The sequence below is a fragment of the Oryza glaberrima genome, chromosome 2, assembly GCF_000147395.1.
Source record: "Oryza glaberrima chromosome 2, OglaRS2, whole genome shotgun sequence".
In the NCBI taxonomy this organism is placed as follows: domain Eukaryota; kingdom Viridiplantae; phylum Streptophyta; class Magnoliopsida; order Poales; family Poaceae; genus Oryza; species Oryza glaberrima.
In genome coordinates this window covers 15,150,507-15,222,595 of record NC_068327.1, presented here as the reverse complement: position 1 = coordinate 15,222,595, position 72,089 = coordinate 15,150,507, and the positions used below count along the sequence as shown (strand labels likewise).

At 41.5% G+C, this 72,089-nt stretch overlaps 2 protein-coding genes across 2 annotated transcripts; one reads left to right on the top strand and one right to left on the bottom strand.

Annotated features, from left to right (window-relative positions):
* The first annotated feature begins 26,161 nt into the window (after positions 1 to 26,161).
* Positions 26,162 to 28,046, top strand: LOC127761874 (AT-hook motif nuclear-localized protein 24-like). Its single transcript, XM_052286210.1, has one exon. It carries the CDS (start codon positions 26,773 to 26,775, stop codon positions 27,721 to 27,723), a length of 951 nt encoding a protein of 316 aa, XP_052142170.1. The 5' UTR covers positions 26,162 to 26,772; the 3' UTR covers positions 27,724 to 28,046.
* A 21,912-nt stretch (positions 28,047 to 49,958) lies between these two features.
* Positions 49,959 to 57,897, bottom strand: LOC127762927 (synaptotagmin-2-like). Its single transcript, XM_052287471.1, has 12 exons — positions 57,485 to 57,897; positions 56,316 to 56,414; positions 56,151 to 56,201; positions 55,948 to 56,071; positions 53,484 to 53,602; positions 53,239 to 53,340; positions 53,092 to 53,166; positions 52,675 to 52,751; positions 52,337 to 52,583; positions 51,903 to 52,256; positions 51,639 to 51,767; positions 49,959 to 50,330 (listed from the first exon to the last, which is right to left on the bottom strand). The coding sequence occupies exons 1-12, from the start codon at positions 57,593 to 57,595 to the stop codon at positions 50,202 to 50,204; spliced, it is 1,617 nt and encodes a 538-aa protein (XP_052143431.1). The 5' UTR covers positions 57,596 to 57,897; the 3' UTR covers positions 49,959 to 50,201.
* Between the last annotated feature and the right edge of the window lie 14,192 nt (positions 57,898 to 72,089).

Below are 72,089 nucleotides of genomic sequence, written 5' to 3'. Positions count from 1 at the left end.
CTGTAGGTATAAAACATGATACCGCAAGTACCAGGCTGGTACTTGTGGGTACCAACCGATTGAGCCAAGGGTGGTACAGCGCATGACATACCTAAGCTCAACACTGACGAGTAGCATGGTGTCTGCATCACCATGTCGATTGTCAATGGAAGCCCTAGATCTGGCACCTGTTGGCGGCTGTTAAATGCCGATTCTATACCGCCAACATCTGCATAAAGTTCGAATAATAAAACATCCAACATAGTGGTAGGTGCTTAATCTCACATATTCACGAGTGTTGGTATATATTTGTATGCAAACGATAAACCCCGATATTGGGAGGAAAATCAGACTAAAGTGAGGAGAAATATGTATCCATACAAGGATGGGATATAAACTTCATCGAAACATCAGTGAATCAACCCAAAATTCCGAGAAATGGACAGAGGAAGGTCCAGGGAGTCCACCGACCGAAGGCCAGGCCAGCAGGGCCCAGCCCAAGTTCGGCCGAACACCCAGGTTCGGCCGAACCCCCCTGATCACCGTTGATCCTGGGGTTTGGCGTGGACGCTCCAGATGCTCTCCCAATGACGGTTGCGGGGCAGTTCGGACATTTCCCCTTCTCACAGCCGTCATACCTACCTCTATATAAAGGCTTCACTCCCTCGCTTCACACACACACTTTCAAGCTTGAGCTGAATTATAAGAGGCTATATTGTACTATATTGTATACTAGAATAGGAAGAGAGTAGAGTAGAAGGAGTCGGAAGAATTCCGGAGTTGTCGGTAATCTTCTCCTATTTCTTTTATTCTGTTTATTACTCTGAATTCAATATAATATTTTTTTGAGTAATTTAGATTTATCTTGTGATAATTATCTCTTGGTTAGTTCCTAAATAGCATACGGGATTATTGTTCACTATAATCAACTAAAATATAGTGATTGCTTTGGTGAGTTATAAACACTAAAATAGAAAGTAATTGCTTAGACGTGGTGTTTAGGTAATTGTTATCCAGTAATTGCTGTGTATCCCACAGTACGTTTGAGGTGGGTGTAGAGGTGGTGACAGCCCTCGAGATCACTTTAGTCTTCCCTGTCCGGGTACGTAGTAGAGCGATATCTAGGAACAGCGGGTTGCCAGTGCCTGAAGTATTGCATTAGGATTAAAGTTAAGCTTTCCTTAGACACTATTTCTCACTAGTAAATCCTCTCTATCCTGGACTATCATTTGCTTGGTGTCCTCGGATGAACCGGAGGAAGATCTGACCACACTCGTTCCCTTGGATTCGATACCCTTGGAATACTCCATAGGGGAAGTGCTACATCGGTATATCCATACGCTTGCGGATTTTGTCTGTAATCGTAAGAAATACCAACAAGCGTTTCTGGCGCCGTTGCTGGGGAACGGTTGCTGATCATTTCCGAACCTTGTTCATCCTCGTATCCTTTTTGTTTCTTTTATTCTACCTTCACACATGCTATCCTAGAGAAGTATTCCTGTCAAACTCTTCTCGACCATGGAGCAACCTCTTTTTGAACTGTCTGCTCCTCGGGGCGAATTCTATGAGCCACCTCCTTCATCGGAGCCCATTTATACAACTGGCTATGAAATTCGTCCCGAACTAATCAGTATGGTTAGGGAAAATCCTTTTTCTGGATTTGATCTAGAAAATCCCTACCATCATCTGTGAGACTTTGAACAAGTCTGCTCGTGCCTTAAGATTCGTGGCATGAGACAAGAAACTGTGCGGTGGAAATTGTTCCCGTTCTCTCTTCAAGAGAGAGCAAAGCAATAGTACACCTCTACCGTTGGATGTGTAAATGGTAGTTGGGAAAAGTTGCGAGACAGATTCTGTCTTGCCTTCTTCCCAGTTACTCGTATTACTGCCCTACGAGTAGAAATTCTTAGTTTTAAGCAGATAAAAAACGAATCAATAGGTGCAGCTTGGTCCAGATTCACTAATTTAGTGCAGTCCGGACCAACCCTGTCCTTACCCGAGTATGTGCTACTCCAAGATTTCCATACGGGTTTGGATAAGGAGTCTGCATTCTATCTGGACATAACCACTGGAGGATCATTCATGCACAAAACGCCATCAGAAGGAAGGACAATTTTGGACCGCATTCTAGAAAATGCTTCCTTCATGACGTAGTCCAATGAACTCTAGCCGGAGGTATCCGTGTCCAAGATAGGGGAACCTCTAACGATCGAGCTACTTGCTGAACCATCCACTTCTGTTAGCTCGATTGATGAGAAGGTTCCTGAGCAGCTGTCCGTCGAGAATGAAGAAATTCAGACTTCGGATTGTACTGCAATCCTGTTCAGGGACGGCATTGACAAAGACTATGGCAATACCCTGAACTATTTTAGCAAGAGGAAACCACTCGTTCCTTTGCCACCTTCCGATCCTATGGAACTCGGGTTCCTACGAGAAACTGTCCGGAAGTTAACATCCATAATGAGCAATGAATGGCTAAGGGAGGCAAAGCTTTCATCCGAAGTAATTAGGATAAATACCACTCCCCGAATCATTCCTTGCCATCTGAAAGGGAACAACGTCGGTATTCTCTACAGTCCAACTATCAGGGCCAATCTCGTTTCCGAGTCTTTGGCATTCGCTTATTTAAGCGATAAGGCAGTGACCTCGACAAACAAATTCTTCAAGCATCCAAACAGAAATATCATCGAAGGATTTGGGATTGTGCAAGATGTGCCTGTCTGCTTTGAAGACAAGGAGGCGATCTTGGATTTCCATGTCTTTGAAATCCAAGATTTTGACATCCTAATCAGGCTGCCTATTGAGCAACTTCTCATCAACACACCCCGATTAGGTAGCCTCAAAATAACACTGGGAGAAAATGAATTTTCAATTCCATTCTCACGAGCAAGGATCACCTTGACTGACCCTCTCCCAGAAATTGAGTCAGCGGAAGAGGTTACTGCAATTCCCCCTCATGAGTCTCCCGAGGCCCTTCTTGAAGATGAGGTCCCCGATTTCATCAAACAGCAAGCGGATCCCGGTGAGACTCTTGACCTGCCAATCATGGAACCACCACCTCGACCTCCGCTTGAACTTAAACCTCTACCTCCATGCCTACATTATGCTTTCCTACACAATGACAGATAGGCTCCTGTCATAATCAGTGACAAGCTCTCTGAAGACGAGACTCAACGTCTTCTCACCGTGTTGGAAAAGCATCGTTCTGTTCTTGGCTACTCGCTAGCAGATCTTAGGGGGATTAATCCCACGCTTTGCACTCATCCTATTCCTATTGACCCCGAGAGTACTCCCTCCAGGGAACCTTAACGACGGCTCAATAATGCAAATGCGAGAAGTTGTAAAGAAAGAGGTCTTGAAACTCCTGCATGCCGGGATTATTTACCTCGTACCACACAATGAGTGGGTTAGTCCAGTCCAGCTGGTGCCTAAGAAGGGAGGGATGACGGTTGTTGCAAACGCTCAAAATGAACTAATTCCGCAACGAACCGTAACCAGATGGAGGATGTGCATCGATTACAGGAAACTTAACAAGGCTACAAAAAAGGATCATTTCCCGCTACCCTTCATTGATGAAATGTTAGAACGGCTAGCAAATCATTCCTTTTTCTGTTTCCTTGATGGGTATTCCGGGTATCATCAAATTCCTATCCATCCGGAGGACCAAAGTAAGACTACGTTCACATGTCCATATGGCACCTATGCATACCGTAGGATGTCCATCGGACTGTGCAACGCTCCTGCATCTTTCCAAAGATGTATGATGTCCATTTTCTCGGACATGATCGAAGATATCATGGAAATCTTCATGGATGACTTCTTGGTCTATGGAATGTCTTTCGGTCATTGTTTGCAGAATATAGACAAAGTCTTACAACGATGCCAAGAAAAGGACCTGGTGCTTAATTGGGAAAAATGCCATTTCATGGTCCATGAAGGGATAGTTCTTGAGCGTCGAGTGTCCGAACGAGGAATCGAAGTTGATTGTGCTAAAATCGATGCTATAGATTAGCTTCCTCCTCCCGTGAACATCAAAGGAATCCGTAGCTTCTTGGGACATGCCGGTTTTATAGAAGGTTCATCAAGGACTTTTCTACAATCGCCAGACATTTGACCAATCTGCTAGCCAAGGATGCGCCCTTTGAGTTCGATGACGCGTGCCTAAAATCTTTTGAAATTCTCAAAAAGGCACTCGTCTCCGCTCTAATCGTTCAACCTCCTGATAGGACTCTATCCTTCGAGATCATGTGTGATGCAAGCGATTTCGCTGTTGGTGCGGTCTTGGGCCAAACAAAGGATAAAAAGCATCATGCAATCTGCTATGCTAGCAAAACTCTAACCGGAGCTCAGTTGAATTATGCAACTACTGAAAAAGAGCTGCTCGCGATTGTTTTTGCTATCGATAAATTCAGGTCTTACTTAGTGGGAGCCAAGGTGATAATCTATACTGATCATGCTGCATGTGAAATACATGCTCACTAAGAAAGATGCTAAACCACGTCTCTTAAGATGGATTTTGCTGCTCCAAGAATTTGACTTAGAAATTAAAGATAAAAAGGGAGTAGAAAATTCCGTAGTAGATCATTTGTCCAGGCTGCAGATCACTGATATGCAGGAACAGCCGATAAATGATTTCTTGAGAGATGATATGCTGATGACGGTTCATGACTCCAACCCATGGTATGCCAACATAGTAAACTACATGGTATCCAAGTACATACCACCAAGGGAAAATCAACGAAAATTAAAGTATGAGAGTCGCCATCATATATGGGATGAGCCATAGCTATATCAGGTCTGCTCTGATGGCTTACTATGAAGATGTGTGCCAACTGATGAAGGACTTAAGATCATAGAACGATGCCACGCCTCACCCTATGGTGGCCATTACGGTGCATTCCGCACCCAGGCCAAGATTTGGCCAAGTGGTTTTTTTCTGGCCAACAATGTACGAAGACTCAAAAGAATTTGTCAGAAGATACACAAGCTGCCAGAGGCAAGGAGGAATCACTGGTCGCGATGCAATGCCCCTCACATACAATTTGCATGTAGAGATATTCGATGTTTGGGGTATAAACTTTATGGGACCTTTCCCTAAGTCTCGCAACTGCGAGTACATTCTGGTGGCAGTTGACTATGTCTCCAAGTAGGTTGAGGCTATGTCGTGCAGCGCCGCGGATGCGAGGCATGCCAAGAAGATGTTCACAGAAATCATCTTCCCAAGATTTGGTACCCCCAGGATGGTCATAAGTGACGAAGGTTCTCACTTCATTGACAAAACCTTCCGAGACCTCCTACGAGAGATGGGAGCTAAACACAATGTGGCCACTCCTTACCATCCATAGACCAGTGGTCAAGCAGAAACATCAAACAAACAAATCAAAAATATTCTGCAAAAGACGGTCAACAATATGGGAACAAGATGGAAGGACAGATTGCCGAACGCACTGTGGGCATACCGGACAGCATACAAGACACCCATTGGAATGTCCCCATATCAGATAGTCTACGGAATGTCATGTCGACTACCCGTAGAACTTGAGCACAGAGCATACTGGGCCATTAAGAACTGGAACATGGATTTTGAAGGAGCCGGAGAATGAAGAAAAATGCAGATCGCTGAGCTTGAAAAATGGAGAGAGAAGGCCTACCACAACGCAAAGATTTACAAAGAAAGGACGAAGTGCTGGCATGACAAAAGGATAAAAATCAAGAAATTCAAGCCAGGAGACAAAGTACTGATGTTCAACTCCAGGGTTAATCTCTTCAGCCACAGAAAACTACGCAGCAAATGGGAAGCACCGTTCGACGTCATCGACACCTCTTCGCACGGGGCAATCACACTCCGCGACGACTCAGGTGACATATTTAAGGTAAACGGTCAACACTTAAAGATTTTCCTTGAGCCAAACGAAACTTTAGATGAAGAAGTGGATGTTATTGAATTAATTGATTATGAACCATGATGATCTCATCTATTGCATGCTTAAAACCCTGTATAGTTGTCATTTATGTGCTTAGTTCAGGACTTATTGGGCCTAGGAAAATAATGGAGGTCAACCGGACCCACCAGGGTTCGGCCGAACCAGGGAGGCGCCCGATCACCCCCATTTTTGAACTTTGCTCTCCCCCGCTCGTTCCTAGTTTGTTTAGATGCGCGTTTGGAGTAGAACGTTCGGATCTCACCAGAACACTTCTTCTTCCTCTTACTCTCCATCTTTGCATACTCTCCTCTCCAATCCAACCCAATTCCTTGAATTCCCACTCACACACACCAATGGCTGGCAAATCCTTGATCCCATTCATCGGCTCTTCCTCCAATTCCACTTACAACCTCACCGGAGAGCCAACGCCGGCAAACCAATTGATTCCGGTGGAAGAATACACGATGGAAGGGGTAAATGTTGTATGGGCTCAACCCCTCGTAGCTATGCCAGGCTCCCTGCAAATCTGGAGCACGTCGGCGAGCTCCCTGGTTCGGCCGAACCCCTCTCGGCCCCGTTCGGCAGCGCGATCCCTCTCCCCTCGCCATGTCACAAGGACAAAAATCCGGGGGGATTCGCCTATGCGACGGCCGACAATGGGAGAACTTGGCTTGTTGAAGGCACGACGCCTTTTCCAAGATGACGGGAAGGCCGCGCCGCCTCCCGCCGAGCGTAATGTGGGCACCCTGTTCACCAAGGCAGGGGATGAGGTGCTCCATAAGTATGTCACACCCACCGCTACTCCAGCCACTCCGAAGGAGGAGCGTTTCCGCATTCAGGGAGTACGAACTCCCGGCGGTGGGTATGGCAAGGGTTTACTCCGGCCTTTGACGGCATCGGAGAAGAAGGGGGCAGCGGAATCCCGTAGCCCTCCACCTGTGAAGATGAGGTGAAGTCGCCAGAGCCCTCGATCCATAAGCTCACCGCGCAAGTAAAGAAACTCCGCAAGGAGAACATAGAGCTTAGGGATTACAACGCGGAGCTAGGGGTAGAGCTTGCTAAAATTAGGAATAATTTCGATACCCTTAGTTGCATTTTGTGCGCTAAGATCAAGCATGCATTCGTAGAAATGGGAAAGGAAAATAAGTATTATGCTAATTAGATGTTTCCTTTCCCATGAATAAAATAGTAGTAGGTGCTTGGTTTTTATTTTTCCAACCATGTAAGCACTTGCTATGAATAATGTGGCTCATTGGTGTTAACCCCAATGTTTGCCAAAGTTTGTTTTGTTTTATGTTTAATAAAGTTCAGGTTTTGAATAAGTGTGGGGGAGATATCCCAGTTTCTGACGTGCACATAATCTGAAAATTGCTGAAAATCTGAACACCTGGAAGGCACTAAACTCTGCAGAAAATTGCAGAGGTATTGGGCACCAGAGTGGTTCGGCCGAACCAGTGTTGGCCCCAATACCTCTCAATTTTCACAGGTAAGCAGGTGAGCACGTCTTGTACCTATATATCTCCACCATTGTATAGTACTAGAGCTAAAAATTCAGAAAACAATTGGTTCAAGCATAAGTATGAGATTAAATTTCCAACTAATGAAATTCTTCATGTGATTGATCTTGTATATTCATTATTCTCAGCTGAACTTGTGCTTTTGTACAACCATCCATGTTTAGGGAACCTTATGCATCTAAGTAATTGCTATATGAGAGATGATTAAAGATGAAGGGAATTCTTGCAACTCTTGTTATGACTCTTGGGAATTTGTTTTCAAAATAAAATTGTTTTAAAAGCTCCATCCTCCATTTGACTTCATCTTATACCTACCAAGGCCATATGCAAGTACATTAATGATCAACCTTATCATGCATATGACTGCTTGACATTATATTGAGCTTTGTCAAATTTGTGTGACTTGTGTTAGATATCTTTCATACTCTCATGATCAAGGGGTCATTATCATTTCCACTTTCCATTCCCACATATAAAATTAAGCTAAGCTTCTACACTGGAAGTTGGCTTTCCACAAAAATATCCATTCAAATAAACTCCTACATTGGGTATTGGGCTACGTTGGAACGAGGGTCTACGTAGCACGACATCAAGCAAACAAAAGACAAGGATTATACTAGTTCAGGCCCCTTATCAGGTAATAACCCTAGTCCAATTTATATGTATTTATGATGACGAGAATAGGTTACAAAGAGAGTAGTCGGATCAGATGATACCGACGAGATCGTAGTCGAGGAATTCGTCGAGATCTCCCGACGATTTGGCTCCACGTACTCTGGCTTCGTAAACTATGGTGGGTGTGTTGGCGATGGAATTGGATGCCTTTCACCCCTCCCTGGGGGTCCCTTTTATACCGTGGATTATCTTGACCCCCAAGAAAGATTTGAGGATATCGGATCTGATACGATATAACAGAAACTCTATCCCTTCCGAGTAGGACTTTGGAAATCACTTGACTCGTAAGATATTTTCCATAAGACGGATTCCTAGCGATATTCATAGGAACGATCCGTATACGTGAAGGTATACCTTATTGGTATATTCCATAAATCGTAGGATAGAAGGTATGACTTATCCATAACCCTGACATTAGCCATAAATAATGAGGTATTTTTCCCAAACAAAGATTATTTTCTAAAAATTGGCTAGCCTCAGGAATTGCCAACCATGCCCTCTAAAAAACAGGTACATCACAAATATCACAGTCAACCCCAATATCACAGTTTTCCACAATTCAGCACATATACATCACAAAATTAACATTACACACATGCATTCCAAAATCCCACACAAAGTTTATATTGACAATCAAATATTCCTAATGCACATGCCTACCTTACATTTATTTTGAGCCTGTGAAGCAGGGGTTAAGATAATCAAAGGGTAGAGTGACACACAAGCATTAACTACTCATTCTCATAATATACCATATAAGCTAAGTGGAAAGAAAAGAGGAAGAAAATCTATTCCTATACTTCTAATATCCATAGTATACATACATTCTAGTTAACTGATATACTAGCTAATACCCTCTATCCGATGCCCTCCTGGTACTTCGAGAAGCCACCCCTGACTGCCGAGTTCCTTACGACAGCCCGTCATGACCATACAACCGGGGCTAAATACGTTGGAATACCCTCCCAGGGAATTAACTTAGGATTATCTACCGGCGCGGAGGAATACCCGTACTGAGCTGTCACCATCAGCGGCCCACCTCTCATCCGCAATATATAACTCCAAATAATGATATCCCGTAATCTAGACACCACGCCTAAACTACCAGATACTACTCTAACATAGAGTAATTGCATAAGCAAACATTATACCCGCACCAAAGCATCTCCCAGATAAGCTAGCCGTATATTCAGTATAACAAGAATATAATGTAAAGTAGGTACTCATATACTCGGAAAGTATTTCAATACCATAAATGTATATAGAAGAGTATTCTAATAAAAATACAAAGCTTACAAAAGAGAAGAGAAGAGCTACTAGAGCCATACCCGAACTCTTCCGAAGGCTTCCGGGCTCCTGATTTCTACTCTACTCCTATTCCACCAGCTAGATACTACTAAACTAAATTTGAGAGAAATGAGAGACCTATTGCTTGAGGTGTGTGTTGAAGTGAAGAGAGTGAAGTTCTTATATAGGCTGCCAATGACGGTTGTGGCAGTTGGAATGGTCGGAATTGCCCTCCAATCGTCATTGGGGAGTGATCCATGCCATCCAGCCAAAACCTGGATCCAACGGTGCCAAGGGAGGTTCGGTCGAACCAGGGGCCGGCCCATCCTGGCCCAAAATCGGCAGGTGGCCTCCTGAACTTCTCCACTCTGCAGACTTATGAATTTTGGCCCAATTCACCGTGTCAATTTTGAGTTCTTGGCCTATTCATACATAAGTCTGGTTCTCGACATCGTCCGATTGATTTATCGTCTGAGTTGATGTCGATTCTTCTCCACTTTATTGTCATTCTCTGCAAAAGGTTAGTAAACCTAATACTAGTGGAATATTATTACTCTAACATATTTATACATTGAAAGCATCATTAGTTCTCCTCTATTTTGGTCATATTGACGGTTGAAACTGATCGATAACGACCATCAACACCAAGTTACTTATAGCCTATGCCTTTTGAAGAAGAATGGTGACCTGCCATTTGAAAAAAAAAGGGAGAAAACAATTGAATGATACAATGTGAATGATACAATGTAGCAAGTAATGAGTAGATGCAAGGTGTAATAATTAAGTTTGATGATATGTTCAAATTTTGATGATAATTTAGCAAACTACCTTAAATTATTAAAAAATGACATAATACGAGATCCTCGGGGTCCCAATGTGTCTTAGTCGGCTCTGTGAATGCACTAATCCGACCAAACCATCTTGGGACCCTAAGCACCTCCCATTCTATGATGACTTAACCAAGATACTAACTACAAATAACTTACTAATACCATAATCTATGAAACTATCTCAAATTATCAAAAAAATAATAGATTACAAGGTGCTGAGCGACCCTGGTTTTCTTAGTTTGTTGGCATATGCACTAAGAGCAAGTTAAATAGTATAGCCAACTACTGGCTCTAAGTTATCTATAGTTAATTTAATAGCCAATTCATAAAATAGTTACCTATAAACATATACTACACTATTAATATATTGTCACATATGTCATACATATATTGTGTCTTGCAGCCCGTGATGTAGCTGGCTATAGATCTGTAGCCCGCTGCTCCTCTTTATCCTATTTTATCTCCTCGACGTGTGTTCATAGCTGGCTTATAGTCTGCTATTGTACCTGCTCTAATCCAACCAAACTAACTAGAATTGCCGGACGCCTCGTATTATGTGATTATTTGATAACCATGGACCTAACTATAAATAACTTACTAAATGTATATTCTAGTAAACTAACACGATTATTGAAAAATGCCAGAATATGAGGTTCTCGGTGATCCAAGGTGTGTTAGTTGGTTAGTCTATGCACTAATTCAACCATATCAACTTAGATCCCAAAACACCTCACATTTTTGTGATGATTTCATAACCAAGGAACTAACTACAAATAACTTATTAAATACATATTTTATTAAACTACCACATATTATAAAAAAAAAGACAGAATACGAGGTGTTGAGTGATCCCGGGTCTCTTAGTCGGTTAGGGATGCAATAATCCGACCAAACCAACCGATATCGCCGAGCACCACATTTTCTTTGATTATGTGATAACAAAGGTACTCTTACTAAATGGATATTCTAATAATCAACGTTTAATTATATAAAAAAGACAGAATACGAGGTGCTTGATGATCCAAGGTGTATGCACTATATCCAACCAAATCAACTTAGGTCACGGAACGGCTCTCATTCTGTGATTATTTGATAAACAAAGAACTAAGTACAAATACTCTCACTAAGTAGGTGATTGCATATATGAAAATAAATTAGATTGTCTTCCACATCAGTAAAATATACTTGTATGTTACATAAAAGAAAATAACAAAAAATGTTTAGTTTACAGCACCACAACTAACAATTCGATCATCTACTTAAGACGAAATGCACCTTTCTTGTTCATGATTTCGCTAAAATTGAAAGCAACGATTTCTCCTCTAATAGCAGGGGGTTGATGGGGCTAATTTTCCAGCCGGTTCTTAATTGAATAAGATTGAAGTTAGTATGTATTGAGAAATAATGTCAGCTTTGATACAAGAGACGTGATTATGAGCACAAACCTCGGGCTCTGAATCTGATGGAAATGGGATGCCAGATCTTTTATTAGGTGAAGATAACTATCGATTTGGTGGAAACATGACACACGATCCGGCTTCCAATCAAAACGATCCGAACCCTTCAATTGCAACATCACGACTCCTCTAGTTAACAACTGTGCCGAAACCTGATTGACCTCGCCAAGAAGGCTAATCCATGCATGTGAATCGAAGAACACAGGCAAGAACAAGAAAGACAACAACTCACTTGCAGTTGAATAATTAATCAAGAACTCAAAGTTGGGGTTCCACAAACCGAACTAGTGGCGATGGCAGAAATAATCTAAGAAAAACCACCTCTAAACTATGACGGCTACTGAATAAATATGATTAGGGACGTCCTAGGGTTAGTCCTAAGGCATCCATCCCTTGGGTTTAGCCCACGACACAATTACAAGGCCCAAGGCCTAAATTAGACTCGGACTTGTTTTGCAGATTCCCAATAGCTCGGTAGGAACTTCACAAAATCCCTTTTGTTGTGATCTGGGTTTTCAACATTACGCAACATTTCATACAGAGTTTGAGGGTCTAAATCTATGGTATTTTTGCCTAATGGAGAAGGGACAAACATGCCATCTTGAGTTGGATCGTTCCCTACAACAGGCACTTCGTTAGCTGCAACATTCAGTGGCTCTTGCTCCCCATGCCTGCTCCAGCAACTATAATGCTTCCTGAATCCTCTAGGATCAGATGAGAATGTACCCATGAACTATTAGAGAACATCTTCTCATTTTTATAGTCTGCAGATGGACACAACATACATTCGCTCATCCTAATTCTCTTATCCTTATTCGCAACATTTAGGAATTTAGCAACCCCATCCCTATACTCTTGGGTCCAACGATTTATTGTACATCCAACTTTGGTCCATCTACAATCAATCAAATGACAAGTATAAGACACAATATGTAATATACGTTATCAAATAATTTTCATAGTTTTTCTTTTACCTCCAATTTCCAGCAAAAAATTTGCCCCCTTGCCCTCCACCGGAAATGTTAATAGTGCACAGGGTTGGGATGTAAAGCAGTTGGTGGTTGGGGGTATTTATAGGCCACAAGACACCTCTGACGGGTTAGGGTTTGAGCCCAAACTCACCTTTGTGAAACATAAATTAGACAGTGTTGCACAACATTTATCAAGGGCGGTTGATGGTCAGTATGTTCTCCCCCTATTTGCTCAAGCCTATGAAGAATACAAAGTCTTTCTGGAAGAGGTTACTGAAATCTCACTTAATGTCCAATCTGATGTATGGACTTATGTCTAGGGTAATGATAGATATTCTTCACAAAAATTTTATACTGTATCTTTCTTTCTGGTCTTTACAAATTCCATTAACCTTGCCCTGGATTTGGAGGTGCAAAGGTTATATGAAAATCAAGGTGTTTGCATGGCTACTGTTTATGGACAGAACAAACACTAGAGATCTACCAGAGCAAAAACATTGCAGACCGCCTCATGTTCCTCTGACTTGCCCTTTTTGCAACGCTGGACACAGAGAAACAAGGGAGCATCTGTTCTTTCAATATTCTTTTGCTGATGCTTGCTGGAGATCTATTGGTTTTCTATGGGATACATCAATGGACTTTCATGATATGGTTCAGCATCAAAAGAATTCTTTTGGTGCACAATGTTTTACCCTGTGGAAACAGAGAAATGAACCTCATCTTCCAAAATGTGCAACCTTCTCTCCCTACATGGAAGGTCCTCTTGAAGGAGGAATTAAGTCTACAGTTACTTAGACTTAAGATAGTTGATAGACCTTTTCTTCAATCATGGCTTGATAATTTGTAATTAACATCTCTTGTACAGTTTTTGCTCTGTTCTTCAATTAAAATTACCATGGGGGCATCCTCCGCTGTTTTCCGGTCAAAAAAACATATTCGTTTCAAGTTCTCATATTTACTTTTGATTTTTTTTTAGTTTTGCAAATGACCTCTCATGAAGACATGTTCTATATTAAAACAATACAGATTTACTATATTTGTAGCTTTGTAGCTGAAAGTTTTTATATATGACACCATTTAGGTGTCTAAATATTTTTTTTACAATATCTGGTCTCAATATTTACAAGTTATTTCGAAAGTCCAATCGTTAAAAAATTCTAAAAACAATTACATTAAGCTTGATTAAGGTGGACCAAAGTTTTGTGCGATTATTACAGTATTTTCTTCAATACGACTAGTTAATATTTTCTTGAAATATTATTTTCAGTATGGTCATTGACTAAAATATATCATCTCGTATAGAGACTCATGACATAAGTGAAAAATCATGTTAAAAGAGGTATTATAACGAAAAATGGACCAAAACATATCATTTTAAAGAGAATATTGTAAGACTCACCTTAATTGGATTTAAAATGAATTTTATATTTTAAAAAATATAGTCATTTTTGAAGAATAGGAAAAAAAAACTTTTGTCAGCGGACTTCTTAACAAACCACCCTTAAAATGATTTTTACAGTTGAACTTCTTAAAGAGCTGCTCTTAAACTAATTTTTATGGATAGTTTTCATAAGGAAACCATATAAAAATCGATTCACGCAGACTTATTAAGTGATCCACCCATGAAAATGGGTGCATCACTAAAAACATAAAAAAATCATAACTCTTTCAGATGAAGTTGGGTAATAACAAACTTTATATGAAAATTGTAGCTCTCGATCACATCTAGAACTTTGTAGTAGAATGTTTTTTTATTTGAGATCGTTTACAAAATATTATATGTTTCAATATGAACTTTTGAGTTTTTCAAATGAGCTCGGATGGAGATATGCTATATATCAAAGTTGTATAACTCGACACAATCTGCAAGTCTATAGATGATGAATTTTTCATTTAAGATTATTTAGAGTGTAAAATATCTCTCTTAGTCTCTCTCGAACTGTCCCGTATGTCCCCTTCAACAAAGCTGCTTTCTCTCCGCCCCCTCTTCCTCCTCTCCGACAGTAGGTGGCTGGCAAAGGGTGGGAGAGGGGTTCGGCCTTGCTCCTCTAGTAGTAGTAGTCTAGTAGGTTTAGTTGGGTTCTTTCATTTGTCTGGGTTATTCTATTAGCTTTTACCCTTGGGTTCTTGAGGTGGTCATCGACGTTTGTGTTATGGGGCTTGTTGTTGGATTTGCTCATGCCAGCAAGCCTCAGAGTTCAGTGACAATGGTGTCCCACCTGCTAGATGGGATGCTTCCACGTCTGCACAAGGAGAAGTGGGGTCGGCCTTCACCAACATCTCTGGCAAGCTTGTTCCAAGGGTGGAGGCCTTCTTCATGAGCGCCGGCGATTGTTCTTCATGTGGCGGCTAATGCTATTGAGTCAAGCCAAGCTTTCCTCAACCTCCCATGCATGGAGGCCCCTTTCAGGTATGGTCTTCGGTTTCTAATGCAATATTCTATGCTTCGCCGATGCTATGGATTTGAGCTAGCTAAATCTTTGAAACTGCTGTTGTTGCCTCCTTTGGCATATGATTTGTTGAAAATCTACTGTGGTGTGGCTGAAAGTTTGATTTGTATACCATCGCTTGAACATCCAAATGTGTAAGGCCCTTTTTGGATTGTTTGGTGGTTGAATCATAATTATGCAGCTAAGTTAGTTTCAAACTATGCCGGATTCAAGCTCTAGGACTTCATTGTTGATGCTACAAACAGTTGAAGGACTCCATTACTTCTTATCAACTCTTTCTAAATCTTTTTCTACAAAATGTAGCTCAAATCGCACAAGAAAAATAATGGAAGGGGTGGTGATTTTACATCAGACTATCCACGAGTTGCACAAGAAAATTATGAATGGGGTTATTTTCAAAAAAAAAGTTTTGAAAAGGCTTATGATAAAGTCAAATGGCCATTCCTCCAACAAACACTACACATGAAGGGATTTTCTCAGTAGTGGTGTCATCGGATTTCTAAAAAGATTTGAAGGGGGAAGTGTCTGTCTAAAAAGTCAATGATGACTTGGGTAATAATTTTCAAACACACGAAGGCCTGCGACAAGGGGATCCAATGTCGCCTATACTTTTCAATATTGTGGTTGATATGTTAGAGGTTCTCATTGAGAGAACTAAAGGCGATGGTCAAATTAGAGGAGTCATTCCACATTTAGTGGAGGATGGTTTGTCCATTCTACAATATGCTGATGATACAATAATTTTTCTAGATCATGACCTTGAACATGCCAAAAACATGAAGGCCATCATGTGTGTGTTCGAACAACTCTCAGGGCTGAAAATAAACTTTCATAAAAGTGGTTTTTTTGCTTTGGAAAAGCCAAGGAAGTAGAGGATCAATATAGACAACTATTTGGTTATAATTCTAGATCTTTCCCCTTTAGATATCTTGGTATTCCCATTCATTATCGAAAACTCCAGAATGTTGATTGGAAAGGAGTTGAAGATAGATTTGAGAGGAAACTTAGAACATGGAAGGGCAAAAACATATCATACGTGGGAGATTGGTCCTTCTAAACTCAGGTCTTTCGAGCCTTCCCCTGTTTATGTTATCCTTCTTTGAACGTTCACGAGGTGTGCTTAAAAGATTGGATTACTTTAGGTCACGTTTTTTTTTGGAGTAATGATGATTGGAAAAGAAAATATAGACTAACTAAGTGGGAAAACATATGCCGGCCATAAAATCAAGGTGGACTAGGTGTCCCTAACCCTGATATCAAAAATAGCTGCTTATTATGCAAATGGCTTTTCCAGTTGCTTAATGGTGAAGGTGTATGGCAAGAACTTTTGCGTAATAAATACTTCAAGGGTAAACCTCTCTCTAGTATGTCCAGCAAGATATGTATTTCTTAGTTCTGGGCCGGTTTAATGAAAGTCAAAGACCAATTTCTTACGTTTGGGTCTTTTACATGTGGCAATGGGACAGACATAAGATTTTGGAAAGACACGTGGTTGGGATTGCGTGCTTTCAAATATCAATACCCTACTTTATATAATGTGGCTCGAAAGAAGCAGTCTGCTGTGGCAGAGGTTATGAGCACAACCCGCTAAATATCTCTTTTAGGAGAGCCATTGTTGGCCAAAAGCTAATCGAGTGGAACGATTTGATCCTCAGACTAGCTAATATAACTCTAGCTAATGAAGCGGACTACTTTGTATGGTCGCTCCATAAGAATGGCCAATTTTCAATCCAATCTATGTATATCGCGAACATGAACTCTAATGTTCGGATCCAAAAGAGAATTCTATGGGACTTAAAGATTCCACTAAAGATCAAGGTCTTTTTGTGGTTTATTCACAAGAAAGTACTTACCTTTCTTTGTGGCATTCAAAGAAAGGTCTTTTTGTGGCTAAAAGAAAATTTTTCGAGGGTGGGGGGCACAAGAGACAATCCAACATCTTTTCTTTGAATGCCATGTTGCTCAGTTTGTTTGGAGATGTGTTTTTTTTGCTTTTAATATCCCTCCACCCCGTAACTTCAAAAATATTTTTGGTAATTGCCTTAGAGGGGTATCTAGGACTATTAAAAAGATGATTCTAATTGGAGCTAGTGTTGTATGTTGATCAATTTGGTATTTGTTGTCATGATAATGTTTTTAATGGTAAACAATTATCTAACCCTATGCAGGTTATCTTCATGTCTTCCTATTGGCTCCACTTTTGGTCGACGATGCTACCACAGGAGGAGTATGATACTATGTGCAATGGTGCTATGCTCTTGGTATCGACAGCCGAGGGTCTCTTATTGAACTATGGGTGGCGTAGTTCAATTAGAATTGCTAGCTAAAAAATCATGTGGTTTAATGCTAGTCAATACTAAAGGGGAGTTGGCGAATTGTCCCATCACCTTATTTCCCATTTTGATTTATTTTTATCTTTACCTTTTTCTATTAAACTTTAGACTCCATCACCTCCTCCCCCACCCCATCCTCACCACGCGCTCCCCCACCCACCCATGCGTCCCCAACTGAGATGACTGCAATGGAGACGGTGACCCAACGGTACAGGTAGCGAATCCAACCGCTAGAGGGCCACGGGCGGTGGATTCGATCGCGAGAGATGCGTGGCCGGCAGATCCGGTAGCCGGACATCCACGGGAAGCCAGAGGGGCGCAGACAGCGGATTCGGCGTGGGGAGAGTGTGGGCTTCGATGGCAGGAGTGGTGGTCGCGTGCGTGGGCTTTGGCTCGGGCGTGGGCTTCGGCGGGCGGCAATGACAGCGGCCGCGATGGTTGCACGCGCTAGCTTCAGGACGGGCGTGGGCTTCGGCCGGCGGCGACGATGACGGCCATGGTGGTCGTGGCAACGTCTGCAGTGAGTTCCATAGCTTGGGCCTTGGCTGCAGTGAAATCGGCTCCCTCCCTCGCCAACGGCAGCTTGATAACGACAACGGAGACACCTACAATTAGGGATTTGGGACAATGATTTTTAATTTGTGATTCTCTGTGGACTATTTTCGACCTGGATTTTCAAACAAAAATTTTGATTGAAAAATTATTTTCGTTGGCGGGTATCTTAGCATTCCTAGCTTGGCCGCTAGCGAAAATCGATTTTCGCTGACGGCCGATAGCTCTCAGCACAAATGTATTATTTTCACTGGCCTTAGGCTGCTGGTTTCACAACTGGTTGTTAGCGAAAACCCATTTTGGCTGTCAGCGAAAACTATTTTTATAGTGAATCCTGCATTTTTTTTCTATTTTGGGGTCTGAAATATTGGTTGTATGATGAGTGCATGTAGGCAGGAGCCATAGAAGTTTCAGGTGTCCTATTCTGCATCCCTTAGACTGAAGAAAATGCTTAGATTCCTATATACTTCCATCGTTTCAATTTAAGTGCAGTCATGGGTTTTCTTGTCCAACGTTTGACCGTCCGTCTTTTTAAAAAATATATAAAAAAATTGAAAAATAGTCACACATAAAATATTATTTATGTTTTATCATCTAATAACAATAAAAATAGTAATCATTAATTTTTTCAAATAAGACGGACAGTCAAACGTTGAACATAAACAGTATAAAAGTGCATTCTTTTTTGACAGGGTAGTACATGTATTCAGAATGAATTACGCCTATATTATCAAGTTCAATTGAAAGTTAATTGAGCAAATCGACCATTAATTTATGCAAAAACGGGTCTTAGTAGTACACAACTGATCGATAGTAGGATGCACGCATATTAAATATATATATATATATATATATATATATATATATATATATATATATATATATATATATATATATATATATATATATATATATATAGGGTGAGACTATTCTACACCCGGGGTGTAGAATAATTCTATACCCCCTCCCCAAGAGCCCAACCCACCTCCCCCTCCTTTTATTGGGCTCAAAACCCACCTCCCACCCCAGTCAAAGGAATGTCAAATCGCGGCCACGTCGGTCAAACCCGTGTGCTAACTTCCTCCCACGTCCACCTATTTGTTGTCCTTGTCTCGTACGAACGGTGCAGTAACATGACGACCACCATGCAGTAACGTTGTACCTTACTTGCAGTAACACTAATAAAATATAGTTAAAATATAGTCATGACGGATCTAATTTTGTAGAGCTTTTTTTTTAAAGCATTACGGTGCAAACGGTTCAAAAATATAATATGTGGTGTGAGAGATATTATTGTTTAAAGATGTGAATTCAAAAGATATCACTTGCACTTATATTTTACTAGTTCAAAGTGGGTGGTAGGTCCTGTACCTGTGTTTAGTTGTTACCACCTGTTATTGCAGTAACGCTATTAAGAAATTACAGTAACATGCACTGTTAGTAACGTCATGATGGAATGGTAGTAACACACAATAAAAAGTAGTAACGATAATGATTTAGTATTACTACTTATGGAGAGATAAATTTCAAAAGACCAATCTTCGAGAAGAAATAATAGTAACACACTCGATTACTGTAAAAGCACATAAACTGTTAAAACTCTACAGGACACAAAGTTTCATAGTTGTAAGAAGCTAAGTAGAAGAGAAATATATATGTTATTACAAAACTCATAACAAGTTACTATATGTTTTAGTAGTAACATTATCGTATAAGTATAGTAACACGTCACATTACTGCAAAACATATAGGATGTTACTGCACTTTTGATAGTAACATCGTGGTGAAATTGTAGTAAACTAGGAATCGAAACAAAAATATATGAGTTAAAAGTCTACATGCTAACCATATATTTGTTACTGCACAAAAATGTAAGTGTTACTGCATGGCAGATACACGTTACCACAAGTGTATGCAGTAACACTATTCAAGAATTGCAGTAAGACGCTTTGTTACTGCAAAACTTATAATATTTACCACACTTTCATAATAATGTTATGATGGGATTGTAGTAATGTACAATAGATAGTAATAACACTTGTGGAGAGTTAAATTTCAAAAGACCAATCTTTGAAGATTCTCTCTACTCTTGCCCCATAAGTAAACCAAGCCAATTCATCTCTCTCTCCATGTCACTGCACCTTTTTTTCTTACTATACATATTCTTGCAATAACGTTATCAAGTAATCGTAGTAACACACTATGTTACAATGAAACTTATAATCGTTACTATATCTTGTAGTAACGATATTATATGATTGCAGTAATGCATAGCAGATCAGCAATAATACTTATGATATAGTATTACTGCTCGTGGAGAGCCAAATTTTTAAAAAACCAATCTTTGAAGGGTAATATCTCTCACATCATGTACTACTTTTAAAAACCATTTGCACCATGATGTTAGAAAAAAGTGCTTATCAAAAGTAGATCCGTCATGATTATATTATGACTACATTTCAATATTGTTACAGCAAGTAAGACATGGTGTTACTGCACGAAGAACATCGCGTTTACTACGTTGTTTTGAGACGAGAGCTGAGAAAATTGGAGGTGGTGGGGAAAGTGAAGGGCAGGTTTGACCGAGATGGGGGAGCTTTGACCGAGGTGTGGGGTGGGTTTTGCCCCCTGGAGTGAGGGTAGGTGGGTTGGAGGGAGGGGGATATAGAATAGTTATTCTATACCCGGATGTAGAATAGTTTATATATATATATATATATATATTCTCTCTTTTATCTGTGTGATGCACGAAACAACGCTAAGGTAGGAATGAAACAGGCAAAAGCACGAGGTAAAAGGAGTGACAGAGCATTTGATTATAAGTTTGGTTAGGAACTTAATTAGGATGATGTGGTGGTAGTGGATGATGGGCACAACTCTCGAGGATATAACAAGTGTACTATATACCGCTATAAACTGGATAATGTGGCACACTTGTAGACAAAAGACAAACATTAGGACATGATTTTTTTACTTCTATACGTCCACATGTATGAACCCACTCTTAAATATGATGTGTCTTCGATAGGAAATTAACTAATTGTGCTGCTTGATGACCTGGTCAGCTAATTTTAAATTAAGATATAGACAGCGATCCGGATACCATCGCATTTCCTTGCAAAAGGAGATAATAGTAATCACCTGAAGTTCTCTATACCCTGCAATTCCCAAGATAACACGCATATATTTTATGACTAGCGACTTCATCGTTGATGATTACCTATTTAACCAATAAACATGTACTTGCGTCTCAACCCGTGAAAATAGAGTATTAACTAGCTGAACTTCAGGTATAGTGAACTTAATCACTAATACATTATATCTGGTTTTCCATTGTGTGCATTGCTTTGTTTAGCGGCATGCATATGCATGAATTCTTCAAATTAAAGGCAAAATTAAATAGTACAAACTCGTTATTGAGGAAAACCTTTTGTCGATTTGTGTGTAGATGACTTTTGTTTCTAAACTACTCCTCCATCCACAATAGTTACACCTATTTGATATTTTATTTTTTCCAAATGAGTTCCTATTTATAATCTCTATGCATCGAAGATTTAAATGGATGTAAATTAAATGTTTTATCAGAATTCAAAGAGTCATCTTAATACTCATTGACTACTCCTTCATCCACAATAGTTACACCTATTTGATATTTTATTTTTCCAAATTAGTTCCTATTTATAATCTCTATGCATCGAAGATTTAAATGGATGTAAATTAAATGTTTTATCAGAATCCAAAGAGTCATCTTAATACTCATTGGTTGCATGCGTAGATACACTTCTTGGATCTTTGTTATATTCAAGATGAGTTAATTTCTTCTTGATCTTAGGGACAAAAGTAACAAGTGTAACTCCTATGGAAGGAGGTAGTAATTAAAAAAACTGTCCATGGTGTTTCAAAAGGTGTGAAGCATGCTTGGTAATGTTTAGAATACATGAATTTTGTAGGAAATTTACAAAAGAAGACATTAGTAATTGAAAGTAGGACTCATATGCTGAAAAGCATGTTAAGCAACTAAAGGTGCATATATCTCAAATTTCATAATCTGAGCGCAGATTGTTGCATACTTAAATTGCGGCACTTGTCTTTCTTTACGTCATGTATATATGATCTGATAAAATTTCTTGATAGATAGAAGTGTTGTTTCGCTCATCCATGTGAGAGGATTTAGTTGATCGAAATAATATTTCATATCGTTCAAAAATTGCTGGTTGCAGCTGATTAACTACGTACTGGTGGCGTATGTTGCTGTCCTAATGTCGTACGTTTACTACTACTTCCTGCGTTTCATAATGTAAGTCATTTTAGCATTTCTCATATTCATATTAATGTTAATGAATCCAGATAGATAGATATGTCTAGATTCATTAACATTAATATGAATGTGGGAAATGCTAAAATGACTTATATTGTGAAACGGGGGGAGTAGTATATATGTATGCATTAATATTGACTGGAAAGCTCCCAAACTTTGATGAGTTCAATGAACACAGGCGTCTCGTGCCTACAGTTTAAATAAGCAAAAGAGTTACCTTACTCTGTAACACTACTATAAACATGTATAAGTTGAAAATAACACGTGAGAATAGGCCAGCGTGTCAGTGACACGCATAGCTAGATCTTATGGTATCTAAAAAATCTCTCGCAAGTTTTTTGGGTTAAAAACTTTCAAATGTAACTATATAGTATAATTGAAGTGTAATTACATTGTAACTACACTGTAACTACTATGTAACTACACTGTAACTATGATATAACTTATTAAAACTTGCATTTAACAATGCTTTGGTTAGATAGCACTAGGATCTTACATATGACACGTGTGAAAAATTTCATTCTAGCAATTTTTTCCCTTCATGCACGAATCTAAAAGTTTTGGGGGCAAAAAAAAAAACTCATGAAAGTTTTCTAGCAAATCGTATGTATATTTTCATGTGTCGCAAACATGTACTCCCTCCGTTTCAGATTATAAGTTGTTCTGGCGTTGGTAAAAGTCAAACTGTTTTAAGTTTGATCAAGTTTATAGAAAAAAGTAGTAACATTTTAACCCCTAGACAAATATATTATAAAAATATATTCAATTATATAGATTTAATGGAACTAATTTTGTGTTATAAATATTATTATATTTGTTAATTTACAAACTTGATTCATTCAACTTAGAGTAGTTTGATATTGATTAAAGACAAAACGATTTATAATCTGAAACGGAGGGAGGGAGTATAAGTTTAATTCATCTGATCGTTACAGAGTATATATGCATGGTAAACTGATTTTAAGTGCCCTTAAAATTTTAATAAACCCCTCGGAACTGAATACTTCTCAATTCGCTGCCCATTTTGTTTGAATGTTTAGACTCTCGCGACATTTGGCTGTCGATAAAAACCTATATATAGCCACATACTTGGTCATCGTCGTGTTCGTCTTACGTAATCACAGTCAAGCTTATGCCGCTATATATATATTACCCTCATTCATGGATTAAACGAAATACGGCAGGCAGCATATGCAATAGGCTACTAGTCTGTTGGAGGATCTTCTAGCAGTTACGGATTCTCCCAGATGCTCTAAACAGTTAATGCCACTCAAATTTTGAGATTCTATGTCTAGGAGATAATCTACTATATACCACTAAGTTTGTACGAGTTCAACAATTTACTATCAACATTGTCTCTTTCTATAATATACCTGTGACTTTATCAATTGTTGTACAATACGCCATTTGGTTGGGCCTTCTTTTCAAAAATACCCAAAATACCTCATGGACATACAAGGTTAACAATTGATTTATCTCATTAGAAGTTTCAAAAAATATGAAAACTTTTATGTGTCCTTCTTACCCAACGTGGAAATTTGTATAGAAGTTTCAAGATTTGTATATTTCTATCTTTTAAAAAGAATAAAACTTATATGCTATATGCTATGTAAAATACTTTTTATTATTGTTTTTAATGTAAATCATCTTTCATAGACTGCATAAGTTATTTATGTGCTATTACCTCTTATGGCTGTGTTCGCAAATGCTGGTTCCCATCGCAAACGGTACGCACGGAAAACAGAGCTGTCTATTAGCACGTAAATATCTTTTTTCAAAAATGGATCAATATGATTTTTTTAAGCAACTTTCGTATAGAAGCTTTTTTGAAAAAAAACGCACCGTTTAACAGTTTGAAAAACGTGCGCATGGAAAACGAAGCAATGGAGTTGGGATCTTGGAGTTCCGAACACACCCTATATAAGCAAATTCTCTTTCATTTACCACATAAAAATAAATTTTAAAAAACTAAATATACCAAAAAAAAAACTTGAACCTTGTATACAAACTTTCATGTTATGTAAGAAGGCCACATAAAAATTTTCATATTTTTTTAAAACTTCAAACAAGATAAATCAATTATTAATTTTATATATCTTTAAGGGTATTTTGGGTATTTTTAAAAGGAAGGTTCAACCCAATGGCGTATTATAAAACAATTATCAATTCACCAATATATTATAGAAAGAGACAATGTCGATGGTAAATCGTTGATTTCGAACAAACTCTGTAGTATAGAATAGATTCTCTCTATATATATATAGCTATAGAATACAAAAGATATACATCCAAAAGCTGAGAAATCTAGTTTTTTTTCAAATTTTCATAAAATGGCTCACAACAAATTACTTCCTAAAGTGTTAAACTAACTCTAAATACGACCTATACCTTTCGTACCGTAAGTGTCATCTCAGCGTGGACATATTATAATCTGACACATTGTCGATCCTGAGGAGAGAGACGTCGAGGACGACGACTCGCCCGCGCGCGTAGTAATTAGCTATACTAATTAACAGCTAGGGCCTACCTAAGCTGCGCACTAACCACGGAATTAAGAAAAGTAAACCGGTCTGGTCGGCATAAGTATACATTAACTGGCTTGGGCTTTCAGTCCCGGCCAATCAGACAGCGATACGGCGGCCAATGGCAAGTGAGGCTTTCGGGATGGATGAGTAGCAGTAGTGGGAGGCCACACCGATGGCCGCAAGGTTGGAGCCAGGGAGACGTTCGAACGATGGCCAACCTGATTAGAGAGCTGTGACCTCCATGATTAATTAGTTAGGGTTAGACTCCCCAGAACCAGCCTGTCCGAAAAGCTAATTTAAGGCACTGCCTGTTGGGTGGCTGGACCAGGCAGGCGCTGCATACCCGGCACGACAAACCTCGCAGGCAACAACTCCAGTTTTCTGCTCTTGGATGCCCACAAGAAGTTAAGCATCTATCATAGCATCCATGCCGGATAGAGTTAGCTACGTACTACTACTTCTAGCACTGTGTCGATTGATGGATGGATCATTAACCTTTCTTCCAAGGGACCAGCAGCTAGCCAGACGCCAGTTCCTTCTTCCTGGAATATCCCTGCCAAAGCATGAGCTGCTGTGCTGCTAGTCACTTTCATGCCGGCCGGCCTGCTGTTATGATTAGTACCAAGCGGTTTTTGGTTGGTTATACCGACACACACACACACACCATATATGTAAATCCATGCAGGGTGTTGTAAGGATGGAGGAGGCACAATTATGTCGTTAGGCCTTGTCACTTTCATGCATCCTCTTGAAGACTATTATTCTGGTGTAAGGTTAATCATGCATGCATATACTATATCCAAATTAGGATGAAATATATAGCAAGGAAACTAGGGATCTCTTACGAGGAAAACATATAGGAAATCATTGTTGCGGTGTGTGCAGGTGGACTTAGACCTCATGTTCGGCCTTTCTATGACAATCACTTCCTTCTGACGCTGCTAGTCTTATTAGAAATGCACAAGAACTGATCCATTCATTACTTATCATTGTGGACATATATGTACTTGTACTTAATCGTCACTGACACGACGGATATATGTACTTGTTGCGCGCTAGCTGTGATTACCGAAGAAGACGGCCAACAGTTGGAAACATTGCAGGTCACATCGTGCCCAAAACACCGAGTCAACACAGCATCTCTGAAGGAACCACACAACTTGAGATGATGTGATATTTGAGAGCAACGTACAAGTACACACAATTGAGAATTGAGATTACGCATCTGGTGACACACACATATAACTTGAGACATGTGATGATTGGGAACAACTTTTGATCACTACTCATCCATATATACGAAACAATTTTTGTGGGGAGCGCACAAATCCAAGAGGGGGAGATGAAAAGGAGTAGCTAGCTAGCTAGTCTAGTTAGATGCCCTAGAATCAAGCAGCTGAGAAGTTGGTGGTTGACATGAGAAGTGCCTTGCCTCCCTCCTCCCTTGCTTTGTTCGTTCGGCGTCTCTCTCTCCGCATTTTCTGTGTCTGGTGAGGGGTAGTAGCGGTGGTGGTGGTGGCGTCCCTCTCCTCCTCCCTCCCACCTATCATTATTCTAATCAAGCGGCAAAGTGGAGAAAAGAATTGGCCAGACCAAGCCAGGCAGGGTGCCGTCTTTCTTTCCCATCTTTTCCCCTCTTCCCTCTCTCATCGCGCAGCACAACACACACCACCACACCACACCAGTAGTAGAGCACCATGCATCCTCCTTAGCTTTCCTCCCCTTCCATCCTCCTCTCCCCCTTTGCTTTCCTCGCGACTGTTCCATCTCGTAGGTTTCGTCTCTTCGTCGGCCCCTTCCTTCCCACTTGAGACTTGAGAGAGATTTGTTCCTAGATAAGATAGAGGCCAAATAAAAAAGATCTTGGAGGAAAAAGAAAGCAAGTGAGTGGAGTGAAAGAGAGAGAGGAAGAGCAAGAGGGATAACCTAGCTAATTGATTGCTAGCTTGCAAGGATGGATCCGGTCACGGCATCAATACACGGTCACCATCTTCCTCCACCGTTCAACACCCGCGACTTCCATCACCATCTCCAGCAGCAGCAGCACCAGCTGCATCTCAAGACCGAGGACGACCAAGGCGGCGGCACTCCGGGTGTCTTCGGCAGCCGCGGCACCAAGCGCGACCACGACGACGACGAGAACAGTGGCAACGGCCATGGAAGCGGTGGTGACGGCGGTGACCTCGCGCTGGTACCCCCCTCGGGTGGCGGACCGGACGGCGCCGGGAGCGAGAGCGCCACGCGCCGCCCGAGGGGACGCCCGGCGGGGTCCAAGAACAAGCCGAAGCCACCGATCATCATCACCAGGGACAGCGCCAACACGCTCCGGACGCACGTCATGGAGGTGGCCGGCGGCTGCGACATCTCCGAGAGCATCACCACGTTCGCGCGACGCCGGCAGCGCGGGGTTTGCGTGCTCAGCGGCGCTGGCACCGTCACTAACGTCACGCTGCGGCAGCCCGCATCGCAGGGAGCGGTCGTTGCGCTCCACGGCCGGTTCGAGATACTCTCCCTCTCCGGCTCCTTCCTCCCGCCGCCCGCCCCGCCGGAGGCCACGGGGCTCACCGTCTACCTGGCCGGAGGCCAGGGCCAGGTCGTGGGCGGCAGCGTCGTCGGCGCGCTGACCGCGGCTGGGCCTGTGGTGATAATGGCGGCGTCTTTTGCGAACGCGGTGTACGAGCGGCTGCCGTTGGAGGACGACGAGCTACTGGCGGCTCAAGGGCAAGCCGACAGCGCTGGGTTGCTCGCCGCGGGGCAGCAAGCGGCGCAGCTCGCCGGCGGGGCCGTCGATCCAAGCCTCTTCCAAGGACTACCACCAAACCTACTCGGAAACGTGCAGCTGCCGCCGGAAGCCGCCTACGGATGGAACCCTGGCGCCGGCGGTGGCCGCCCGGCGCCGTTCTGAGATGGATCGATTCCGCAACAGCAACGCAGCATAGAAAGGTTAAGTGCTTTAATTAGCTTTCTCTTCACTTGGAGTTGGAGACTACTCTTTCTTGGAGGATTTCCGTGGGAATTATGCATGTGATTTCAGGTGTTATTAATCGTTATTATGTCCGCGTCGGGGATTAATTGTTTCGTGATATGTAGCTCTCTCTCTCTCTCTCTCTCTCTGTCTCTGTCGTTTTTTTCGGCTATTTCTTGTGTCTTCCTCTTAACTGATCTCGCTGTTGACTCGAGAAGCTTGTACTACCTTATATTGATCTTTCTTTCAGCTCTGTAGCTTAATTATATTCGTTTCGAGCTAGTTGTTTGTAGCTTTGGCCGTTAAAAAGACTGCCACATTGTTCCCTTGATCGACAGATCGATCAACTAACAATTGATGAGGAGTGAGAGAGAAACAAAGGAAGGAAGGGGGGAGACAGGATAAAATGATGAGAGAAGGGGAACATATGGAAAGATGCGTGTACTTTTACCCGGGCCTGCAGAGAGCAAATTTCTCTTACTTCCAAGCCTTGGAAGTGAAGGTTTGATCGGTACGAGAAGTGCCTGTGCCCTGACTGACACCATCACCACGGCCACCAGCCAGCCACCACCATCATCATCGCATGCTCCAATTCCTGCCATTTCTTCTTCCCACACTCCCATGGATACTGACTCCGAGAATAACTGAAACACTGGCCAATTGCCACCATTATGTTCTACAGGCCAAGTCGTAGCATCATTAGCACACGTACATTACGCATTGTATCTCTTAATTTATACCGTTGCTAGCTGCTGTTCTCTGCTACTACATCTCGCTGCTTCACTGTATTCATTCACACACTACTACACTGCTACTAAAATAGTCACCGCCAAGTCAAATGGTGATGCCAATCAGGGCCATGCCCAATAACTAGCCCATGCGTGAGAGAGCTGAGAGCCTGAGACTGGAACAAATATTTTATTTGTGCTCTCTAGCTTGCTTCTGGGTCTCCTTGTTGGGATAGCTATGAACGAGAGATCAGCACGTTGCAAAGAGAGGGTCATGGAGTGGTAGTCGTACCTTTTCGAGGCAAACTGCCAGATCTTAATGATTCTGCAACGCCAACACAAAGAAGCACACGAGGTGTTAGATCTGGCTCTATTTGATGCCAGGCTATATCATGTTGTTCGCCTGCTGCGTCTGGTTAATATCTAAGATGAAGACTGTTGGGTGTGTTTTCCTGTTTCATGCCTTTTCTCACCGTAGTTTGCTATTTCAATTAATTTCACCGACTAGCTTGACGAGCTGTACAATTAACATTTCGATGCATGATAGTAATGATTAATGAATGCTATTAATTATCATTTATTCTTCCAGTGCTCTTTAGAGTGCTGATTTTACAATCCTTGAGAGGTATATTGTGTGTTACTTTCACAACGTAAGACTTTCTAGCATTGCCCACATTCATTTAGATGTTAATGAATCTAGACATATGTATGTGTTTAGATTCATTAACATCTATATGTATGTGTGCAATACTAGAAAGTCTTACATTATGAAACGGAAGGAGTACATTAACTTTCTTTGTCTTTTTTTTAAAAAAAAATATTGTTTCCATGGTTCTGTGCACTTCCAAAAATCTATTTCTCACTGAAAAGGTAAGATATAATAAGAGAAATAATGTCAAATGTTTTACTGACCAAGGCCATATAATGTAATCATATCCAGTTTCAAGCTAGCGTCGTTGCAAGACCCCATCTAGTCATAATATTTGACGTTTAGGATAAAAAGTAGTCAAAAATTTTGAAATCAAACTTTGGTAGTCAATTTTGTGTCAAATAAGAACATAAAACAATAATTTTATGATATTATAATTATTCTTTTCCACGCAAATCTATACATACCACATATTCCTTTAAAACTAAGTATTTGAGAAGCTTTTGATGTTCAAAGTTATAAAATATAATCAAATCTTGTCTTAAGCATAAAATATTAAGTAACGTTTAAAAAAGTAATGAACTTTTTAAATATGCGTCCTTCGGTGAACTACTTGTTGAAATATTCTTGAGTAATTAACTTCATATGTGAACCTGTACACCACTATCTAGACTAGAAAAGAGGTGCAATTACAGTTCTTTCTAAGTCAAAATTGGCTAGTCTGGACAAAAGAAAACCTATACCTTAGTTATGTGTGTGTACAATCTGCATGTTAGTATATTCAATCATATTTTTCTACTATTTTTTTTGCTATGTTGTATCTATAATTGACGGATTTTTATTCAATTACAAGATTCCGGGATTTTCTTGGCGCCACCTGATTTTTTCGTCGGTCAAAAAATAGCCGTCAAGGTTACATTTATTGGCTTTTCAAAAGTTTGATATCCTTCATAGTTTTCTTGGCGGTTAGACCTTCAATAAAACTTTCCCTCACGGTTAGCAGCCAAGAAATTTGGATTTCCCTATCACTCTAGACTTGGCGTTCGGCCATCAAAATATATTGCCTTGGCAGTTTTTGGCCGCCAAGAAAATTCTGGATTCTTGTAGTAGTTACCTTTTCGTTAAATCGTGAATACAGATAAATATATGATTTTAATATTAAATTTTCTAGTTTAAAGGTCCATATATCCCTAAACTTTGGATAGGAGTTCGTCTAAGCTAGCACACTAAAACATTAAAACCACACACCCAACCACCTAAACTTTTCAAAACCATTTATATTGCTCCCTAAGGTGGTTTTGTGTATTTGGAAGTTTGCATGCTGAGAGGTTTTAAATTATTAATATAGCATGTTTACATATCATCAATCACTGGTCACTCATTTATACTCTATTGTAATATCATACAAGTATGTATTGACATTCCTTTGTAAGTGAGAGCAAAAAATAGAGTAAAAATGAAACATTTAGATGGAGATTTTAGCATATATGTCCAATTCATATGTCACTTAGTCAAACCCACCCAACATAAATGCAAATTAGGTAAAGATCACTTTGTGAAAACCACCTTATAGAGTAATATGAACGATATTGTACAATTTAAGGTGTATATATAAAGTTCAGTCTGCTAGATGGACTTCCAATCAAAGTTTAGGAGGGTATTTAGAATTTTTCTTTTATATATATATTCTGCATTAGAAATAATCTCCTGAATATTGTGTTGTACGTATTGAAGAATATACTAGAATTTCTGTGTAGGTAGTTAATTAACTAATTGCACGACTATTTATATAATTGTCTATGTGCCATATATATGACAAAAGTGTTTTTTATGTGTGTTGTATGACAAAAGTATGTTTTCAGTTATTTTAAAAAAAAAGTGTAGTTGTTACTAGCCAGATGTTCATATTTTTGTCCACTATCTTTGTATGTTCATATTTTTATGATTAATTCCTTCTGTGTACTATCTATGTAAAATTAGGTGTTCATTCACTGTTTTTAATATCCAACGGAAAGATTCCATTTCGATAGTTCCTCAATAATGTGTCCGTACGTGTGTGAACTGGTATTGCAGCTAGCGTGCATTATATAGCAGCATATTTTGTTTAAGAGATCAGGGGTCAACTCTTCGCTTAATTAACACACATGAATACTTGCAGGTGTTCCTAAACTTCTAAATAAAAGTATCTTCACCCTATATGTTTCATGGTATCTACTGGTATAATAACTATTTCAGCAACTAAATAAATAAAGACAGAAGACTTTAGATAACCAACTAGTTTGGTTCATACAACGTACATGCAATTTGTGCAGCCCGTTTTCTCCGATCCCGTGGATGGCTGGGGATGAATAAAATCATTGAACCATTGCTGTCCCCCTCCTTGACAGGGGCATGTGGTTGCCGATCGAAGGAGGGGATTTTCTGGTGGCCAAGAAAGGTTATGGGCATGGTGTGCTCTGGACACATGGCTTCCTCAAATCGGCACAACAAGTAGGCTACAACCTTGTCACGCCCAGAAATTCACTAATAATTTCCGAACTTATTTGTACATACAATCCTCATCCAGAAATCAGCCGAGGTACATAAACAGACAATTTAATATACAAATCCATCTTAATAATAACGTTACATACTTACAAAAGAAAAGAAAACAGCAGCGGAATTAACGGTCTAGCGATGGCTTCAGCTCCACTCCCACAGGCAGCTCAACTGGGGTATAAACCAAACGTCTTCTCCTTCTACATCCTTTTTCTTCAACTGAGGTTGATTGATTATTGCAAGAATGAGCATATGACATACTCAACAAGCCACACAGCAAATATGCAAGTGTACAAGGATACCAAAGGATGGCATAATATAGGCTCATTTGCAAAAGCAGCATTTAGCAAATATTTAAGAATAGTAAAACAGTAGAGTAATCATCAATTTTAATCAACACTGAACAGAACACCCATGCTGCTCAGGCCTAACCATTCTGAACAACCAAACCCGACTGCACAGATCTAACTCCAAACCAGGAGCTAAGCAAATTATTACCAATTATAGCATCAATAATTATTGTGAGAGGTATGAGACTAATCACGAAAAATATTGCTCAACCCGCCCATGACCGCGGGTATGGCTATTCGAATAGTTTTACTCTGGCCAGAGGTGTACCACTGTACCCACAAGACACAGCCTCAACATCATGTCTGCCATGCGTTGCGATACTGGAAAGTACCCGAATAGAGGCTGTGACAATACCCTCTGCACAACACAACTCACCACAGTGCACCAATCCTAGATCATAATCACCCCCTCTATAAATATAACCAGAGGCATGGACTCCCCAGCGACCCTCACCGACTTCTCGCCGCTTCTCAGTCTGGCACCCCGCAATGAATCATGCTATACAAAAGGTAAAGCCGTTGCCCACGCTGGCTTGTGGTTGGTACGGTTAATGTCTCACAACAGTAGCTCGCGAACCGGTCCTTAATTGCCATGAGCACGACCTTCAAAACCATGTGCTCACAACCTACCATTGTCAAGTTTTAATTATCAATTAATTATCATAACACGATTAACCATCGTGAGCTACCATTAAATATATTCATAAATAATAATGTAGTATGATTCATCCCATTAATGAGCTAATGTTTCTAAGCATGGCCAAGCCATTATATATATATATATATATATATATATATATATATATATATATATATATATATATATATATATATATATATATATATATATAATTTAGCTGAACCAAACCAATATATAAGGTTCAAGCTAATCAATTTATTAGCTAAGGTATCAAGGAATAGGGTAATCAATGCAAACTGGCCATAAATGCACAGTTGAAATAAATAGAGAATTTAAATATAGGGTCAACATGCTCAAAGGATTGTGTTTGGGATCTGTGTGACTTGCCTTGCAATAATCGGTCTTCAATTAATCTTCTTGAACACTTCCGACGCACTCACGAACCTTCGCATCGATGGAAACGACAAGCTAACATGCAAAACGAAGAAAAAGACTAATAAAAACCAAATAAACAGTACATAAAAATAAACAAACATGTAAATCATAATTTTAGATGAATTTAGAGACTTGAACGGCCTCATTCTGAGTTCATATGAATTAGCTATAAATTTTACAAGATTCAACTGATTTTAGCCTTATACCGAAAAGGATTCACGATTTATTTTAGAAAAGAAAAGGGCATTATGACATCATTGATGACGTCATCACCGGCGAGAGGCTCGGGACAGCACGGTCACCGGCGATCTAGGTCACGGCGGCGAGAACGGAGGGCACCAACGCGACGAGCACGACGCGAGGAACTCACTGAGGGGCGGCACGACGACGAACGACGACGGCAGACGGCCGGCGACGAGCTCCGAACGGCGGCGAAGTCTGGACGACGACGACGGCGGCTTTCCGGCGACGAGCAGCGGCAACGGAGGGGTTTACGGGCTTCTTCTCGGTGCTGCGATGCCGAGGGAGCTGGCGGCATAGGTCGGGGACGACCGAGGCGACGGCACGGCGCGGATGAAGGCGAAGCAGATCGGCTTGACGTCGGCGATGGCTTCCGGTTGTCTTCGGCTTCGGGGAAGTGGTGGACGGTGTGAAGCTCCTCCTTGCGAACCCGGGAGAGGCGACGGCGCAGGTCGTCGACGGCCGAGGCGGCTGCTAGGGGCGGCTGGAGCGGCTGCCGGCGGTGGACAGAGAAGACGAACGCGGCGACGGCGCTACAAGCGACGGCAGAGAGAGGGAGAGGTGGTGGCCGAAGGAGGAGAGGGAGGGGACTCTATTTATAGTCACGGGAGAGAGTGATCGGGCTTGGAACGCAAGGAATCGCGCCGGGAAAACCTAGGGTTTGGTGGAGAGATAAACTCGAAAACGAATCCAAATTCGCGTCGAATTCAAAGGGATAAAACCGGATTTTTGGGGGAAAAGATAGAGGAGGCTAAGGGAAACAAATACCCTCAACTAATTTTAGGAATGCACGAGAGATAAGGCCGGATTTGGAGGAGAAAATCGACGGCAATGGCGGCATCGGGCTCTGTCTCCAGCCGGCTGGAGGTTGAAGATGCCACTGTAGCGACAGGGAGGAAAACTAGACTTACGGCTGGGCTTCTACTTCTTGGCCCGATTGAAAGAGGGACACAAAGCAGACTTCGACAGAGAGAGGGAGAGGGGCTACAGGCTGAGAGGAGATTGGGCCAAGAAAGAGAGAGGACTTTTCCTGTTTCGGCCCGAAAAGGAAAAGAGGAATTTTAATTACTTTTCCAATTAAATTAATCACTGAAATGATCTTTGAATTGTTAAAAATACTTCTAATGCTCAAATAATTTGAAGAAAAATCCTGAAAATACTTGGACACCCAAGGTACTTAACAAGATTATAATCAGACCATTTAATGATTAATTTAATATGTGGATAATTACTAAAATATTGTTTGTATGATTAAAATTAGGAATAGAGCTCCAAAAAATCCGAGAAAATTCCAGAGAGTATAATTAACCGTGGAGAATTTAATAAAAATAAAATCCATCCATGATTTATATTTAGGAAATTTTATTTCCCACATTTAACTTCACTTGTAAATTAATGAATATTTAATATAAATTCTAATAATAATTTATAAATCCTAAAACGAGTATCAGATGTGACAAACCTGCAAGTCGCTTTCACTATCATTTAGGAAAACCGTGCGGACGGGGGAGTGGTAGCTAGGCCTGTTCAATGTCAGGCCAGGCCCAAGCAAACAAATCAAGCCTAGTCTGAGAGCAGCCTGAATCATGTAAGATCAGAATTTTGCTCTTTTTATTGTTATTACAAATAAAACATATAAAAATACGTAATTACCAACACTGGGGCAGGCTTCAGATCAACGGGCCAAGGCAGCGCTAGCTATCAGAAACCATCGCAGGTGCACCGGTATCTATTGGTCTACACCATTACAAGCAGCTGGCACCTATATATGTGAAAAATAGAACCGGCACCTTTACCTTCGCTCAAGCAAAAAAAAAAAAAAAAAAAAAAGAGCCGATTATTGTAGGATCGAATCACAAGAACTAAGCCAACCAGAGGGGGATGAATGGTTGGTATACCCAAAAACCGAAAACTTTTAGCGGAAATAAAAGTTACCCTCGAAATCGACAGAAGTCGGTCTGACCGAGATTGATCTGCAGGTCTGACCGAGTGGATGCCGCCGGTCTGACCGGTGTTGAATCTCCGGTCTGACCACCGAAGTCGCCTGCCGCGCTTGTCGCCGCCGCCGGTTTGACCGCCCGTATGCCGCCGGTCTGACCACCGGTGAGTTGCCGGTTAGACCGCCGAAACCCGGTGAAACACAAATCGAAGAACTCTTAAAGTAGATGACGACTTTATTGATTCTCTCTGTATTTACAAAGTGCACCAACAGTACTCCTTACAAAAATTTCGACTAAATTCGAAACCCTAACTCAAAACTCAACTCAATTGCTCTCTAAAGCGATACCGAGAAGCCTCACGCTCCCCCTCTATTTATACCCGAGGTAGGCAGCCTAAAGCCACGAACCAAACTCATACTAAGAGTCCTAAACACCTTAGGAAACCCTCTAGTATAAGAAAACTTTACATAACCAATCGTACCAAATTTGGACTCCTTCCAAATTCGACTCCGCATCCTATACGCACATAATACCTCCATCGTATGCCATATGGAATGTCCATCAACCACGTGCATCAACTCTAGCCTAAGTATCCCGGATGATCTCTGACCACCACGGACGTCGTCTTATCCCCAAGCCGACTCCCGGTCCATCACCGCAAATACTCTCCCGAGACATCGAGTCACCTACACATGAAATAAACAAAGAAACCATATTCCAAGACCAAGCTATCTCCAACTTGACTCATTAGTAGCAAACAACAGTATTACATACGTATAGTATCCATCTAGAAGTCATAATCATGAAATAATCACGGATATCCAAACAAACAACCCGAAACCGAAACCAACACAGCGTCGCCCGGTCAGACCGCAGGCTGGCCGATCCGACCGCTCGATCACCGCCGGTCTGACAGGCATACACAGCCCGGTTTGACCGGTCACATAAAATAATAGAATCCTACGATCACCTGTGAATCCAATCATCTCCAAAACCACTTCGTGAATAAATTCCAAATAACAAAACCAATAATCTCCAATGCCCAATTGTTCATCACAGAATAATAATCAAAAACACCTTTGATTTTACAATCTCCTCCTTGATGAACACATTGGCAAACCAGTCAAAAATGTTTTGGTGTTTGGAAAAATAAAAAACACAAGTGGTAAAAAGCACACTTCGTACAAACGTACACATCGTGCTCGAAAATCCAAAAGAAAACTTCTCCCCCTTTTTAAAAGAAAGAAATTCCCAATTGAACCAAAAACATGCTCTTCTCAACAGCTCTTCTCAACAACTCTTCAAAAATTCACCTTGCTTCTCCAAAAATCCAAAAATTTCACATTACTTCTCCCCCTTTTGACAATGATTTCATCAAGCATAGGAATTAAGTTCATTAATGTTCAAGAGCTTAGCATACATATAGCATATCATGTCATGTGTTGCAATAAAAAGAAGATGAATCCATCTATAACAGAACAAGCATGTATTAAAGTAGTATAACCATGAACCAAAGATTTTACAATTAAGCTTGAATCAACAATCAAAATTCATGATTTCATACGATTTATAATACAACATCTTAACAAGCACATAGGTTGAAGAATAAACACTAAACACATATACCTATTGCATTTATCACTCTTTCTCAAATAACCTTTAGCACAAAATAACCAAGAGAATTTTTTTCAATTTTTTCTTTTCTTGAGCCTTTTTGCTCATATTTTTCTCTTTTATTCCGGGTACGTCCCTGTCGTCAAGACTGTTTACAGGGATTCGGCACCCATTATTTTGCTCACATCGAATACGTCCTTGTCGTCAAGACTTTTTCCAAGGATTCGGTATTCATTTTTTTTATATTTTTATTCTCTTTTCGCAATGAGCAATTAAAGCTATTTGAGGAATAACAATTCAATAAAGCATATATATAGAGCATTTATAAATCAAACCATATGCTAGCATCAACATTGCATATTTTCTTAATTCAAGTATAGAAATTAAATGTCATGCATCATCTCCCTTAAAAGCAAAATCTAAATCTCATGAAAAGACTAGAATACATACAAGCTATGCTAGAGACAAATAAACCTTCAAAGTATTGCTAGCATGCACAAGAAAATACCATATGCATAAACAAAGCTCTCTTTACTCAATTTTTCTCATTGTCATATTATTGCTTGATAAAACCATGAGGTACAAACTCCCCCTCAAACCATGCCAATAGGATGAATTATGCCCAATTCACCACGAAGAAAAGCAAAGTGATTAGAATCCAAAGGTTTAGTGAAAATATCAGCAATTTGCAACTTGGTGTCCAAAAACTGCAATTCAACATCTTGCTTCTCAACATGATCCCTCAAAAACTGAAAACGAATATCAATGTGCTTTGTGCGTGAGTGTTGAACAAGATTCTTAGCAATATTGATAGCACTAGTATTATCACAAAAGAGAGGTACTTTCTCAAAAGTAAAACCATAATCTTTCAAAGTAGATAAAAGCCAAAGAATCTGTGAACAACAACTAGCAGCAACAACATATTCAGATTCAGCAGTTGATTGAGCAACACTAGATTGTTTCCTAGAAGACCATGCAATCAATGATGTACCAAGAAAATGACATGTTCCACTAGTACTTTTCCTATCAATTCTACAACCACCAAAATCAGCATCGGAATATCCACTTAAGCATATAGAAGATGAAGTAGAATACCAAAATCCAAACTCAAGTGTATGATTCAAATACCTCATTATTCGCTTGACCGCTTGACGATGTGAAGCACGAGGAGAAGCTTGAAAGCGTGTACACAAACACACAGCAAATTGTATGTCTGGCCTAGAAGCAGTTAGATACAACAAAGATCCAATCATACTTCTATACTCCTTTTGATCAACAGCTTCACCATCTTCATCAGGATCCAACACAGCTGTAGAACCAATTGGTGTTGAAATTGGCTTGCAATTATCCATCTTGAACCGTCTCAAAAGATCCTTTGTGTACTTCGTTTGATGCACAAATGTACCTTGAGGTGTTTGCTTAATTTGCAATCCCAAAAAGTACGATAACTCACCCATCATGCTCATCTCAAATTCCCTGCGCATAGTCTCAGCAAACTCCACAACCAAAACGTGAGTCGAACAACCAAAGATGATATCATCCACATAAATCTGAACAAAAAGTTGATTATCACCTTGCTTAAGAACAAAAAACGTTTTGTCAACCTTTCCCATTGTAAAACCTTTCGCAAGCAAAAAGTTCTTAAGCCTATCATACCATGCCCTAGGAGCTTGTTTCAAACCATACAAAGCTTTAGATAATTTAAAAACATGGTTGGGAAAATCAGGATTTTCAAAACCTGGTGGTTGTTTGACATCAACTTCCTCCTATATAAAACCATTTAGAAAAGCACTTTTCACATCCATTTGATACAATTTAAAACCTTTTGAAGCAGCAAAAGCCAACAAAAGTCTAATTGCCTCAATTCTAGCAACAGGAGCAAAAGTTTCATCAAAATCCAAACCCTCAACTTGAGTAAAACCTTAAGCAACAAGTCTAGCTTTATTTCTCACAATTAAACCATCCTCATTTTGTTTATTTTTGAAAACCCACTTGGTTCCAATAATATTATGTCCAGAAGGTGGTTCAACTAAAATCCAAACTTTGTTTCTCTCAAAATTTTCAAGTTCTTCATGCATGGCATTAATCCATGATTCATCAGTTAATGCATGTGACACATCTTTGGGTTCAAAAGAAGCAAGAAATGCAGAATTTGCACAAACATCATGAGTCGTTACCTTAGACCTTGTAGTCCGCTCACCTATATTACCAATAATTTGTTCCGGCGTATGTCGTCGTTGAATGTGCAAAGGAGCCGCGACTTCTCAAGTTGATCCACGTTCTGTATCAGTACTGGTCGAAGTAGTAATTTCCGGAGGACCATCCTGAACAGCATCAGCAGAACCCTCAGCCGACGAGCCTGGCCGGTTTGACCGCACCTCCTGTGCTGGTCTGACCGGAGGTGTGCCGGCGGTCTGACCGGCCGAGCCGACCTCGTCGTCATCGTTGTCGTCGCTCTCGTCTTCAAAAATACGACCATCCTCCCCATGAACCTGTGACAGTGTACCTGCAATATCGGGTCTAGTACCTAGACTAGCCTTATCAAAAGAAACTTCGCAAGTCTCCACGATTTTGTTAGTCCCCAAAATAAGTACACGATAGCCACGAGTATGTGCGGGGTAACCAAGAAACAATTCATCGGTAGAACGTGCCTCAAACTTATCCAAATTTCCAGATTTCAAGTCAAAGCACTTGCAACCAAAAACACGCAAATGTGAAACTTTGGGTTCATGTCCAAATCGAAGTTCGTAAGAAGTTTTTCCAAGTTTTGATCTCAAGAAAACTCGATTTGAAATATAATAAGCAGTGTTTATCGCCTCAGCCCAAAATTTTCTAGGAGTTTTATACTCATCCAACATCGTTCTAGCCATCTCAACCAAAACACGATTTTTCCTTTCAACAACATCGTTTTGTTGAGGAACACGAGGAGAAGAAAATTCATGTTCAAGACCTCTTTTGTTGCAAAATTGTTCAAAAGAAGCATTTTTAAACTTACCACCATTATCACTTCGAATTCTTTTCAAAGAACAAGGAAATTCAGGATCCAATCGAAGAAACAAACCACGAAAGTGTTGAAAAGCTTCGTCCTTAGTTGCCATAAAGAAAACCCAAAAATATCGAGAAAAATCGTCAACAATAACCAACACATACCACTTTCCTCCAACAGATTGCACTCTAGCTGGACCAACAGTGTCCATGTGTAATAGCTGTCCTGGTGCATCCGTCATCACAGAAACAATAGGAGCATGTGAAGAAGCAACCATCTTAGCATGACGACACGGTGTACAAACCAAATCAAGATCTTTCTTAAGTTTAGGCAAACCACGAACAAGATCCAAACCACTTAACCTAGTGAGATGATCAAAACCAACATATCCAAGTCTACGATGCCAAAACATCACATTTTTATCAAACTTAGCAACCAAACATGTTATCGCAGGTGAAACAGGATTTTCAAAATCAGCTTTAAACACTCTTCCATAGCGAGAAATATTCAACACAGAATCACCACAAGAATCAAAAACTTTACTTCCAGTTTTCTTAAAGTGAACCTCAAAATTTTCATCAACAGTTTGTGAAACTGAAAGCAAATTGTACTTTAAGTCCTCAACCAAAGCTACATTCTTCAATTCAAAATTTTCATTTACCTTTACCAAACCTGTAGCAAGAACGACACTTGTAGAAGCATCACAAAAGCTAATCGATTCAGTCTTGGATGCCTTTTTGAGAGAGGAGAACCAATTTTTATCACCGGTCATGTGCTGCGAACAACCGGAATCCACGATCCACACGTTCTCCTTCCTTGCCACCAAAGCCTACACACAAGCAGAAGTCGAAGCCTCAGTACTGGGGTTAGAAGATAATAAAAATTTAGGAATCCAGTACTGAGACACACGACCAGAAGATCCAATAGGCATATATCCACGTGCAAAATCAATTTTAGAATTTTCAGAAAAATTCCTCCGAGGCCGGTCTGACCGAGGTACAGTGGCCGGTCTGACCGCCTCTGTACCGCCGGTCTAACCGGTGCCCGGTCTGACCACGGGACCCACTGTGGTCTGACCGGTTTTCTCGAGGGAAAACCCGATTTTTGCCACTTTGATTTTGCAAAAGCAATCTCTCTCTCCTTTTTCTATTTATGAGCTAATCTGAAACAAAAACCAACAATATGTCCATCTTTGCCAAAAAAAGAACAAGTATATTTTTCACGATGATTAGACACATTGGTAGCATTAGAAGATTTAGCAACAGAAGCAACAACAGGAGATTTTGCATGCACGACATTGGATTTTGAAGAAGATGCATTCAAGGTAGACATGATACTAGCAGATTTAAACACAGTTTTGTTAGTATCAGGTTTAACCAAAATCTCACCACTTCTAGCACCAGCACCAAACATAACAGGAGGATGTCTAGAATTATGAGCATAAGGATTAAAATCTAAACCACGGTTATGTGTGCTAACCTTTGATTGATCCAAAATCATGTTGAGGTTCTTTTTACCATCAGAAAATCTTAGCAAAGAATTTTTCAAATAAGAAACCTCTTTTTCCAAATTAGCACAATTTTCATAATCTACCATGACACCTTTGCTTTTACGACATTTGGGGCAAGAAAGCGCTTCATTGTTTTTCACAACATCTTCCATATACTCAACACGACCTAAAGCATCTTTCAATTTCAACTTATTCAAATTACATGTTGAGCAATCCAAAACATCAAGAGGTTGTTTTAACTTTTTAGCAGAAATCAAGTTAAACATCAAACTAGCATGAAAAGCAATTTGATATTTTTGCAACAACTTCTTAGTTAAAAACAACTCATCCAAAGTGCGTGTGTGCAAAGCAAAACTAAAAGCAAGAGAAGATCTATTTTTCAAATCATGTGTAGCATTAACATCTCTAATTTTTGAAATCTCATTCATTAAAACCTCACAATTTGAGCAATCATCATCATTAGGAATAAGAGATTTTAATCTAGCAATTTCAGATTTAAGAGATTCAATGATAAATTCCTGTTTTCTATACATCTTCTCACACTTCTTATTTTTTTCACTCAAAATATTAATGGCTTCCTCAAAAGCACTTACCTCATTATCTTCATACTCTGTGTCAGATTCACCACGCGCCATGAAGCAAACATCGGAGATGTTCTTTCCCTTATCATCATCTCCACTTTCACCATCTACATCACTTAGTGGCTCGAAGGCGGCGCAAACTTGTTGAAAAGCCTTCCTGAGATTGTCCAGCTTCCTCCCTTGGGATGAACCCTTCAGCTTGTTGTTGTTGTTGGTCTTCTCACCATCTTTGTCTTCTCTTTTGCCTCTCCCAAGCTTAGGACAATGCGAACGAAGACGATCAATTGAACCACATTCAAAGCAACGATTTGGACCACCTTTTTTCCTGTTCCTGGCATTATTCATAGCTCGAGCAATTTTTTTAGTAACCAAAGCCAAATCCTCCTCCTCGATTTGTTCGAGTTGATCATCGGATGTGGCATTAAAAACAGCAAGAAAAGAAGACTTAGATGAAGAAGCATCAACATCCAAAGAAGAAGAGGAAGAAACCAAAGCACTCGACTTAGAATCAACTTTTCGAGAAAGAACATTCATCTCATGTGTTTTCAATTTAGTGTAAAGCGAATCCAAACTCAAAGTAGACATGTTAATAGACTCCTGAATAGATGTAACTTTCATCTCCCAAATAGACATGTCAAGACCATTCAAAAAGTGATGAGAAATCTCAGATTGTGGATAATTAGCATCATAAGAAGAATCAACAGATCTAAGATCACTCAAAATTTTATTAAACCTAGAAAGATAGTCATCCAAAGCTTCTCCAGGTTTCATCTCAAATTTAATATACTCCTTTTTGAAAAGATCTCGACGAAGTTCTTTAATGTTATTAGTTCCTTGATGAAAATTACTCAAAGCATTCCAAATCTCATGAGCAGTTCGAAGATGAGCAACACGATCATAATCCGAACGAGAAATCCCACTCAAAAGAATATTGCGAGCTTTGCAATTTTGTTCAAATTCAGTTTTTAAAGCAGCAGTATTAATCTCTTCAGGAATCACATAAGGATGAGAAACTTTTCTCCAAATATCATAATCTTCAGCCATAATATAAGATTGCGTCCTACTAAACCAATGAGAAAAATCCGTTCCATCGAAAACATGAGGCTTAGTTGAAAACCTAGCAGGAGTAGCCATGGCAAAAACTCTAGATCGATAAAAATCCAAAGAAGAAAACAAGGCTTTAATACCACTTGTAGGATCGAATCACAAGAACTAAGCCAACCAGAGGGGGGAGGGGTGAATGGTTGGTATACCCAAAAACCGAAAACTTTTAGCGGAAATAAAAGTTACCCTCGAAATCGACGGAAGTCGGTCTGACCGAGATTGATCTGCATGTCTGACCGAGTGGATGCCGCCGGTCTGACCGGTGTTGAATCTCCAGTCTGACCGCCGAAGTCGCCTGCCGCGCTTGTCGCCGCTGCCGGTCTGACCGCCCGTATGCCGCCGGTCTGACCGCCGGTGAGTTGCCGGTTAGACCGCCGAAACCCGGTGAAACACAAATTGAAGAACTCTTAAAGTAGATGACGACTTTATTGATTCTCTCTGTGTTTACAAAGTGCACCAACAGTACTCCTTACAAAAATTTTGACTAAACTCGAAACCCTAACTCAAAACTCAACTCAATTGCTCTCTAAAGCGATACCGGGAAGCCTCACGCTCCCCCTCTATTTATACCCGAGGTAGGCAGCCTAAAGCCACGAACCAAACTCATACTAAGAGTCCTAAACACCTTAGGAAACCCTCTAGTACAAGAATGAAACTTTACATAACCAATCGTACCAAATTTGGACTCCTTCCAAATTTGACTCCGCATCCCATACGCACACAATACCTCCATCGTATGCCATATGGAATGTCCATCAACCACGTGCATCAACTCTAGCCTAAGTATCCCGCATGATCTCTGACCACCACGGACGTCGTCTTATCCCCAAGCTGACTCCCGGTCCATCACCGCAAATACTCTCCCGAGACATCGAGTCACCTACACATGAAATAAACAAAGAAACCATATTCCGAGACCAAGCTATCTCCAACTTGACTCATTAGTAGCAAACAACAGTATTACATACGTATAGGATCCATCTAGAAGTCATAATCATGAAATAATCACGGACTCCAAACAAACAACCTGAAACCGAAACCGACACAGCGTCGGCCGGTCAGACCGTGGGCTGGCCGGTCTGACCGCTCGATCACCGCCGGTCTGACCGGCATACACAGCTCGGTCTGACCGGTCACATAAAATGATAGAATCCTACGATCACCTGTGAATCCAAACATCTCCAAAACCACTTCATGAATAAATTCCAAATAACAAAACCAATAATCTCCAATGCCCAATTGTTCATCACAGAATAATAATCAAAAACACCTTTGATTTTACAATTATTTTATGTAAGGAAATCTCCTTGGGAGCCTTGCTCAAATGTATGCAATGAAGATCCAAATTGTTGAACCTGTATCAATCTACTAATCCAGGAATTGATACAGTTAAAACATGTCGGTTACCGAATCATTAGTTTTGGGACCCGACAAGATTTCGGGCCAGATTTAGCCCAATGAGAGGGAGAGGATTATTTGTAGGTTGTTTTATTTTAATAATCTCTGAAATTGGTTTTTGTTGCTTTAATACTATTTAGGGTGCTCGAGGGACCAATTTAGAGCATGAGAAATTTAAGAAAAATAATCCAAGCCATATTCGATTTTTTTTCTTCCCTGTATTTTAGTGTTTGAGATTTCTTTTAAGCTTTTAATTATTTATATTATTCCCTTTAGAAAGTGATTATATGATTTTATCAGGACGTGGCAAATCCATTCCCTTACAAGAATCTCACCACCGAGATTGGAAAGTGCTAGCAAAAAGGTAGGTGTGGGTGTCATCTTCACTTCTTATGTAGCTTTCCCTTTCATCTGACCAATCTGATAAAATCTTCCAAGAGAGAACTGTTTGATTGGTGAGATTTTTCTTCATGGCATTTCTCTAGCACCAAGTTGACTTCACAATTTTGGAAAAGTTCTGACGTCGTCTTCTTGATCTATCCAAGCTAAGCTTATATCTGAGTTGCCGGTACTTAGAGACGCCGCTTTCATTATGAGGTTGTTAACTTTGGTACATACATCTTTAACTGAAAACAATATTTTCTTATGTCTTGATGTCGATGTGATCTTATTGTAGCTTCGCATTGGCTTTCTTATATTTCAATGTTTCCTGGCCTTGTGATGTGGTATATTTTTAGATTAGTTGATGTTGAAGATGAAGGTTCTATGTATCTTGGAAACAAATACTCCTCAAGGGAATAACTATTCTTGCTTATTTGGTCTGGCATATTTACCACCTGTCTTAAAGATTACCGCCAACTGGCTTGTGGTTGTTGTGATCTGTTTATCTTGTCGGCCTGATGCTGCACCACTGGATCTGTAGCAAGGAGTTCCTCTATATTGTCGCATGTAGATTACTTTGGAGTAGACACTTAACATAGCTTGAAATGGATACAACTCGGGTTCAATATCTTAACATACAAATTAATGTCTGCTCTTCTCTGTGGGTCTCAATTATCGGAATGCACCTTATCCTTTCATATACCCCAACCTTGATGTGACTCTTTCATTGGATATATCTGCCAGTGTGATATATGGTATGATCTACTCCCTAGTTATCCTTTATCAATCACCTTTCTGCCTATCCCTTTCTTAGATGGTGTGAAGCAAATCTTCTGTTTCATCGCCTTTCAGAGAAAACTTGAAATGGTTCATCAAAAGCTATATCGAATGCCTTGTGAAAATGATAGCACTCTGAGTGGGTTTACACCACTAGGGTTTTGATGCAACTTACGAACTTCACTTTCACTTATCCTGTCTTACTATAAAGTTATAACCCACTAACTCCTAAAGCTTAATATGCAAAGAAGCCACATCATCATCCACTAATAATCATTAAATTTAAATATCATGTAAACATGCTATAATATCTATAATTTTATAATTTATTAAATTTTAGAGCTTTTAAAATGCAAGCATGTTAAATCATGATCCCACATAATTCACATAATATTTCAATATATATCTTCATTATTTTTTTATGATATTTCTCTCTTTTCTTATTAAGTCATATCACATCAATTATTTTTAGTGCTTAAATGATTAATCTATGGTTCAAATTATCTCTCTACCTTTCTTCTCATTAATTCATATCACCTCAATTATTTTTAGTCTTTAGATGATTAATCTATGGTCCAAACTATCTCAATATTTTTCTACTTTTATAAAGTCATATCACCTTACCTTTACATTTGAATTATCATTCTATATACTATTTAAATTTAAATTATCATGAACCATGTTAACATAAGTAATCTTATGTTGTCTAGCTATCTTACACATTATTTTTATTCATTGTTATCATACTAAAATCCCGCAACAACGCGCAGGGTTTCACCTAGTGGAGTTAGAGAGTCATGATGGACGGTCACTAATACAAAAACGATTTTTCATGGCGTCACCCTATAATTTTTGCTTGCGACTGTTGTTGATGCGAAAACAACCGTACACTAAAACCGCCAGCAAAAGCGTAACGAGCGGTGGGGGCTACAAACCGCCAGCAAAAACCAATTTTTGTTGGCAGCCACGCTAAGATGTCCGCCATAAAAAAACTCTATTTTTTTGAGGCGGACCTCTTAATTGTCAGCCAGCGAATGGTAGGTAAAGAGGACCGTGACAAAAAAAAATGAGGCGAATAAAATCCACCGCGCGCCCCCACCGTCCACCAAACTCGCCCTCTCTCCGCCTCTTTCCCTTCTCCCTTGGTCTCTCTGCCTCTCTCTCTTCTCCCTCGCATCTCTCCTTCTCCCTGCCTTCTACGGTTGCTGTCGCCACTCCACCACCGCCGCATCGGCCAACGGAGAGGGCCTCAGGAGGGCGGCTCCGGCGCCGGCAGGCCTCGAGAGGGCGGATCTGCCGTCGCCATTCCTCGGGAGCAGCGCGGGGAAGGGGGCTGTCGACGAGTAATACTCGCGGACTGGATGAATAGAGTATTGGGGTACGTTGGAGCAGGGGTCTACGTAATACGACATCAAAACAAACAAAAGACAAGGATTATACTGGTTCAGGCCCCTTATCAGGTAATAGCCCTAGTCCAGTTTATATGGGATTGATGATGATGAGAACAGGTTACAAAGAGAGTAACTGAAACAGGCGATACCGGCGAGATCATAGTTGAGGGATTCGACGAGATCTCCCGGCGAGTTGGCTCCGTGGACTCCGGCTTCGTAAACTTTGGTGGGTGTGTTGGCGATGAGATACGATGCCTTTTGCCCCTCCCTAGGGGTCCCTTTTATACCGTGGAATACCTTCACCCCCAAGCAAGACTTGGAGATATGTAAACCGACACGATATACTAAAGACTTTACCATTTCCGAGTAGGACTTCAGCAATTCCTTAACTCGTAGGGATATTTTCCATAATTTGAGGCGAATTCCTAACAGCATATACGAGAACCAACCGTATATGCGAAGGTATACCTTATCGGTATATTCCATAAGTCGTAGGATAGAGGGTATGCCTTATCCGTAACCCTGACAGGGGCAGCGGCAGCGGCGCCAGCTCTTAGCGTCAACGACGCAGGGAAAGGGGCGGCGGGGAGTGGATCCGGTGCCTCCTCCTCCTTCCCTCTGGCGACGATGGCATAGAGGAGGGATGGCGGCTTGCGCATGCGGCAGCGGTGCTCGGGAGAGGCAGATCCAGCACCGACGGACTTTGGGAGGTGGATCCGCCACCGCCAGGCCTCGGGAGCGACGCGGGGATGCGGGCAGCGGGGGCGGTGGCTCTCAGCGTCAACTCTCGGCTCAGCGGCACGGGGGAGAGGGCGGGAGCGGATCCGGCGCCTCCTCCCCCCTCCCCACCGGCAGCAGCAGCAAAGAGGAGGGATGGCGGCATTAAGGTGGCTAGCGCAGGCGGCGGTGTATATTTGTGATGATGATGTATTGTTAATCTGTTCTGCTGATGATGCCAATGTTGATATTTGTGATGCTTTGTATTTGGATTGATGCTTGAATGATGTTCATATCCATTTTCAATTTTTTTGGTAACTTCCTGGATGAGATGGTAGAAAGGGATTTTGGGGATTTATTTTTTTCCTGGAAAATCATTTTTAGTGGCGGTAGGCATAATCTTGCCGCCTGCAGAAGTCCATTTTCGCTGGCGGTCCACTTAATTTTGCCACCAATAGCGGACGTCTTAGCGTGGCCACCAGCGAAAATCGATTTTCACTAGCGGTCGGCTGCCCGTCAGCACAAATGATGCATTATTTTCATTGGCCTTTGATAGCTGGCGGTACAGTTGGCCGCCAGCGAAAACCTATTTTGGCTGCTAGCAAAAATTGTTTTTTTAAGTAATGGGTGGCCCTGATGATGAAAATGGTGGCCCCATGGTTAGCAAGCTGGTTTTGGCTGGCCAAAGCCAAGATGGCCTGGCATCTGGTTTGTAAGTCTGTTGGAGCCTCCCCCCCGGATTGTCAAATTTTGACTTGAAGATTGAGATAGTAATTCCATTGCAGATGCTCTAAATAAATGTTTTGTTGTCTAAGACCAAACTCAGTCCAGCCACTGAGCCAGTGTACCAATTGCAAGAGCTCGTGAAAGTTTGGAAGAAGTCCAACCTAACTACGGTTTTAGGAGGAACACAGATCAACTTTTAGAGGCTAGGCATGTTGACTTGTTTTTAGAAGCTGGACTTGTTGATTTTTGGAAAGCACAATATTTATTCTGTTCTTGTTGATCACACGATGCTAAGTTGGTTAACATTGTTCTGTATGTCGTTGCGATTTGTTCTGTTGTTGATCAGCCGATGAAATCACAGATTGTGTTCCTGCTTTCTGTTGTCGGATCAATCTAAAATCGACATATTCGTAGCCATTGTATTTGTACATTTTATTTTATTTTCTCAAAATGATTATCACTACCGGTTTGTAACTAACTAAAATCGGTAATGATATTTGTTTCGTTGCGAGAGACCCATTGTCTAAAAAAGGGCAGTGATGACCACCAGTTATATATGAATCGACAGTTAAAAGTTGTCTAATAATGAAGCATACCGACAGATTTGATTAAATTTCTAGGTTTATCTGCACCCATTATAAAATGACATCCATTTGATAACAGAGATCTATCCAAAATTGCATACTCATTTCCACTATAACTCTTCACCAAATACTGTTCAATATCAAGTGACTATATGTATAGAAATTTCAGGTGACTGAGAATTAATAATGCCATTAAAAAAAGTAGGGTTTCTAAGGTTTCATACAACATAGTGTATATGATGGAGTGCTAGGTTATATTCCTTTTACAAGTAACAATAGGGAATAACTAAACAGCATTGAAACGTATATAATTATGACTCCTCTATTTTGTCATTATATGCTATTTTCATCAGATATTTACACATTCATTTAGTCATTAGCTACAAGTGAAAATTTGAATTTTAAAACTTAGTTTATTCTAGGTTTTTTTTTGTTGAAGTTTATTTTAACATTTAAATTTCTATGGACACTTGCATAGAAGTTTTTTATTCATAAAATATTTTTCAAGTTGTTAATAAGCCGTTTCGCCTATAAATTTAAAAGCAATCAATGGCAATAAGAAATGAGCACCCCAAATATGATAGACAGAATAGTTGCGAATAAATACTCAAATATGCAAAAATAAAAGCAGGCTTGTCGTAAAAAAGTTTACAAAACTAGCATGGTTTATATTCGAAAACTGGTGGTTAATAAAATATTGATCCCTATAAGCTGTTTTCCCAAAAATATAACATCACTGTTGATTTTTTAGCTTTCTAAAAATAATTAAAGCTATATTGTAACTATTTGAAAAGTACAAACGCAACAGTAGTGCACAAATGGTATATCTAGTAGCCTACAATTTCTAATAGGCACTGACAAGCACCGTTAAAACTCGGTGTTATGCTGTAGTACAAATAACACAAATTCATCGATTCTCATACAGAATACCAATTCCATAATTAGTTCAGGCTTCCTGGTTTCTGTTCATAATCATATATACCAACCAGTGAGAATCTGGGGGAAACAATGAAAAGCATAGTTTTAAAAGTGGAATAATTCAGAAGGTAAGATATGTCTGCCAAATGATACATACAAGTGTAGAAAGCATTCTAAACAAGAAACTTTACAAGATTTCAGCCCGTGAGTTCTAAGATGTTCTCCACTGAAATTCCAACTGGATGCGGCCATTTTTCGAGTCAATTAGATGATATTTCTCATTGATCCTCTTATTGTTTATAACATCTGCAAGACTTATGACAACATAGCCAAGATTTTCCTAAAAAGAAACAGCACAGAAGGCCAGAAGGATCAATAGAAGAACGTTAATATAAAGCACTAAATCAGTGACTATCAAGATTTTAAGCTTTAAAGGAGATATCTGCTATAGTACATTCTTTAAATTTCAAAACTTTCAATTGGATATGAACTTTCACAATACAAACTTTTTTAAAAAAACTATCTCTATCCGGGAAACAAATCAAGCCAAACTGATATTTTAACCAGAAAATTTAGTTTGGAATTTTTTTAACAAGAAATGAAGGGCAAGGCATGACAACAGCATAGGGATTGAACACACCTAGATTCAAATGCTACATTGTTGTGTTAGTAGTGGTTCTTTCTTTAGTTCTTTTTCGGAGCCATCGACGGCATATTTGTAAACAAAACATAATTTGTGAATAAAACTTTTATATACATGTTCTTAGCGATCTAAAAGCAAAGGCTGAAAAATAAACTTCGATGAAAAAAACTCAATCAGCTCCAAATGTAAGGTTGAAAATTCAAATTTTGACTGATAAGCATAAGCATAAGTGAAAAGATGAGGCCCTTTATTGCAGCATGTAAACTACGAATGGCCAAGATTATTCTGGATGAATACTTAGGATCAAGAGTAAATATCAAAAGCGCTAACTAGCACTCTAGGCCCCCCCAGGGGCAACTGTAAACAAACTCCTACGAAATTCTCCCTCCGTAAAAAAGAAAAAAACAAAAAAAAAATCAAAACAACTTCTAGCTACGAATCTAAACATAGCTTATGTCCAGGTTCGTAACTAAAAGTTGGTTTTTTTTTCTGGGACGGGGGGTAAATGCCCTGCAAAGTAGTGAATGTATCCCGTGATTTTAAATACATTCCCACGACAGAAAATTTGTTCCTTAAATTAGCATATTCAAATATTTCTTGTGGCTCTTAATGTTAATAATCTGTTCTATTTCCCCGCAAAAAAAAATGTTCTACTAAAAACAACTTCAAACTTGGAGGCTGAATTTAGTAATAACTTCATATAAAAAATAACGAAATGAGATGCTGAAAACTGCTTTTGCAGTTATCAACAAGTTTCCAGTGGTTCTCCCCGTACTGGTTATTAGAATTGCAGCTAGAATTGTCAGATAGAACTTTATTTTCCCTGACCAGCTGCTGTCCTGCAGTGGGAACTGGTGTGCCTAGCAATAGTGTTCACTAGTTATAGCTTAGCTGTTTTTCTCAATAGGATTACACAACTAGGAAGTACAAATCTCCATTAATCTTTAAACACTAAAAGTTGATGTCACAACACAAATAGAGATAATCAGATCACAGAAATGATACCTTGGAATGTATACCGATGCTTGGTGGTCTGCTAATGACTTCAATTTGCATTTTATCATTTATGGGTGGTTCCTCGCAGACAAACTGAAATTCTTGCTCCCAACGTGGATCACGATTCTTCTTAATATGCTGCATAAACAGTATTACAAGATCAAACATTATATTTTATAATGTAGTGACTAAAACTACCCATTGATTTCAAAATTTCCTACAGTAAATGTTATTGGTGAAAGTTTATTACACATTTAAACCTGTTTTTCATACCTTGGTCTTCCTTTCTTCACCTCTAAACACAATTCTTACATATGGATTAGTGTGGTGCTTTCCTTCAACGTCTTGTGCTTCATGAACGATAACTACCAGCAAACCACCACCTTCCGGTGTGCCATCAGGGGCTTTTTCAATGGTGCCAGATTCATCACTTGTATCAACATCAGAATCACCTTCCTTGAAAGGCTTATATGTTACATCAACAGTGAGCTGCCCCCGGAACTTGTCATTTGCTGGGTCATTAGCATCCATAGTCTTGTGTAAGTCAAGTGTAAGTGACTTTGCCTCATCAGGAATAAGCTCTTTCAATGGGATAACACTCATTCCAATCTTGTCGTGCTTCCCAACCTGATAAGAAAATTGTATGTAGGATTGAAAGCATCTGGATTAAACAGCTCAGGAGGATATTTAAAATTATTAACCATTACCTGCTCCCAATCGTAAACAGTAAGCTCAAGAGCCTGAGATTCTGGGTCTTTGACAACTAATTTGAAATCTTCATTCCATTCAGGGTTCAAGTTGCTCCGCTTCACTGACGTTTTCTTTGATGGGAGTTTTTCCTCTGTTAGCTTTAACTTCACATATGGATCCGATTTTCCCAGAAAATCCTTTTTGGTGAGTTTGACAGCCCGTACGATGTTAACATGCAAAATTCCAACAGGCTTCTTTTGTGCTCTTCAATTCAATGTTATAAAAAGAAGATACCAAATTAGCAACCAGAAGGACATGCCTTGCAAAATAGTAGATAGATTATAGCATGCATTACTTTGCTGGATCCATGATTGGCACCTCAAGTACTTTTGGCCACAAGTACATGTTTGCTACCTGAGTCTTGATAATCTCCTGCAAGGTAGGGAAAAGTCAACAGTTGCCGACATGTCACCATCAACATTTGTGAAGAAAAAACGCCACAGATTAAGTTAGAGTAGACAGGTGAAAATTTAGGCTAAAATGTAGTAGTGGAATAATCAAAGAAAACCGGATGAATAGGCACTTAAGCAGAAAACTGAGAGTAGTTTAGTGGAGTTTATGTTCTACTTAATCTCTCTTATAAGGGATACGTCAAATCATTCATTATTCTATAATTCATGAACACCAGAAATGCAATTGAGATAAATGAAATATAACCCTATGGGATATATCAGTATATCCTAAATATTTGATGATATGGAAACTATGTTACCTGAACAAATACATAGAGACCTGGAATTGCCATGAGATCTGCTCCTAAGAGTTTCAGACCAAAATCAACATGTGGCTGCAAAGAAGAATACAAGCATTGACGATTCCATCAGTAATTACCAGAATGAATATATGCTTGAGTGTTTACCTTCTCCATAAGTGAAACAACTATTTTAGCAAAACAAGGAAAGCTAGGCACCAAGGGCTTCAATGTTATGCGTGGTAGAGCAAAAACATGCAAATCAATAACCTACAATATTAGACATATAATACTGGATCAATATAACTTTTGAATAGAATTATAAGTCTGCAAATTAGCCTAATCCCATCAGGACGGAATCAAAAAAATATATATTTCCTTTAATTTTCACACTTTCTCTTAAATGGTTGTACCTGTGCAGTTGCTTTTAGCCCAAATGCTTTGACAACAACAGTGATATTCGGATTTCCAGCCCACTTGATGGAAGGTTCCATTATAAGTTCTTGCTCATCTGTGGTGTAGACCTTCATCCCTATATGGAAAGTTACGGAAATGCGATATCATCTCATCATATACAAAAACACATCAGTCAGACACAATAACATCATCTAGGTGCTTAAGAGAAATATTTAGAATTAGGTAGAATTAGGTAATGCAGAGCAGAGTTATGTACTCTGAAATTATTGTGTATTTCAGGTAATGCGGAACTATCATAGTGGAAACATGCTGGTACAGATAGTAAACCTTGAATTCATATGTAGCACCATATGTTCATGCGCTTGACTTAGCGAGTAGTAATGAGATAAGATAAGTTCATATAGATACTACAACACAATGGCATATATTCATACAGAGCTTAGTACTTATCGTAAATTTTGTTTCACAATGGTAAATGAACTGTCAGATGGCTTGTTGGTTTGCATCTGATCCAAGGGAGGAGAGCAGGAGGTCATGATTACCCGGCTAGCATCGTTTGTTTAGATTGCTCACATGGGAAGCGTTGGGACATTTCGCGTTGGGGTCTGGCACATGAGTTCATGGTCGACAACTCTGGGATAAATTGGGCCTGGTCAGTTGGGGCTAGCAGATTTCCAGATGAATACAGTACACTGAAGCAACGGTTGGTAGAACAGTGAAACCATTTCAGGCTTCGTATATGGCTGGTTATACTATTTACCATTTCCAGGTGATTAGGTCGGTATAAATCAAAACAAGCGTCAATTGGTCAGGAATCTCTGTGTCATTTGCACTCCTATCATCACACGACCAATGTACAACTTAAGAGTCTACCTGGCAGATTTACAAAATCATTGTCACCCAATTTGGCCTAACATAATCTTAGGGGCAATTATATAAGCAGATTTATATAAGCTGATGGTAGGATCAAGTGGATAACATATCTTGCTATAGATTTATATGAGAAGCTAAAAGCCCATTTCAGCATAGAACCTTAAGCCACATTGTAGATTTGAAGAATTGCATGTTCAAAAACTTACAAGTCAAGTGTCCAACGAAAGTATACATAACATTTTGGGTGGTATATTCGATAAGTGGATCTACTTGGCTTATCTATACTCCTTATAAAAGGGAGTAGTGGTGGTGGTGGTTCTTCCACCACCCCAACTACCAACTCCCAACTTTTTTAAGAAAAGAAAATGATATGTGGGGCTAGAGGGCCCACATCTCAACTACTCCCACCAACTCTCTACTTTTCGTGGGAAGGAAAAAGGATTTATGCGGGACTAAAAAGGTCCACATGTAATTAACAAATATGTTCAACAATTAAGAGATATTAATAACATGTTAATGATAATTTTCTTTGATTAAAATTCCGTTGCAACGCACGGGCAATATGCTAGTATGCTATAACTCCGCTAACATACATTTTTGCTTTTTAAGCTAGGTCGAAGAGAGCTTTATCACAAAAGTGCTTAATTGGCACCATAATCCTGCACGTTTCTCATTGACGCGGAAATGAGTGTTCAAACTTCAAATAGGTTTACCTGGATTGGATGCCTAAGTTAAGCTAGGCAGTTACTTTATTTTTGGTTTCATTTTATTAGTGATTATTGATAATCCAAATCCAGATAGAAGCCTGAGTGCTTGAGCAAGAGTAGGGCCAATAACATGAGTTTGTTAGGAACATAAGTGGGCTGGGCTGGCTCCGTCGCTTCCAAAGCCTAGCCCAAGAGGAGAGGAACTACAAAACAACAGAGTATGCACTTCTAGGGGGAGATCGATCGATCAATCGGCGAATGGCAAACGGTGGCGGCGACCTGGTGGCCGGTTGGCACCTTGTCGATCTTCTTCCTCCCTACCTTCCTTCTTCCTCTTCCTTCCAGAAGTTTCTGGCATCTTCCACCAGTTGAATTCCCTTAGTTCATCCTCCTCTCCACCTCTATTTACTGGAGTTTGGTTGCTATTGCACTGGATGCTTGCATATTTGAGTGGAATTGAGATTGGAAGTCTCGGTTGCTAACAGAGTTGTAAGACTGGAATGTACACCTAAACAACTTGCTGTTGCTAGGTATACTCACATTTGGCACATAAGCTATAAATTCAATAAAGTAACTTTAAAAATAATATAAACTAAGTGTAACTGGCCCTTTGGGCCATACTCTTTCTATTCTGACAAAGGACTATGTAGTTTCATAACTGACTCTTCAACAAAAATGTGATATTTCACATAAAGTTCATAAATATAGTTGTTTCAATTAGCCGTGGATCTGAATCTTCCATGGTTACTTGATCAAATTAGTTAGGCATTCTTAGCATGAAAAGTCTTTTTACGATGTAGCAACTTTTGGCTAAAAAGTACTTCTGTGTAATTAAATTGATCCAAAATGTCTGCAACTAAGATATAAGAGTAGAACTAACCTTGAAATGTTGGTGGTAATGAACCTAATGTTAATGTCTCAAATTCAACCGAATCAATCTTATACTTGGCAGTGTTCTCAGCAATAATTGGCTTAGCGATTTCCTTTGCAGTTTTACATATTGCCTGTAAAAGACAATATTTACAAAACAGTGCCAAATAAAAACTTGGACAAATAATATTGCACTAGCTTGTATGAGCCAACCTTGTCAAGATAAGGCCAAATGTTTTCGACAAACTTGTTAAGCCAATCAATCTTCATAAACAAAAAGTTAAAATCAGTAACGTTAGACTATAGGCCTATTAAAATAGAAACTTAAGATGGCATGACAAAATATAAGCTTCACGTTCACCCAAAGAGTAAGCATACCCGGTCAAAGTCTGGATTCTTCACCCAATGAGGAACCTCAGGAAGCATGCTTTCTAGAGATTTTGTATCAAGTTCAACAAGTGGCCTGATTACAGGGTCCTGTGCAATTGACATTCAAACAGCAAGTGGTATGTTATGTAATGGCAATATAAGGCTGAATCATGCAATCACAATGACAGTGATAGAAGATACAGATCGATCAAATCTCAAGCCAGTATACCAAGTCATGGTTAGAACATCTAAGAGACTAACCAATCTATTGAATGCTAATAAATTTATGCATTCTACCAGATAGTATGTACAAGCTGTCCACTTTTATTCCATATGTTCTAACAGAAGTTCAATTTCAACGGTGCACATTAGTAAATTCCAAAAATACAATATGGCCGTCATTTGCCCGTGCAAGCATAAAACAGATATTCAGGTTGTCCTGGAACCACTCCAAGAATAGGTTGTCCTGGAACCACTGGAGGAAGGAATTACTGTGATTTTTGTACTTAGGTGTTTTCTGTTGGTCAAGTCAATTCCTCTGACCCATTGCAAAGGACGAACAATATTCAATCTGAAACAGGAAGAAAAGTAGAGCACCCTGACCAGCTCTTTTTTGAGACCAAAAGCGGAACCCCTGCTTCCATACAAAGCAAATAAAAAACAAGAGTACTAGAGAGACCTTTTGAGGTCGCTACAAAAGGGAAACAAAGCCGCCACCTCCATTTACAGAGACCTTGAAATTCAAAATAAAGTCCTTGAAATTCAGGAGTACTAGCAACGAACATCTGATTTGCTTTGGTACAAAATAAAGCCCTTGAAATTCACCTCATGCATAACGAAAATTCGTAGATTGCAAATTCGTCTTCTCATAAATCACATCCAATCAGATGATTATTCTTCACATCCACAGTAGAGATGCAGGGCTAATTCGAAGGATCCCATTAGAACACAATCCTACTGTTATACGATGAAAGCAAGCTAACTCCAGCTACCCTATACAGCAAGCCCAAACCAAAGGAAAGAACTAAACCATGAGTTTTCAGGAATGCATATCACTGTATCATCTCGTACAGAGAAGCCTCGAAAACCATCCCGTTTCTCGCTTCCAGCTCCACTAATTCACCCCGACGCCAAACCACAACGAGGCATCCAACGAAAAGAAGGGTGGCGAATCGTACCTTGACGTCGGTGGGCTGGAAGTAGATGAAGAGGTAGTACCCAATCACAAGCCCCATGGTGACTCCCACCCCAAACCCGAAGAAACCCAGCACAGTGCGGAAAAACCCCATCTCCTCCCCACCACCGCTCCCCCAACGCGAGCCGCCGAGAAGAGCAAGAATCCGAAAGCGAGCGCCTCAGATCACATGAAGAGGAGACGTGAAGCAAGCAACAGGGGCAATGTCAAACGAGGAAGAAGATGCGGATGGGATCTAGGAGAGGAGAGGATGCGTTGCAGCGCGCACAGTAACAGCCAGGATGGCATTGATAGCAGCATCCCTCGCTCGCTAGTGGTGGTAGGGAAGGGCCATTATTATCTTCCTAATAATGGTGCCGCAAATGGGGTTACTAGGCTTAATTATTATCTGCCCAATCGGCCACACGCTGCTGAATTGCTCATGGTGATTGGTGAGGTGAGATCGATGACGAGGTCGCCGCTGCTGGCGGTGTCGGCGCACGCTGATGGCAACGCTCCTCCCACAAGATTTCGGAAACGGTTCTTTTTTTTTAATTTTTTCGTTCGGGAGTATATATATCTTTCGAAATATCGTATCATAAAGATTTTTAATCTTTGGATTAAAATCCGATAGACACAGTAAAAGGTAAAAAGCAACTAAGAAACACCATAATGGACACTAAATTACCATATCTTCGAGAAAAAAACCAAATCCAATATAAATTTTAAAACTTACATGCGAAAATTTAAAAATTACACTGTAACTTACAAAAGTTACAATGTAAGTTTTATACATTATATTGTAACTTACAAGAAAATGCACTGTAAATTTAAGTGAGAAAATCGAGTGAGAGATAAGAAAAAAACTTTCGAGTGAGGTGTAGCAAAATCGTTTTCGTTTCTAGGATGCGAGTCCTGTATCTCTCGACGGGCCTTTTCTGTGATTATTTTTTGGATCGCTTTCTGGTACAGCACCGTGAGGTCCACGAGCTGTGTATCCTTTTCCCGTTGATCCTCCGTGTACAAGATTGTCGATATTGTTTCTTTCTTTAGGTTTACAGAAACAAATTCAGCAGAACTTTCATATTACTCATTTACTCATGCATGGAAAACATCATAAACTCTACTATTATACTCAAATAGAATTCAGATAAAATTCATGTGAAATTCAGACTTACTAAACTGAACCAATTGAGCATATCTCTGCTATTATAAAAATTGAAGATGTTTTTACCGGTACATTGGTACGTCATCCGTGTATGAGTCGGTTTTTAAGTTCGTTCGCTTTTGGAAATACAGATTTGTATTTGAGTGAGATTTTAAATCCGTTCGCGTTTGGAAATACAGAAGGAGTCATATAAAAAATATGTTTTAAAAAACTTGTATGCTAACTTTGAGATGATCTGACTCATAATTGCAGCTCATGATTTTCTAAAAACTATATATACAAGCGAATTCTCACAGTGTAACTATTATAAAAATTTTTATGTTTTTGTCCGTACTTTGGTACATCATCTATGTATGAGTCGGTTTTTAAATTCGTTCGCTTTTGAAAATACAAATCTATATTTGAGTCGGGTTTTAAGTTCGTTCCCTTTTGAAAATGCAGAAGCAGTCGTATAAGAAGTCGTTTTAAAAAAAACTTACATGCTAACTTGAGATGATCAGACTCCTAATTGCAGCTCATGATTTTCTAAAAAAATATATATCCAAGCGAATTCTCACAATTAATTTCACCTTAACTAAACCGTACAATAATAATAAAATTAAAATAGCCTTCACCCATTGCAATGCACGAGCAATTTTTCTAGTCTATATACTAATATAAAAAGAAGTTGTCCCTAGCAATCTTACACGTGAAATCATCCCCTCTCATCTCATCCGTGTATCCACTATCTCATCTAATCTCATCCGTCCGCTATCTTCCTCGTTGTATGCTATTCATCAGTGATTCCACCGACTCCGCTGCATAAATCCCCGCCACGATGACTCCGCCCCCCGAATCTCCGCCGTCTCCTCGCTCTGCAAGCATCCTCCCTCCTCGCGACGGATCTGCAACGATGCACCGCTAGACTAGCGCACCGCTGCCGTGACTCCTCGCCGCACGCATCCCCTTTCCGCTAGAGCCTTGCCCGGGACTTTCCCCGATGGCGCCGTGGTGCTTTTGTGCCCGCGTCGTCCAAGTTTGTCCGTCGTTCCGCCAAACCTTCTTCAAGATTCTTGGGAACTTGTGATTTGTGGACTTCTTCAAGGTGAAGGCCATTGGGTTTGCCTGGGATCATCTCACTCAGGTATTGGATCCTTCTAGATTCCCTGTTTATTCTCATGCAAGTGCTACCGTGCTATTTTGAGCTGGTTGGGACTGGAGTCACCAAGTTAGTTGGGTTGGCATAAAACTGTTTTGAGCTAGCGAGTTGCATATTTCGAGGTTGTTCAGTGAGGAAAATTGAAGGGTAGATCCGTTGATTTGGGGTTATAATGGTACTAATCATCAAAATTCCTACTGATTATTGACATAGCAATTGAATGGTTTAGCTGTATAATAATGTTTAGTTATATATAATTGCTGAACTAAATTATATGTTTACCAAACTGCTTTGATTTTTATCCAATTCCTCTTGGAACATCAGGTCAGCAGCTATCAATTTAAGAAATTCCTTTTTCCATATTTCCCATCACATTTTGAGTCGAACTATATTCCTGAATTCATCTATGCGCATGCTGCTCGCCTAGCGAGTCACTCTCCACAAAGGGTGCCCATGTGCTGTTACTATTCATGCTATTTGATTCTTTTGTGTGTACATATCCCAAAAGTTTGATTGCATTTTTTAGGTTGTTGACAGATGAACTAATATACTTGCAAGTAACATATATACGGCCGATCATCAATATATGTCTTTTTTAACACTAATTTGGCATCTTTTTTTATAGGTGAATGACATGCAAAACACATATTTCAGGGGTTTGCCATTGCTCAAATACCATTATACGTGTCGATGGGGGATACCCGTAGACCGGATATAGATGGTATTGGGGTACGTTGGTACGAGGATCTACGTAGTACGACATCAAACAAACAGAAAATAAGGATTATACTGGTTCAAGCCCCTTGATAGGTAATAGCCCTAATCCAGTTGGTATTGGATTATATGATTGAAACCACAGATTATAAAGGGAATAGAAGAACTCGATGATACTGACGAGACCGTAGTCGAGTTGGTTCGACTAGATCACCTGACGACTTGGCTCCTGTAGGCTCCGACTTCGTAAGCTGTAGTGGTTGTGTCGGCGGTGAGATTCGATGCCTTAGATCCTCCCGGGGGGTCCCTTTTATACCGCAGGTCAGTTGATCTCCCAGTAGAACTCGGAGATATCGGACCCCACACGATATAGTAACGACCCAGTCTTTGTCCGAGTAGGACTCCTTCTATTCATGGACTCCGTTTCTGTTACGTGATGAATTTCCTTAACGTGTACAGGAAACATCCGTATACGCGCAGGTGTACCATATTAGTGTACAACATACATCCAAGGGTAGAGGGTATACCTTATCCGTAACCCTGACAGTAGCCCCTGACTTCTGCTTAAATGAACTCATGTGACCGATCACGACTTCTGATGTCGGGATCGTTATCGCTCTCAACTGGTCGATCTCGGTATGAGAACCGTAGAGACGTAGAGTTATCAATAACATTACACGAAGTTCAACGGTCATGAGTGAATTTAAATTGAAGTCTGAAAACTGCTGCGTGTAACGGACCCAGAAATTTTTGGCGGCCATCTCTCTCCTTTTCTTGGAATTCGCACCGTCGGTAGTGCGCTTATTTAAGGGAGTTTTGGGGATCCATTTTGAAGTCCACTTGCTGCAAAAAACTTTCCAGCCTCCAAGCACCCCTCGCCTTCTCCGCTCTAGCAGAAAAACCCTAATTTGTTCATCTCGGTTTGCTATCCGGTGATCTCCGGCGGTGATGAATCTCAACAAGTCCACCTCCACCAATGCATCCCTAAAGAAGCTGCAGGACGACGGTGCTCTCCCTGGGCGTGGGACCATGGAGAGGAAACAGGAGGTATTGAACCTGAACCTGTCCTAGGCCACATGGTTGCGGTTGAGGATTACATTCTTTGCGGTTTTCTTCCTCCGCCTTCCGAATTCCTTCTTCTTGTCTTGAATTTCTACGGCCTTTCATTGCTCCATCTGAACCCCAATTCCATCGCCTTCCTCAGTATTTTCTCCTATCTTTGTGAGGCCTACATTGGGGTAGAGCCGTTTCTTGATCTCTTCCGCTTCTACCATGAGTTATGCTGGATGGAACGTAAAAAGGTGTCCGGATGTGTCGGTTTCCGACTTCGGGATGGCCTGAAGTCACGATACATCCCCTTCTAGTGCCCCTCTTCTCGTAGCAAATGGCAGGCGAGGTGGTTCTATCTTCAGATAGAAAATTCGGATCTAGTCTTTGTTGTTCCTGAGGAGCAACCAGACAAGACCCCGGAATGGACCGCCAAACCCGCCCTAACTCCCTCCCTTCAGTCTTTCATCGATATCATCGATGACCTCCGAGTACGAGGGTTGTCAGTGTATGAAGTCGCTGCCGACTTCATCGGTAGGCGGATCCAATGACTCCAGGTCCGAGCTCACCCAGCCTTTGACTATTCTAGGCCGGAGGACGCGACCCAGGTTTCTCCTCGGGGTATTTTTCTTGTATTTCAGATTTCATTCTTCATATGCATGTTCCTCCTGACTTATCGAGTTCTGGTTCTCGATCCTACAGGTTTAAAAAGCGAAACCGTGGAACGCCGCGTAGGTCAAGTGATGGTTAGCGGCCCTACGACGGCGAGCAACGTCCCCATCCCCTTTGCGAGAAGGAGAAGGCCAATCGCGAGGCTGCGATCAACATGAGTGTATTTGGCGACTCCTTTACTTCTGTCTTTCTGGGATCGCATTGTGACTTCATGTATGCAGGCTCTCCCCCTAACCGATGTCATCGGACCGCTCGCGGACCACCAGGCGTCGGCGTCGTTAAAGGAGGGCATTGCCAAGGAGGCGTCCGACATTGCTGCTGCTGCTGCCACGACGAGTGGCAGCAGCATTCCGAAAAGAGGGAGGAAGTTCTCCTCCGTGCTCGGGACTCGTCGGAAGGCGCCTACCCCATCGGTAAGCCTCTCTTGTCCTTTAACGCGTAGTCGGAAGATCTTGAACTCACACCATGCTCATCTTACTTAGGCCTCGGACGCGTCTCCCCCGCCTCAGCGACGGCAAAGGCTGGTGACGCTTGGCGAAAAGTAAGTAGATGAATTTGAGGTCTTTTAATTCACAAATCTTTGGTTGCCTGACTTTATGAAAATCACGGAAATCCTTTGCAGGGCGGCGCGGGCGAAGGCGGTGCAAGATGGGTCTAGAGCGGCCTCTAGTGCATCTCCTGCAGCGGCCTCGACAGATGTCGTGGTCGTGACCAGGGACCGTGAAGTAACACCCAGTGGCTCTGCTGGTGGCCTTATGCCTGCAGGAGATGCACTAGAGGCCAGGGCGGCGGCGGCGTCGTCGGTGAATAAACACGCCGACCAGCTAGCGTGAGACCTGGAGGAGGCCCGCGAGGACCACCAAAAGATGAGGGAGATGGTGGCCGGCAACGAGAGGCAGCGGTAGGGGCTCGAGCACCGTATGTCGGAGCTCGAGAACAGCTTGTCAGAGATCCTACACAAGGCTGCACTAGCTGGCCGGGGAGTGCGGCGTCACGACCACCATCCCGGTGAACCCCGACGAGTACTCACTGACGTCTTCACTCGCGGAGTTGGCCACAGCGATGGAGGAGATCCCCTCCAAGCATGCGGCCATGATCGGTGAGGAGACGTCAAACAAGATTTACACCGGGGCGTGCCACGTCCTCGTGTGCATGAAGCTAGAGTACCCTGACCTCGACCTCCAGAGGATTCTGGATCAGGGGGCCGCCAATGACGCGCGCAAGGGCATGATGGAAGAAGTCGGTGATTTGGGGGAGTCTGTTCTCCCCTTTTTTGAATAGTAGGATTTTATTTCCCTTGTACTCCTTAATCAATTATGCTCGTAAAACTCTCGTAGGTTCAGACTGCCTTTGTGTATGCAGTTGTCTCCTTCATTTTCTTTAGCATGTTGATTCCGAGTACTTTGTTGTCGTTGTAGAGATGTCGATTACGGGGATGTCCAGCAGCGCGGGTGAAGCATCTAGGCTTCCGTTGTTAATTTTGGTAATTAATGACAAGTGCTAATTGTGGACTAACCGTTGCTATTGAGATATATCTTAAGTTAGGTCCACGTCATGTGTGCGCATGGATGACTATCGATGGATTAAAATTTGATGGCGCGAAGCGAAGAAAAGAAAACGGTAAAACTAGTGCTTTAGTTTTAAAATTGATCGAGGTGAAGGGCGATCAAATTTGCTAGTTTATTTTTTAGTTTCGCCGTACTATCAAGGGGGTAATGACCTAGCAATGAGATGATTTTAATTGCTACATTAGGTCATTATGCATTTAGACTTGTGCTCACATTTCATCACACACACAAATTCACTTTGTATCTCACTGGGTTCGGCCTGACCAGGGGCGGTCAGACCGGCCACATAGTGGCGGTCTGACCGGCGTGCCCTGGCTGGTCTGACCGGCCGCAAGAAGGCGGTCTGACCGGCGCATAAGGCCGGTCTGACCGGCGGCACATGCACGGTCAGACCGGCCCCCTGGAGGCCAGGATGGTGCTACTCGGGGTGGCTGATACAGAGCCGACGGAGTATTCGGTCAGACCGAGCCGATGGCGGTCTGACCGAGCCGAGGCCGGTCTGACCGGCCACTCAACCTCGGTCTGACCGGCCAGGCCGATGGGGCCCTCTGACAGGGCTACAACGGCTAGTTTTCTAGCCGTTGCAGAGTAGCACGGTCTGACCGACCACATACCTCCGGTCAGACCGGCAGAGCACAAAGTTGGGGGATTTCGCCCCCAACGTCTAGTTTTGGTTTGTGGGAGTATAAATACTCCCCCTCCAGCAGCAAGGGGACTCTCTTGGCACCCAATTCAATTACATACACCCCTTGCACCTCTCTCACACCCACTTGAGCTTTGTGTTCATCCATCTAGTGTGTTAGAGGGTTAATTAGCCAAGAGTCAAGTGCATTGCTTCCATTGTAGAGCTAGTGTGGCACTTGATTGATCATCTCCACACCAGGTCATTGCTTGTTACTCTTGGAGGTTTCTGCCTCCTAGACGGCTTGTGGAGGAGTTGCCCGGTGACCTCTCCGAGAAGATTGTGGAGGAGGCCCGGTGCCGGTTTGTGAGTGGTTTGGAGTTCACCACCTTCGGAGTGAAGGAAGAACTACCCTAGTGATCGAGGTTTGGGTAGTCCTCTCCGTGGGCCGGCTCCCGCCTTGCCCACCCCTTGACGAAGTGGGCGTGCGGTGGCTTCGTGGTTGAGCGGTGGAGTTGGGCTCGCCTCAACAGGGAGTAGGAAACTGGCGAGTTTCCGAACCTCGGTGAAAAATCTCTTGTCTCCTTGTCTCATTTGATTGTCGCATTTACATTTGTGCAATTACATTTCTAGAGACATACTTGAGATCATATCACCCTAGAATTGCTAAACATTGACATAGGAGTGTGATTTACTTTCCTAGAGATATAATTGAGCCACTATCACCGTAGGTTTGCAAAACATAACTTAGTTGCTTAGTTAGAGTTGACCCTCACCAAGCCTAGCAACTTAGGTTAGTTTTGATTAGGTGTCATTTAGTTTTAAATCGCCTATTCACCCCCCCTCTAGTCGACATCTCGATCCTACAGCGGGCAGCCTGAGTCGCCGGTAGTCGTTCCGGCACTTGCGCTTGAGCCGTACGTGCCGCGGGACGATGTCGATCAAAGCTTGTCCGTGGAGGCGTTCATGGCGACGACTTCCTTAGGTTGGTACTTTAGTCTTCATCTCCTTTACTCTTTAGTTCGGATCGACTTAATTTGTCGTGTTCTCGAAAGAGGAGAACGACTTGACTTAGTCATTTTTGTATTGAGCAGACCTCGAGAGTGCGTTGGCTGACCGAGATCGTCGAATCCAATATTGGAGGACGAAGTTCGAGGTGGCCGAACTCGAGAGGACTATGGTGGAAGTGAAAAAAGACCAAGCCGTGGAAGCACTCCGAGGTCGCGAGGTGTGGTTCAACTCGTACCACAGGAGCTGTTGCACAGCAATGGCTGGAGTCTCTATGGAACTCCGAGTACCTCGCGGGAATCCCGAGGAGTCAGCGGCCGGATATATCTCGTGGTTAAATGGGGCATGCGCTCAGCTTGAAGGCATCGGCAAGCGTATTGACGAGGCCTTGAAGTAGGAGTGCCGTCGATCAAGCCGATATGCTGGAGGGCACGTGCTAGCCTATATCCGAGATCACCGTCTGCAGCTGCACCTCGAGTTCCTCGACGAAGAGTTTTCGCGTTCTCGGAGGACTCCCGCAGAGATAGACAATCTAGCGAAGTCAATAGTGCCGCTTGCCGAGAAAGTCTTTCAGTCCATGTATTGGCGTTGGCCGTCCTGGTAGTCTTTTTATATCCTGTAAAAAATTATCTCAAGGAGACGTGTAATATATTTTGGAACAATCATGAACTGTAAGAAGTACTTGTGAAATAGAAAAGGGATCTATCTAACTAAGCTTTCTTAGTCTGGATGTGCTGTGTATGAGTGTTTTCTCACTTCGCGACTTCGATCAGTCACTTGAGTCATACACTCTCCCTAGCCCCCAGCCTTGTCATCGGAGAATTGTTCTCGGAGGATAAGGCTCTTGGACCCTTGACCTGCCTTGGTTGAACAAGCACTGATCCTAGCCCCCAGCCGTGAGGTTGGAAAACTCAGTTTCTGATTACACGGCTTGGTTAATACGCACGGCGAGAACTCTTACATGACCAGATCTTACATGGTCGTTTGTCTCTACATGATCCGACAAGGCCTTATCTGCTCTGGGCGTCCCTAACCGAAGTTCCCTTAGGTTCCTCAGAGGCCTTGTCAAGACGGCGTAAATGGACATGAGGATAGGTTTCAACGCTAGGTGTCGTCGTGGTAAGGGATCGTCGGGAAGGAACACTTTGATTGTGATCTTTACTGAAAATAAACTTTATTGAAGCTATAAGATGTCTTACAAGTATGGGTACTATTGATTTATACATAGGATTTATGTAATTGATCAATGTTCCAAGAATTTGCTAACTCGCGACCATCGCCGTCTGCAATCTTGAATGCACCTGGCCACAAGACTTGCGTGATCGTGTACGGTCCTTCCCACTTGGGTGAGAGCTTGTTACGCCCTGCTTGGCTTTGAACCCATCGGAGGATGTAGTCGCCGATCGAAAGGGTGCGTGCTCTGATGCGCTTCTCGTGGTATCGGCGAAGGGCCTGTTGGTAGTTGGCTGCTCTAACGGCAACTCTTTCTCGATGTTCCTCGAGTAGATTTACATCGTCGTTTCGCTGCTCCTCTTGGTCCTCGTCGGAGTACTTCTGTACTCGTGTGCTCTGATGTCGTAGCTCTGTGGGGAGCATGGCCTCTGAGCCGTACATGAGGAAGAAGGGTGTCTCCTTATTGGACGTTGTCGGTGTGGTGCGCACGGCCCATAGTACAGAGGGGAGTTTTTCAACCCACTTCTTGTCATGTGACATCAGTCTGTCGTAGACTCGGGTCTTGATTCCTTGTAGTACTATGCCGTTTGCCCTCTCGACCTGTCCATTGCTCTGAGGGTGAGAAACCGAGGCGAAGCAGATCTTGACTCCTAGCCCAACGCAGTAATCTTGGAAGTAGGTACTGATGAACTGGGAGCCGTTGTCCGTTATGATGCGATGAGGCAATCCATATCTGCAGAATATCCCTTTAATGAATTTGATGGCGTTGTCGGCCTTGATTTCCCCCGTGGGTGTCGCTTCGATCCACTTGGTGAATTTGTCGATCGCCACGAATAGGAACCTGTAGCCGCCCTGTCCTCGTGGGAATGGTTCGAGTAAATCGAGCCCCCAGCATGAGAACGGCCAAGTGAGAGGGATAGTCTGGAGCGCTTGCGCTGGTAGCTTTGTGTGTTTACTGTGAAATTGACAGGCTTCACACCGCTGAACCATGTCGCAAGCGTCTTTGAGGGCGGTCAGCCATAATCCTTGTCGAAAAGCTTTTTCGACCAATGTGCGACCGGCGGCGTGTGACCCACAAATCCCTTCGTGTATGTCGAGGAGGAGATGTTTGCCGTCGTCGGACGAGACGCATTTGAGAAGTACCCCGTTTGGCGCCTTCTTGTATAGATCGTTTCCGATGATACAGTAGATTTTGGCTTGACGTGTTATTTTCTCGGCTTCTGCATCGTCCTCGGGCAACTCGTCGCTACTTAGGAATTTAATGAGTGGGATCCGCCAGTCGTCTGTGGTTTCGATGTCGGCAACGACGCGTTCTGCCTCTGTAGCGCCCGAGCTGATGTTGGGGACTACCATGCTATCTTCGTTGTTTGCCTTTTTCACTGATGGCTTTGTCAGGACGTCCAGGAAGGTGCCGGGTTCGAGTGGCTCTCTTCTGGACGCACGCCGTGCTAGGTCGTCTGGTTCGATGTTGTCCTTGCGGTACACGTGATGGACCTCAATTCCATCAAACCTTTTTTCTAGCTTCCTGACTTCTGCAAGATACTTGGATAACTCGGGGCTAGAGCACTTATAGTCTTTGTGCACCTGGTTTGCGACTAGTTTGGAATCCCCTTTTACGATCAATCGCTTGACTCCTAGTGCAGCTGCTGCTCTTATTCCAGCAAGTAGTCCTTCGTACTCGGCTGTGTTGTTAGTCGCCCTGAAGTTGAGGTGAATTGCATGCTTGAACGGATCTCCCAAAGGTGATGTCAAGATGAACCCTGCCCCTGCTCCTTGGCTGTTGAGTGCGCCGTCGAACGCCATTGTCCATGTTTCGCTGTCAGTTTGACTGTCCGACCTGTTTTTAGGCATGGTGGGAGGTGGACTAGCCATGAACGTGCAAATCCTTTCAACGCCGCCGGCAAATAATTCGCCAACGCGTTGTCGTCTGCTCCGGCAGCGTAGAGTACTATGGAATAGACCTAAAGGAATTCTTCCGGGCGGTGCTCCCATCATACTTCTCTATTGCTCCCGGTCAGAATCTCTCAGGCCATAGGACATCTCGTAGAGCACGGCTGAAAGCTCTACACCCGCCGCCGGGGGCGGTGGGTTGTCGGCGATCGTATGTCCTCCGTGGATGTCTGTCTGACGATGAGGATGATGAGGATGATGATGATGACGATGAGTCACTTGGTTCTAGTGTACGATTACGAGGATGACGTCTGGGTTCTCGAGAATCCTGTCGATGCTCCCCATTGTTGTCCCGGTGCCAATCTCCGTCGTTGTCATCGTTATGGCGGCGTCCTCGACCAGTATCGCCCGGCATCCGCTGTTCACGATCATCGCGTTCGTGGCAGTTGTGGCGGTTATCACGGTCTCGGTTCTCGCTCAGGTGTCCTCCTCGCTCTTCGTTTTCCCGACGTCGTGAAGAGACGTGATGTCAGGAACGATTTTCGTTGTCTCGCGCGCGTCGTGCTTCTCAACGGCCATTCAAATGGTTACGGAGATCGCTGGTGCCGCGAGGTGGAGGAGTGGCTAGACGAGGTGATGTCCGCTGCCCAGGTAGTTCGCCATTGGCACCGCAAGCTGGCGGTTATTCTGGCAGTACTCCGGCGGCGGCCTCTTCGAACGCGTTACTGAGGTTAGCCATTGATTCCCGTAGTCGTTCTGTCCATTGTGCGAGATCATTGTTTAGGACGGGATCATAAGGGGTTTCCCTCAGTAATGCGTTGATGGCCCTGATGTGCTGGGTTGGTGTAACCACTTGATCCTCCGCTTCTGCGTTAGCGCGCGCAGACGTGCTAGTCCCATCGATAGCGAACACATCGCATGGTGTACTCGTCGACGATGAGGCCTGGTCTTCGAGCAAGTGTAGAACTGACGGCTCGTGGGATCGATGTCGATTACCCCAACAAATCGATCTGAGATAACTGTCGCTCCTCGTTCCTTGTCCGCATCTCTAAGAGAGATTTGTGACTGCTGGACTTTAGGAGGTGACGTCCTCATAGCGCTGAGAAGAACCTTGCAGCTTGAGAGGTCATGATTCTTTGTCTTGTGAATAGGACAATAGACATCATGGGTTGGCGAAGTACGTTGAATTCCACGCTCTTTGCAGGCACGGATCTCAGCTTGCACGTCGAGAAAAACCCAGCAAGCTTGTAAGGTGTGTTTCCTGGTTTTGTGGATAGGACACCAGGACCTTGTCGCCTCGGAAGTTGTCCTTGTCGGCTCGTGATTCTTATTGGAAGGACAAGATTTGGCCGCATTAGGATCCTTCTCAGGCTCGGATCTCGTCGATGTTCCGTTCTCCACTTCTGCGGGAGGATCCTTCGACATGGAGTCATCCAGGGTTGTAACCACGGCGTTCTCGCTTCCGGTCATTGATGGACCACTCAAGATCGGCACCTTGGTGTAAACCGGGAAGACGATTTCACCGACTTGAGTCCACACCAGCATTGTCGAAGTAGAAACTCCTTGGTTGATGCCGAGGTTGACGCTGTTGTCGACGAAGCTTGATGACATAGTAGTAGAACCTTGAGCACCAAGTTCCCCTACCTAGCGCGCCACTGTCGACGGGGGATACCCGTAGACCGGATATAGAGGGTATTAGGGTATGCTGGTACGAGGATCTACGTAGTACGACATCAAGCAAACAGAAAACATGGATTATACTGGTTCAGGCCCCTTGATAGGTAATAGCCTAATCCAGTTGATATGGGATTATATGATTGAAACCACAGATTACAAAGGGAATATCAGAACTCGATGATACCGACGAGACCGTAGTCGAGTTGGTTTGACTAGATCACCCGGCGACTTGGCTCCTGTAGGCTCCGACTTCGTAAGTTGTGGTGGATGTGTCGGCGGTGAGATTCTATGCCTTAGGTCCTCCCGGGGGGTCCCTTTTATACCGTAGGTCAGTTGATCTCCAAGTAGAACTTGGAGATATCAGACCTCACACGATATAGTAACGACCCAGTCCTTGTTTGAGTAGGACTCCTTCCATCCGTGGACTCCGTTTTTGTTACGTGATGAATTTCCTTAACGTGTACAGGAAACATCCGTATACGTGCAGGTGTACCATATCAGTGTACAACATACATCCAAGGGTAGAGGGTATACCTTATCCGTAACCCTGACAATATGCATTGTTTCAAGTTGTAGAACCATACTATCTTTTTTTATGAAAATGCTGAACCATAATATTATCATTTACAGTATATATAATTATACATTTATGTGTCCATCTATACTCTTTATAGGCTATTTTCAAGTCTCAACTACCAATGTCTCTACAGGAACGAGCTCCACTTGATGATCTTGCTAATTAAAGTGCCATGACATTATCAAGCTCTAAGGACGGCTTGTCATAACAAGCTATAGTTTTTTTTTTCGGGGATAACAACCTATAGTTACTTCTATGAATTTTGTGAAATAAAAGATGATCCATTTGTGACCATTGTTCGAGACTAAAAACATTACAGATTGCAAGAGCAAAAGGCAATAATGTGAGGGCAGGGAGAAAATTCTTTTTCAGCAGAGTTAAGTCTGTGACCATGTTTTCATAGGAAAATCCATTATAAAGAAATGAAATGGAAACAACTTCCCATGGTGATTTCATTGACCATCGAGGACATGAGTGATGTAGGATATCAATGCAGTAATTCACGAAGTGAAGAATGCATGATTTAGTTGGAGGAAAGGGAATACATGATGAAGATGAATTGTACACTAAATTGTCTTATGTTAAATTAATTTTGTTTTCTCATCTGGTGTTTTGTACCATTGTAATACCCCAGCTGTTGTAATTAATCAAGTGTTACCAATGTTGAAGTGGTCTGTACCTTGTAGCAGTCTAGCAGAGCACTAAATTTTGTTCTGCGCAAAATTTGGGATAAAGTGAGAGAAGGGGATCCTGTTTACAAATTTCAAATAAATTAGTTATAAAAAATCCAAGCAGTTTAAAACCAGAGCAAGGCATTCCCTTCAGTTTTGTTTGCCTCTTTCCACATAGGAGACAGTGAAAAATTCTAAGAAATGGCATTTCCTTCAGTTTTATTGCCCCTCTTTGCACATAGGAAACAATTAGAAATTATGTACGCAACATGAACAATTTTTATTTACACCAAGTTTTTCTGAATGGTGTAATACTCAATGGGGCATTAAAAAAAATTGATGTCACACCTTGATGCATGAAATTACCACCTCCTTTTTAAATATATAACGTTGTTGATTTTTGGACGTGACGTTTGACCATTTGTTTAATCTAAAAATTATGTAAATTTAAGTCGTGCTTAAAAGTCCTTCTAAGCATGACTTATATTTATATCTTTGCGTATTCATACTAAAATTTTGAATTAGACAAATATTCAAATGTCCAAAAGCCAACAATATCATATATTTAAAATGCAGATAGTACATTTGTTGTTTATTTGTTTCTTAACTCATTGCATTTATAATTTATCAAATATTACACATTGGTTGTTTTATTACATATGTGGATTCCACGTATACACTTAC

Bases quoted from the DNA above. Each gene is read 5' to 3' on its own strand.
- LOC127761874 (XM_052286210.1), top strand. From the start codon at position 26,773: ATGGATCCGGTCACGGCATCAATACACGGTCACCATCTTCCTCCACCG.
- LOC127762927 (XM_052287471.1), bottom strand. From the start codon at position 57,595: ATGGGGTTTTTCCGCACTGTGCTGGGTTTCTTCGGGTTTGGGGTGGGA. The intron at 56,415-57,484 runs GTACGATTCGCC...TCAATTGCACAG, and splicing joins TCCAGCCCACCGACGTCAAG to GACCCTGTAATCAGGCCACT. The intron at 53,167-53,238 runs GTAAACACTCAA...TCTTCTTTGCAG, and splicing joins TTGTTTCACTTATGGAGAAG to CCACATGTTGATTTTGGTCT.